At 41.5% G+C, this 72,089-nt stretch overlaps 1 protein-coding gene across 2 annotated transcripts; it reads right to left on the bottom strand.

The window, feature by feature from the left end:
- Positions 1–19,483: 19,483 nt before the first annotated feature.
- On the bottom strand, positions 19,484–57,519 carry E2F7 (E2F transcription factor 7). 2 transcript variants are annotated; one of them, XM_081130384.1, is made up of 13 exons: positions 57,299–57,519; positions 56,488–56,580; positions 48,175–48,465; positions 44,573–44,741; positions 40,376–40,666; positions 38,824–38,979; positions 37,244–37,378; positions 29,883–30,068; positions 29,328–29,397; positions 26,895–27,393; positions 25,567–25,822; positions 23,620–24,038; positions 19,484–22,265 (listed from the first exon to the last, which is right to left on the bottom strand). In XM_081130384.1, exons 2-13 carry the CDS (start codon positions 56,578–56,580, stop codon positions 22,095–22,097), a joined length of 2,736 nt encoding a protein of 911 aa, XP_080986510.1. In that variant the 5' UTR covers positions 57,299–57,519; the 3' UTR covers positions 19,484–22,094. The 2 variants fall into 2 exon arrangements, with proteins under 2 accessions (XP_080986510.1, XP_080986509.1); XM_081130383.1 differs by having other exon boundaries at positions 23,776–24,038; positions 57,299–57,382.
- Between the last annotated feature and the right edge of the window lie 14,570 nt (positions 57,520–72,089).

Below are 72,089 nucleotides of genomic sequence, written 5' to 3'. Positions count from 1 at the left end.
TTTGGGGGGCCACTGTTTACCCCAGGACAGAGGGGAATCTTGAGTATAAACTGCCATTTAATCAAGAAGACATCATTTCTTTCATCCAGTCCCCAACCTCACAAGTACAAATCGATTCACTTAAAGTCTTTCATCTACAGCAGGAGTCAGAAAACTTTTCTGTAAAGGACCAGCTAGTAAACGTCTTGGGCTTAGTGGACCATGAGTTCTGTAGTGCTGGTGTGAGAGCAGCCATAGACAACACATAAACAGAGGAGCATGAAGGTGTTCCAATAAAACTTTACTCACAACAACAGGCTGCATGCTCGATTTGCTGGGATTATAATTTGACAATGCCTGATCTATAGCTTTGAAAAACTGCTAAACAAGAGAAATAGATAGAGCTACCTAAATTCCTATGAACTTTGGTAGACAGTCCAGTAACCAAGGTTAAATTTGTGGTTCAGAAAAAATTAAATTACAGCAATAACATTTTCCAAAGAGTTATATCCATTTCTTTAAATAACTTCTATTTTTTACGTTGACTATTGAAGAACACTAGAATAGAAGAAAATGAGGAAAAGGTTTAGGTGTGCCAGGCATACTGGAGTTAGAGTGCTAGCTGAATATTACTGTGAACACAATGTGGTTTTTAATATTTTGCAATAAAGTAAATATTGAAGTTATTCCAGGAAACACTGTAACCAAGTGGTGCCAATTTAGTCAAGTAAAAAATGGTGCGTTGGGGTACAATTTAACGTGTTGCGGAAGATTTTCATGAACATGGAAGTCTGGTTACGACCTTGGTGATTAGACCCAGGAGAAGGCAAAGGAATTTAACCGGATACTTGAAAATATAGAACAAGATCAAGGTTGCCTTAGGAGTAATCAGCTCTCCTATTTCCTGGGCTCTTTAGTTTAATTCAAGAAATATTAAAACAAAGCAAAGTAGAAATACTTAAACAACATTAAACAGCAAGGAATTTTACCTGTGGGGGACACCCAAGCAAACACCCCGAAGAGGGTGGCACTAAGTGGGGTATGTATGGGGGAAGAGGCGATGATTTAACCCTCCTGGGCTACTGTGCAGGTGGCTATACAGCTGCTGTGCCCCAAGATTCTGGCAAAAAGTGGAATTTAGGAACAGGGAAGTCTTCAAGGTCAGTGACGTTCTCCTCATGGCAGCAGAGCCTCGGGGAGGGGAGACATGCCCCTTTGAGGCTGTCTCTCTGGTGGACCCCGGGACCCTCACCTTATCAGGATAAACAAGAGGGAACGGCCACTTTATAGTCTTCCTCACACCATGCAAGTCCACACAGATGTGTCACTGTGTCGGCTGACTTAGAAAACTCCAGTGGGGCTGCGCTGCAGTGATGGACACGACTTGTCGTTGTAAGTGGGTCAGAGAGTCCTTCTCACTCTGTGGACCAGCCCAGCTGCCTGCGGAGATACTCTTCCTCCCCCTGGCTTTCCTCTCCCACTGATGAGGGGGCAACGTGAGCCCAGAATTTAATGTCTGCGATCAGTACTTGGAGCTGACAGTAAAGTGTGCATTAGAACCTGGAAAACAGGCAAATAATATTACTCTCTTGGAATTAAATTAGTGCAATAACACAACACATGCTGGGTGAACACCTTAAAAAAAATGATGTGTCATAGATTAAAAGGAAGCATGGCAAAGAGTGGGAATATAATAAATCCGAAAGGAAGGTGAGAGGAGGTGGCACCCTAACTGGGGCTACTGTTATATCTGAAGACAAGGGGCATGAGGGAGACGAGCTGGAGACAGAAAGGACAGTCCGGAGAGTAAGAATTGTCAGTGTGTCCCCAGCTCTGCTCCTTTGCAAGGCTGCTCTGACCAGCTGGTAGGAACTTCCCTGCCCAATTGGCTGTTAGATCGACAGCATGATTGCCATAGAGTTTATTAGTTGTGCTGAATGCTCTATGTCATAACACTGTTTAATCCCGACAAAACCTTAGGTGACTGTTGTGATCCGCTCGACACCTGGGCTCCCCAAGGCTGGGGGGTTAGATGATCCGCCCCCCGCCTCCCAGCTGGGTAGCGGCAGGGCTGGAGCTCGGGCCCAGGCTGCCTGAGATGGAAGAGCATGCTCTGAGCTTGCTGCCCTTCTGCCCCCGTGTATGTTTTCCTCGTGGCGGTGGGGACATTAGGCCGTGGCAGATCGACCCTACTAGCTTTTAGCGTCATTCAACTAACATATTCGTTTTTTAATTCTGTACTTGCTAACTTTATTGGCTGGAGTAGACCAAACTGCTGTAACAAACAAGACCCCAAAATATAGCAGCTCAGACACAATAGAGGTTTATTTCTCGCTTGATTGACAACCAGAAAAGTTAGCAAATGACTCTTTTTCCATGTCGGGAATCAGCAAATCAAGTTCCGTCCCACTTGTGTCTTGACCATTCCCTAGAGTTCTGTTCTCGCCTCCAACAAGCTGGCAGAAGCGGAGAGGAGGAGCGTGCAGGAGGTTTCGAATCAGACACACTTGAGCTTCAACAGGAGCTCCGCTGTGGCCTAAGCATGAACCCCTCAGCCTCCATTCCTCATCTGAGGTTAAATGAGATGTCACACGTTTAGTGCAGTGCTCAGCTCAATAAATTTTAGCTCTTTATTATGTACCTGGCATACTTGCCTAGAAACTGCCCTGTGACAATAGTGTTATTCCCATTTTACAGAGGAGGAAACTGATGAGCAAGTCCATGGAAGAGCTGGGGCTGGAATCTGAAACCCATTCTCCTAACCACTGAACAGTATTGTCTCCTAAGTTATGTGTGGGAATCACTGGCCTGACATAAGAGAACTGAGTTCCTTGCGCTCTAAGCGTTTTCAACATTAACTAGATCTAACATGTAATGGTCAAGTCACATTCCTTTTCCCATCTACCTTAGGCCTGAAGAAAGGCAGGATGTCTTCAGTGAATTGTATGGCACCAACAGCCTGCTGGTGGATGGCGTGTGGAAATACTTGCTGACACAGACCAACAGTGAACTCGAGTAACTTTTTATTTCCAAAGGAGACCTTTTAAAATGCTTCCTTTTAGAGAGTAACCACCAGACAAGGTTATACTTTAAGAAAACAAGCTTGGATGGAGAAGACAGAGTTTTTTAAAAAATGTTATTATTCTTTTACAAGTCAGAAACCATGTGGAATTTCCACTCTCACATACCTCATACACAACTTTTCCTGGTTTTCGTGAAACTTGATCCTCCAAACTCCAAACTCAGCAAAGTCTGAAGATGAACCGGTGTCTGGAACTGATATTCCAAAGGCTGTTCAGGAAGGAAAGGAGACTTACAGCTTAAGAGGAATGAGACAGCTTTTTCAGCCATCAAATTTTGACCTGATTTTACCTCTCAAAGCCCTACTAATTTTTCTACTTCTGGACTAGAAGAGTACTCTTGTCTTTTTTTTTTTTTTTTTTTGACATTTCCTAAGGAAATGAGGGCAATTAGTACACTGACCCAAGTGGATTTTTAATGCCATGATCTATATACAAAGCAGGTGAAGTTGAACAAAAACAGAGGCTCCTTGGCAATATAATTATTTGATGTCCTTTGGATTAATATTTTTAAAGTATTATTCAGCATTTATTTAATGGGGGTGTGGGTGTGACTGAGAAAAGTAATTTTTGTTTTTCACTTAAGGATATTTGGAAGAAGCAGGAGCAGTATACATTTTACCCATTACACAAGAAAGCTGTGGAAACTAGAGTAGTTGGCACGTGTTTCCAGTATATTTCTTTAATGTTTGGGTGACTCTTTATGGATTGTTGGGCTAGCCTGATTCTCAATATAGTTCTGATGCAAGACTCCCCTTGAATCGGTTAGCAACTGCTTGCTAACAAATTATCCTCAAATATAATGGATTAAAACAAACATTTATTATCACTCACTAGTCTATGGTACCACTGGGCAGGTCTGCTGACATGGGTCGGCTTGGCTGACATTGGCTGGGCTTGTTCACGTTTTTTCTGTGAGCTGGTGTGTTGGTTTGGAGCTGCCTTGTTTAGGAAGGTCTCTGCTGGCATGAATCAACTCTACACCGTGTTCCAGCTTGCTAGCCCAGATTTTTTTCCTCATGGTGGAGGCAAGAGTCCAAAGTAGAGAAAGCTGCAACACATGAGGTCTCTTATGGTCTGGCTTCAGATTGCTGTGTCATCATTTCTGCTTCATTCTGTTAAACAGTCACAAGGCCAACCAGACTTATTTTGTTTTTGTTTTTATTTATTTTTACTGTTGACACTATGACAGATGTCCCCACCCCCCCTGCAGGCCAACCAGATGTAAAGGATGGGGCAATGGACTCTGCCAGCTGATAGGGAGAACCGCAAAGTCCCACTGCAGTGAACAGGGATAAATGAGGGTGGGTGGAGAATTGGCACAGAGTTTACAATCTGTCTGCCATGGCGTAACAGCAAAATCAGGAAGTAAATGAAGTTTGTCTTTGATAAGTAACTGCTCCCTTTCCTATAGCACGTGAGCTGAAAGCATAGTGGACTTGAAGTCAAAAGAACAGGTTGAAATCTCAGCGTTGCTATTTCTTTTGACAAGTCATTTTGCTCTCTGAGAATTAATTTACTCGTCTTTAAAATGATGTGATGACACATGTCCACCTGCCTTCTGAGGGTTTTTTTTTGCTATATAAGCTCTCAAGTGTTTTAATAAATAAAGTTTTTTTTAAAAAGCCTCTCTCTCGGGTGTTCAACATCTTTGTGCTCGTTCTTGGCCTCTGAAGCCCCCTCTTCCCTCCCCCACCAGCACCCCTGCCCTGCCCCCTGCAAACCTCTGCTCCATTTAGGGGTGTCTGCCAAACCCCTCCTCCTACCCTGGTCTGGACCTTCCCAATTCTCACTTTATTCCTCCATCAAACATGAAGCCTCCTAATTTTATTTTCTTGCCTTAAAATTGTTTAGTTAAATTGATAAACAACTTTAACCAAAAATAATATTGATCCTAGATAAAATTTTAACACTTTAATATCACCTTTCTAAGGAAATGGGACTGTTTCCACACTTCTGTTCAGTTCTGCCAGGCTCTCAAAACACATTGTATGGACTTCTGCAGTAATTGCAACCATTGCTTGAGTGCTGGATAAAGGCTCTGGATATGTTTTTCCTCCTCATCTTGACCAGATTTCAAGAGCTCCTGCCCTGCCATTGACCAGCCATGTGATTTTGGGTACATCACTTCACCTGACACTTTGTTTTTCTCACCTCTGAACTGAGGAAATTTGACAAATCGACCTTGAGAGGATTTTTCAACTGTGATCACTTATGATATTCTAGAATATTTATGAAGTGAAATGTGGAGAATGCAGAATGAATATATTTATTTTATTTTGTGGTTTACTAAATCAAGTATTTTGTAGCCAATGATGATTTAGAAAAGAGGAAATCATAATTAAAATAGCTAATGTTTTTATTGAGTAGGCTTAGATCTCTACTTGACAAGAAGTTACTTGCTATAAACACCATCTCATCTCTATTTTACACTTTTAATGTCAATGGAAGAATTGTTGTAGTGTAATCAATAGTTATATCTGATATGAGACATTTTCTTTATAGAGGAATGGATGATGAAAAGAAAGAAAAGCAAAGAGGAAAGCAGGGAGGGAAGAAACTAACACTTATTAAAATGAGTATAGAAACATGATCCCTGGCAAAGACTGTTAGGTGTCCTCCAAACACTGGGCCCTTTCTTGGGAACTCAGCCACGTGACACCTGCCAGGCTCTTGCAGACGCTGTATCTATGGGCCTGAGCCGCAGCCAACAGAGTGAGAGAGGAGGTGATGCCCAGCCTCCAGGCCTGACTTTAAAAAGCCTTCGAACCCGCTTCTCCCGCTCTTTCCCACGTCTAGCTTAGCTGGTGGGGACATGTGCCAGGGTGATCTCAAAAGCCCTTTGCTGAAGACAGCGGAACTGCTATCAACCCGTAACGCTGAGGGAGAGAGGTGCTGCTTACGTTCCACGCCTGCCTCAAACCACAACATGAGAAGAAAACTGATAGCATTGGAGCCATTTTATATTTGGGAGCCCACTTGTCACAGCAGCTTGACATATCCTGCCTAATGCACACATTAATTTTCAAATCATCTCATGAGGTAGATACTATTTATTTGCAAACTTACCATTCATGCACAGAGAAGAGCCTGCTGGAGTTGTTACTGTCAAAATTCTCATCATGCTTTTACATGTTGGACAAAAGAACACCTTTTTATAAATCAGCGAGCTAAGACAGTAATTCTTACAACCTTCTGAACCCGTTATAGGCAAGAAACAATGATGGTGTCAGAGTCTGACAGAATCTAAACCTGCCATTTGCTGTAAGGGATATCATTTAGCTTATATTGGTCTCAGCTTTCCAATCTGGAAAATTAACGTAAAAATTAAAGTTAAAAAAATTGTCTAGGAATCACTGATGAGTGGTTATCTATACACATTTTCCTTTCCCACGTCCTTTTTGTCAATAACGCTTCCTTGGGAGAAAAAAAAAAAATAGCATACCTTGCACCCAAACGAATCTTACAAAGTTTCTCTGTCCCGGGGTATAAAAACCTTAAAAAAATAGGGTTGTGTATTAAGAGAAATAATATTTTAAAGATTGAAAAAAATAAATGTGAAGCACCGAGCATATATGTGAAGTGCTAGCATGTATAGGAGCTCAATAATATCATGATCTTTTTATCAGGCAAAGTGAACTCTGTGTTTGAGGATTGTATTCAGAGTTGCTTGAGAATTCTGGGTTTTCTTTCATTTATCTATTGGGATGTGATTTGCCTTACTATTAGCATAAGTCATAAGCATCCTGCTCTGTTTTTCAGGAAAAGGAGGTAATTTGGGCTGCAGCTATGTCCTTATTAGAGAATTTGAGGGCAGTTAATGGTTAGTGCTCAAGAACAGCAAAGCTCTTTTAGTTGCTTAGCAACTGCAGCTGTGGGTTCGGGTGGGCAGAGACTGTGTAAGCAGTGGAGAAGAGAAAAGCAGAAAGGAGTGTAAAAAATGAATTTAATGTCGGGGTCATTCCCAGGTGATTGAAAAGAGATTTATATAGCCTTAATATTTATGGCTATAGCCTATTTGTTACGAGACTGAAAAATTTAATGAAATAGTATGAAATTCAGCAGTGGTAACTCACAGTGGACATTTATTGTCTTAATGCAATATGTAGACTATTTATTTAACATGTTGATTGCAAGTGAAATATGGAATGATTTAGCAGTCCTCTAGATTTGGAAACCTGTCCTTCTGCATAGATTCTACTGCCACCGTGTGGACAGTGCTGGGAGAGTGCTGGGGCCTGAAGGATGAGAGAGAGGTGTGAGAGGGCCCACCTCCGGGGATATGACAGTCTGCAGATGGTTTTGCTCCTGTCCCTTAGAATAATTTGGACATTTCTGGTACATTTTGAAGTTGGTATATAAAAATTTAAATTATAAGTTTAAATAATTGTAATAAATATAATCTCCTTAGTTTGTGAATATTGACATTTTAAAATAAAACTGCTATATCATTCCTTTAAAACAGGGATCGGGAATGTATACGGCCTTCAAAATCATTTGGTCTGGCCCTGCCAAGGCAACTACAGTTGGGACTCGAAATTTAATAAGTCTAGGAGCTTTTTTCATAGCTAATTTTTAAGTTGATAATTTTGTGTGGTCCCAAATGATGTTATAAATATCCAAATGGCCCTTGGCAGAAAAAAGTTCCCCCACCCCTGCAAATGTATACAATGGAATCCAAATGGAATCCAAATGTCATCAGTCATTTTAAAATTACATGAAAATACTCTTTTATGTAAGTAATTTTTGCGTAATTCCTTTCCCTCTTTAAACTTATATTTGAATTCCACTTCCCCGTCAGACTTATATACTGATGTTTTATACATATACATTTCAGTTATATAAGTATATAATGTTATACATATAATGCTATGTATTACATTTTATATATGTATATTTCTCTGTAGCAAAAATAAATATTTAAATTACAAAAGTTTTCTGTGACTATAAGGCTCTAATTATTTATACTTTTTAAGTACACAATTGATTAAAAAACACAAATATTGATCAATAATTCTTAAACATTAAAAAGTAGAGCTTTATTTGGAAATCTACCTCTTACTGAGAGAGGGCTTTTTAAAATATTAGTTCACTTACCTATGGTGGATATTTATTATTGCTCGAATGAGAGAAGGGTACACATTGATACAGTCTATCCTTTTCATTTCTTCTAGTCATAAGCCTCAAGAAACTTCATTCACAGAAATAAGTAATGGGACTGGGAGAAATTTTAAGTCAACATAACTCAATTCTTTGAATTGCTTCTGACTTACTTGCCAAAGTACTAGTACTATTTTAATATATTTATGTTTAATATATTTATGTTTAATAACTATTTAATATATTTAATATATTTATGTTTAATGATCAGTGAACAACTGCTTAGTTTTGCTTCAGTGGTATTGAGAGCAAAATAATTGGAAGCTACCTGACCTGTAAAAGGATTTATTACCCAGTCACTTTCTCAGCATAGATACCAGTATTTAAAATTGTCCCTCTGATGGACATCCCATAGATTTCTATAACCCAAACAGTGTAACTGTGTAATCTTCCATTGTTAGGAGGCAAGCTCTTCTTTTTTAATGGGTGAAAGAACTTTAAAAGGGGGAGATGAAATAAACTACTATAAGAACACAACACAACATGATGGTTATACCAGCACAATTTGGCCAGAGATTGATTACCACGGCTATCAAGTTTATCTGCTTTAGTCATTACTAAAATTACCAGTTTTAGAAATGAATACAAATGGAGATTTGAAGCTACAAGGAAAGCTGACTCCCTCCGAGTTATTTTAATATATACCTATCCCTGGAGAACTCTTTTTACACCCCAGGTTGAAATCACTGGTTTATCGCCAGAGCCAGTCTATGATGAAGCTTGTCATAAGCCTGATGCTAACCTGGGCTGCAGCAGTAGTGGTTAAGGGGGCATAGTTAAGTTTTCAACCTGCTGAATTTACTGGGTTGAAATAACTCTTCCTTATTTTGCTATGTCTTCTGCATTGAAAAAAAAAAAAATGGTGCTAGATGTTAATAGCGACTTTGAAAACCCATGCTTTGTTAGCCCCATTTATTATGCTTTTCAAATTGTGTCAGTTAGGATAGCCTAAACGAGGCTGAGGTAGCAAACAACCCAGATCTTGGTGATTTGAGAACGAGTTTTACTTCTGCTCTTGCCCGTGTTCGTTGCAGGTTGGCTGTGTCCCTGCTCCTCGCTTAACACCGTGACAGGGCAGCCCCTCCTGGGACGCCTGGTTTCTTGGCAGAGGAAAAAGCAGACATAGAAGACCAGAAAAAGCAGTCTCTTAAAACTTCTCCAAAGGAACATGCATCACTTCTGTCTACATCTCGTCGGAAAAGTAAGTTCATGACCTTTGCTGAGTTCAACACGGTGAGGGCGCACACACTTCCTTCAGGAAGAAGCAGCAGGTAGTTCGACCGATACTGCGACTTCCCACACCATGAAAACCCCAAAGCTAGCAACTATTGATTTATAGGAACAGAGCACAATCATTTTCTAAAATTATTATGTTAAAAATATTTATTTTAGCCATGGCTGGTGTGGCTCCGTGGGTAGAGCACCAGCCCACTCACTAAAGGGTCTCAGGTTCGATTCCCTGCCAAGGGCACATACCTGAGTTGCAGGCTTGTTCCCTGCCCTGCTTGGGGTGCGCGCAGAACAACCAATCAATGTCTCTCTCACGCTGATGTTTCTCTCTCTCTCTCTCTTCCACTCACTAAAAACCAATGGAAAAAATATCCTCAGGTTAAAATATTTCAAACACAGAGAATAGTACAGATTGACATAACAAAGACACAAGTGCATACATCCCAGAATTACCAACTGTGAATTCAACATCTGCTATATTGACTTCAGATCCCTTTGTTAAAAAAGAAAGAAAACATTGTAGATGCACCCTCGCCAATCCCATCTCATCCCCCTTTTCAAACCCCTACCTTTCTAGAAGCAACCTTATTCTGATGAGTATTCCTTGTGTCTATTCTTTTATGTATTTATTACAAAAGGGCTTTAAAATATACATAATGTAAAATGTACATGTCTTTTGGCAACTTAATTCAGCAGAATATATTTTAGAAATATCCATGTTGATGCATATAGATCTAGTTGGGGTTTTTTTGTTTTGTTTGTTTTTGTTAATCCTCACACGAGGATATTTTTTCCCCATTGCTTTTCAGAGAGTGTAAGGGAGGAAGGGAGGCAGGAGAAGGGAGAGAGAGAGAGAAACATTGATGTGAGAGATACACAGTGGTTGCATGCGCCCCAACTGGGAGTGGGGAGCGAACCGACAACCCAGGTATGTGCCCTTGACTGGGAATCGAACCTGTGACCGCTCAGTGCACGGTCCAATGCTCTAACCACTAAGCTACACTGACCAGGGCTAGATCTAGTTGATTTGTTTAAAGTACAGTGGAACCTCGAGTCTTGAACTTAATTCATTCTGGAAGGCTGTTTGAGAAGCGATTTGTTTAAAAAATGAATCAATTTTTTCTATTAGAAATAATGTAAATTGAATTAATTCACTACAGAATTAATTGATTTCCTGATTTAACCTTTCTTAGATATAGTACATGTCTAATGTATTGTTTAGTAATATAAACAAACACTTCTTTTCTTAAATGTATCGAGCCATCCTCTACTAGCCTTAACCAAATCGCTTTCAGCACTCAGCCCAGGGGTGTCTTTCAGGAGATCAGTATGCAGCATCTTCACTTTTTCATATATCACTGCCTCCAAAATGCTGTCACCTGCTAACTGCTTTTCCTTTATCCAAATCAACAACAGTTTTTCTACCTCTTCAACTGCCTGTGATCATTGTTTCTTTCATACCCTTAGCAGCATTAGCAGTCTTGATGGCCTCTTTAGGTTTTAAAATTGTGCTAATCATCCAATTCTCCAGCAATAAAAGCAAAACAAAAACAAAAACACACACACAAAAATATTCACAGCACAATTTCCTGAGATGTTAACGAGGCGAGGTATGGCTGTAAACTGATTGGCATTCTCTCCTTTGTTTGTGGCCTGAGAGACACTTTTTGTCCTGCTGATATATCAACATGAAAGGGTTGTCAGGTCAAAAACTGAAGTTTTGTTCAACAACTGAGATGTTTTTTCCATGAACAACTTGATCGAGAACTGAATTGTTTGAGATGGGACACGTTCAAGAACTGAGGTTTGACTGTATTCAATTGCAGTATGTGATATGAATAGACCACAATTTATCTATGTTGTACTTTTAGTTTCTTTATAGCTTTTTTTGTTACAAAAATGGAATGATAAACACCTTTATATGTTTGTCTGTGTATAAGACACGAGTTTCTCTAAGTTTTATGCCCTCAAAATGATGGAAACATTTTACCACCGTGGCCTTATAGGGTCCTAGCAGGTTTGGTTCAGTGGTTAGAGCATTGGCTCACAAACTGAAGGGTCCTGGGTTCGATTTCGGCCAAGGGCATGTAACTCGATTGCAGGCTTGATCACCAGCTGTGGTCTGGGCACTGTGTGGGAGGCAAACAATTGATGTGCTTCTCTCACATCAATGTTTCTCTCTCTCTTTCTCCCTTAAAAAAAAAAAAAGAAGAAGAAGCTTTACAAATGGTGGATCCAGAGAGGCAGACTTACAGGAAAATGGGACTGTAGCCCAATCCTTTTACAGACCGAAGTCGGTGGGTCTTTTGCCTGTTGCTAAAAGAGACGCTAGATTCTGGGACAACAGGTTTTTCAAAGATAAAAGCAGTTTTTATTCATGAGGCAGCCCAGTGAGCAGATGGGGAGAAAACCCAAATTCATCTCTCAAATAAAGATTTGAGGCAAATTTAAAGGACAGGGGTGAAGAGGGGCCTGTGTATATTTATTAATTCTAACTCAGGAGGATATTCTGATTGGATAGTCTTGGAATGAAGCCATCTAAGGTGAGGAATGTGAAGGGCAGGAGGGAACAAAATGATTCAGTCTGGCGGAGTTTGGTTGGTCAGTTCTCTATGTGTCCACAGTTGGTCTAGGCACCCGAGCTTCCTTGTTGAAGCTCCTTGCTGTTTTTGTCTGTTTGTTTGTTTAACTTACTCTTTATTACCATTCTTCAAACAATACTCTGAGCCAAATACTATTTGGGTACAAATCACTTCTTCTTTCTTTTTCGTCTTTTGTTAGTACAAGGTTTTTATTTCTGTAGTAATGTTTATCCTAAGTTTGGTCATTAATAATTTAAACTTTTCTATTCAGACTCATCAGTAACTTTTGAGAGGGATTTTGACAAATATTTTGGTACCTTAGGCGTTCAACTCAAATAAAATTCTATTGTAATAAAAATTATTATTTTCTAGCTGTTACCTTTTTCTTTGTAGCAATAATTTGATAATAGAGCTTCTGTTTAGCAAAAGAATTCTATTAGTTCAATAAAATATTCTGGGACCTCTCACTTTTTAAAGGGCTTTGAATGGCTACAGTGGCACCGCTGTTTCTTGAGTTCCATGAATCTTGGTTCTGATATGCTCTGGAGGTCAGCTTAGGGTCATTTGGCTGCAAACTGTACCTGCTCAAGCTTCTGAGACCAGTTTGATCTGGCTTGGTCTGGTGGTCTCTGGAGCACTGTGAGGTGACCTGGTGTTGTGTCTGCTGAAAAACACTTTAAAAAACCCAAAACAACAACAACAACAAAAACTAACAAAAAACCACTAGAGAGAGAAAAAAAAAAAAACTCATTAGGGTCTGATTTCAGTGTTAGGTCCTATCTGAAACCATCCTGGCAGAGAGAGTGAGAAACAACCTTGTAAGACTTTCCTGGGCCCCTGCGTTGTGTGCAAAGTATTTGAAAGATCATCATCCTAGAAACCTGGCATTTTCCCTTGGGGCTGTGCATGGTGTGGTGAACGGGGCCCTGAGAACCAGCAGACTCAGAGATTCTTTGTGATTGGGTGAGGAAGGCCCAGCCGGGGATGCCAGGGGAGTGGGCTTGGTGTCCAGGGAACTCACAGTGGTTGTCAAAGGGATAACAGAGACCAAAGAGCAGAAGGAAAAAGGTACATCTCAGCTGATATCGGTTTGAACAGGTAAGGACTGAGAGCCAGCTTGTCCTTCCCCGGCCCCTATACCACATGATGGCAGGGAGAGGGAGAGGGCTCTAGTGAAGCTGCTGTTGCTAGTCAGCCTCTGTTTCCTGCTTCTTCCGTCCTGACAGAACCAACATTTTGTTCAGGCGTCAACCCCTCCCTTGCAGAGCCCATGCGCCTCAGTTCCAGGGATAGCTCTAAATGGAATCAAGGCAATCCCACAGCCCTTGCCAGCAGTTGGTCTAGAAATGGACATTTAACACAATCTGGGCCAATAAGAACTGAGAAGAGATTTTCTGGGAAACTCAGAAGGTTCTTTCTTACTGCTCTGAAAGAACTTTCAAAGAGTTGTTTTCTCTCTTCCTTTGATCTTGGCTGGTGCGGAGCTGTGCTTGCTGCATCCTGTGGATAAAACTGACATATGGAGTGAGGCAGAGTAAAAAGGTTGGAGTGAGAGTGGACTGGAGTCATTGTCCTATCTCTGTGCTTCCAGCGGTGTGAGCCAGCAAGGCCTCTTATTGTTTAAGCCTGTCTGAATTATGTTTTTAAATACTCGCTGCTAAAAGCACAGCGTCTAGGGTGGCAGGAAGTATGTGGGGGGCAGAAGTGGGCTTCGTTGACTGATAGTACTCTGAATTGACTGAAATTAATTTCTGCCACCAGGTAGAACAGAGGCTTAAAATAGGAACTCATTTCAATCGCAGAATATACACAAGCAGGCCTCACTTTGCTCTGTTCTGATAAGCATGCTTGCCAGTTACCATGGTTTAGTTAAATAACACCAGTCTCCAAGTAGCATGGTTCAAAGTTCAGTTACTATGAAATGATATATTGATTGTGAGTAATTGTGTAAATGTAGAAACTTGGCTGCTCCAGTCCACAAATCACTGCATCAAAAACAGCTGCCAATCGTGACCAAGGGCCAATCACGCCCCTCCTTTAAAGCTGGTTTGCTCACAGGCTTTTCATGCAGATAGCAAAAGCATGTAATTACGTTGCCTCTGTGCTTCCCAATGATAAAACACATGACATTTTAATAAAATGAATACTGTATTTTCTATCTGTGGTTGGGAATTCACATGTGCGAAGGGCCAACTTAAGGTAGACCTAAGGTATCCCCAGATTTCCATTGCAGGTGGTCAGCTCCCCTAAGCCCTGAGTTCGAGGGTTAGCTGTCCTTGAGGGAGAGGATCGGCCAACAGAGGGAGCGAAGCGAAGGAGCAGATAGTGGTTGCCCTGGGGGTGAGCAGCACTGGAACACGGGGTGTTAGGAAGGGCAGTTGGTGGGGGAGGGTTGACACTGCCACCATTCCAGAGACTCTAGACGTGCAGTTAGAGGAACTCAACAAAGGTGAGTTTATCAACATAAGTGAGGAAAGTGATTGTGATGGAAAGAATGACAATGCCCCAGAGAAAGTGAGGTCTGCAAAAACTTTACATCAAACAGACTCTTGGAGATGGTTCACGGAGTTGAACGCCTATGATTTGGAAGCCGTCCCAAACGTAGGAAAGAGTATAAGAATTCATCCATGGCATAGAATAGATGACCAGTTCTTATCTAATTTATACAATGAGAAGATGAGTACTGTTTAAGCTATTGCTTAACAATACTTGCTAAGTTTTAAAAAAAGAAATAAAATACTTTAATTCTCAATGGTTCTGATGTTTTAAATTACTTTCTAATCAAATATTGGTTTTACTTTATTTTTATTTCCTGAAATATTTATAGTCGGCAGTAAGCATTTTTAATGTTTTGACACAAAATTTTAACGATCACAGAACAATTGCAATTATGCATCCGTGCTTTTGCACCAGCCATTCCCTCCGCCTAAAATGCTCTCCTCCCACCCCCATTTCCTGTGCTCTACCTGGCGATCTCATATGCATCTTCCCAGACCAGTTCAAATGTTAAGATTACCTTGCATGGTTTCAGCTGGCTGTGCAAAGAGAGGTCTGCCTGTGTCATAAAGTCACCCCTTTTTGCACACTCAAGTTTGTGGTCTATAAAATTCATACATCCTGAAAATGGGATAGGTTTGTGTGGACGACTCCTTCAACATGTTGTTAAAAGATTTTGCCTTAGCTTGATAAGCGGCATGGCTTTGGGCCAAGTGTGCTGGACTGGGATCCTGGGAGCCTTGGGTTCTGGTCTCAGTTTTCTGGTTCAGTAGCTGTATGATCCGGGGTGAGTCACTTAACCCCCTTGCTTTGATTTCCCCTCTGTAAAATAGGTGGGTAAGATGACTTTTTTATGATTGTCATTTTCACTATTACACATGTCCTCCATTTACCCCTGCTCTGCCCGCCTCCACCTAGTCCCCCCAGCCCGGTCCTCCCTCTGGCCGTCACCACACTGTCGTCTGTGTCCGTGGATGGTGCATATATGTTCTTTGGCTAATCTCTTCACCTTCCTTCACCCAGTCCTCCCAACCTCCTCCCCTCTGGCATTTCTCAGTCTGTTCCATGTATCTGTGCCTCTGGTTCTATTTTGTTCATTAGACCCCACATGTAAGTGAGATCATATGATATGTATTTGTCTTTCTCTGACTGGGTTATTTAGCTTAGCATAATACTCCCCAGGTCCACTCACGCTGTCACAAAAGTCCCTTCTTTTTTACAGCCACATAGTATCCCACTTTGTAAATGTACCACAGCTTTTTATCCACTCATTTACTGGTGGGCACTGGGGTTGTTTCAAGTTTTTGGCTATTGTAAATAGCTCTGCTACAAACATAGGTGTGCATATGTTCTTTTTGATTGGTGTATCCAGATTCTTAGGATATATTCGTAGATGTGGGATCAGTGGGTCAAATGGCAGTTCAATTTTTAATTTTTTGAGGAAGCTCCATACTGCTTTCCATAGTGGCTGCCCCAGTCTGCATTCCCACCAGCAGTGCACTAGGGTCCCCTTTCTCCACACCCTCGCCAGCACTGTTGTTTGTTGATTTGTTGATGGAGCCATTCTGACAAGTGCAGAGTGGTATCTCATTTCAATTTGCATCTTCTGAAGATTAGTGACGCTGAGCCTTTTTTCATATGTCTCTTGGCCATCTGTGTGTCCTCTTTGGAAAAGTGTCTGTTCAGGTCCTTTGCCCATTTTTTAATTGGATTGTTTGTCTTCCTTTTGTTGAGTTGTATGAGTTCCTTATATATTTTGGATATTAACTCCTTATCAGATGTGTCATTAGCAAATATGTTCTCCCATACAGTGGCCTCCCTTTTCATTTTGTTGATGGTGTCTTTTGCTGTGCAGAAGCTTTTTAGGTTGATGTACTCCCATTTGTTTATTTTTTCCTTTGTTTCCCTTGCTCTAGGCTATGGATGGTGAAAATACTGCTACGTGAGATGTCTGAGATTTTACTATGTTTTCTTCTAGGATGTTTATGGTTTCACAACTGACATTTAAGTCTTTTATCCACTTTGAGTTTATTCTTGTGTATGGTGTAAGTTGGTGGTCTAGTTTCTTTCTTTTTTTTGCATGTACCTGTTCAATTTTCCCAACACCATTTATTGAAGAGACTGTCTTTACCCCATTGTATACAAGTGGAAACATATATTGTGTTCATGGATTGGAAGATTAACATCATTGAAATGTCCATACTATCCAAAGCAATCTATATATTCAAATCAATTCCTATTAAAGTATCAATGGTATGGTTCACAGATCTAGAAAAAATATTCCAAAAATATTTGTGGAACCAAAAAAGACCCCAATAGCCTCAGCAATCTTAAGAAAGAACAAAGTTGGAGGTATCATAATACCTGATATCAAACTGTACTACAAGGCCACAGTAATCAAAACCTCCTGGCACTGGCATAAGAACAGGCATATAGATCAATGGAACAGAACAGAAAGCCTAGAAATCAACCCACACCTTTACAGTCAGTTAATATTTGACAAAGGAGGCAAGAGCATGCAATGCAGTGAGTAAGATGACTTTCAAGATTCCTTTGGGAACCACATTTCTATAATTCCCTACTATTATTAAAGAGACAGAAAGTGGAATGCTTCCCCCTGCCCCCAAGATTACTTCCACTTGCATAGTAAAAATAATAGTAACAGTAAATGTTTGTTGATTGAGTAAATGACTAAGGATGACTTTGGTGGATGTACATTTTGTGGGAATTGTGAATACAGATATAAATCATCTATGGTCTCTGCCCTTAAGAAGCTAATATTGATTCCTTTTCAGTGAAAACTAAAAATGTTGTAGAGGGTTGTTTAGTGGATTAATTCATTGTTTCTCATGGTACCTTCTGCAGAACCTTGTAAGACGCTCTAAGAAAAAAAACTCACTCGCTATCAAACCAGTTAAATTTATTTTGTATATATATTCCCCCTGCTTAACTTTGTCTTACCAGGATTATCCACTTTTGAGATTTTCTGGGCATGATTGAGGAGACTGGGTGTGTGTATAGGAGAGGCAATCATATTGAAGAAAGACTACCAGTGGGCCATTTCCAAAAGAGGATTTAGATATGAGAATAAAATGAAGAAAACGATTTCAGTTTTAGGTATAATTTCAAAAGCATTTTCAGGTCAGAAAAAACATTGTATCAAAGGAATTTTAACACTAATAATAAATTAACAGCTACCAAAATTTATAAAGATGAGCTATAAAGTGCCATAACAATCATCTAGAATACAAATCTTGGACAGTTAGTGTGTAACTGTTGTAACAGGGTGTGAAATTCCCGGGGAGCTCAGCTGCAGCACAAGATAGTAGTAAAAGCTGCATTCCAAAGAGTTGATACAGGAGGTTTTGCAAACCGTTACACAACTATTGAATCCCTTCACCCCCAGGCCTTGAAAGGTTTGAGCAAATGGAAAAAGGAATGAATTTTGTGGAGACGGCTCTTGAGGCTTATGCTGTGGTGCTGTACCCCTGCCTCCTTAGAGCCACTACCGGGAGGTGTGGGTGTTGGCTGCCTCCCGCCCCCCCTGCAAACGGAGCGTGCTCTGGTGTGACTCTGGCCCGGGGCACCTAGGAGGTGCGGGGGTGCCAGCAGCTTTGGCACCGAAGGGACGAAGAGGCTGCTGAGTTTGAGAGAGCGCCGAATCCTAACCACTAGACCACCAGGGACTGTAGGCTGCTGAGTTTGGCTGGGCCTCTACTCCAAGAATCAAGGCACAGGGCACCGATGTGGGCTGATGGTAGTGCCAGCCTGGGACTGTTCTAATCCTGCCCTCGCTGGGGCTAGAAATCTAGGCAAGCACGCTGAGGAAGGAGAAATGCTCAGCATACAAAGGACTGTGCCCTCCTCTAGTGTAACTGAGTCTCAGGTGCGGTTTTAAATATGTACTCCTCCCACATAATGAATTGAGACTGTCTTTGTAGATTGAAATCATTATAGAACTTCTATTACTTGCGGTAACCAGATAAGTCATAGCACCTAACCTAATGTTCATACAAGGGCAAATGGGTTACCCCAGTGACGAGGTTTAAAGACTTGGGAGACAAGTCAGAGCTGCTTTCATGATTACTCCGAGTCCTGACTGTTCAATGCACGGTTTACACCATTAAAGACAACCATGATGGGGCATATATATTGGCAAATGAATTACACAATATAGCAAGAGCCTGTCATACTGTCATCTGCCACTAAATATATGCCAGTAAAATCCTAAACCTGGTGCTGTGTAGAACAAATTGATCCTGGTTTATGTCTTGTGAGACTAGGAACTGGGGCAAGAAGTGACATGCTAGAAGAGGTCACAGTAAAATAAGCTGAATCTAACTGAATACTGGCAAAGAGGCAAGCCCTGTTGTGGGGTCCTGTAGTTCCTCTGTTCACAATTTTGGGGGCTTCTACTGGATACTAAGCACCGGACTTCATATTAGGATTCCAAAGCTGTTCTTTTCCCTAGCACCTCACAACCTAGCAAGGGAGACTGACAATGCACATAATTAACTCTGGACGTATAATGAGCTAGTGAAAGTCAGATTAAGTCTGCTTGGAAGTTCATTTAGAAGTGAGGGTTATCAATGTAATTTGGCTTTGAACTAAAGGTGGGCACCTGCTGGACTGAGAAGCATTTAACCTTGCAGATATCATGAGATGCTGGGGAGGTGGTCTGCACTCACCTGTGATTCTTATATTGCATAAGCATTTGAATCATCTGGAAGCTCCAAACCTCCAGAGATTCCAACAGAATTCCGAAGCTTAGCAGCACCGTCCTTCCACCCTCCCAAGCTCCCATGTAATTCTGATACAGCAAGTTTTGATGTTTGGGAACCACCAGAAGATCTCAGCAAAAAGATCTGACTTGGGTTTATGAGGGCCTGTTGGCTATCCTGCAGCTGTTCATGGTTTTCCTGAAAACGGCACACACAAAAAGTTCAACAAACATAACCAACATCTCTTCATTTTTATTGCTGTTTTATAAAGCTTAATATTTTTCTAAAAAAAAGGAATCAGTTTACATGTAGTAAAGGTACAAGTAAACAGCTATAGATAATATAGCCATTAGAAAAAAAAGATGAAAACAAAAGCAGTAAGCAGCAATAAAATTAACACCTACATAAAACTAGCAGTGCAATAGGATAAGCAGAAAGCAGCTTTACAGGGAAAGAAAAAGTTATTTAAATATAGAAGTAGCACCTTACGAAAAGCATTGAGAAATGTAAACTTGGTAGGTAGATTCAAGTATAAAAGTTATACCCCCAACTCTTGTACCAGAATGAAAGGGTTTCACAAACCCTGGACAGGGCAGGGCACGCACCCTCCTCAGTGCCAACTCAGAGCTGCAGCTCCTTAGCAGGATTACCAATGATTATTTTTTTCTCTTAGTAAATTATACAATGATAGACTCAAGATTGCCACTGCTGTGCCACTGCCCCAAACACCCAAGTCTAGCTCAGCAGCTACATTGCCATCGGTTGCTCTGTAAGAAGCAGATCCGTTATTATTATTATTTTCACATATCACACAGCCACATTGGGTACTGAATACAAAAGGAACTTGTTCATTTTCTGTTGCTAAGCATAGTCGCGGAGTCATGATATTTTCATTTATGGGGCTGCTTCCTAACACCCCTCAAGAACCGTGAATTCTCTGAGGTTTATGTGGTCACATCATGAAAAGACTTTTTAAAAAAGGAAAGTTAAAGTGAAGAACATCTAAGGATAGCGAGGAGAACATCAGTTTTTGTTTTAAGTATAGACCTCTCGAGTGAACATATTTTGGGGAGTCTAGAGCATGGCAGATCTAAACTGCAGCGCCCTGTGCAGGTTTATACGCCAGGATTCCTGAAAAGGGCCTACTTTTATTTGTTCCGAGAGGGAACCCATAATATTCATTTAAGGTAATCATTACCATGCAATTGTTGATGACTGAACACCTTTACCTGTTCAACTCTAGAGAAGGTTGTAAAAAAAGGGAGAAAAATAGCATCTTGTAAACTTTAAAAGTTTAGTGTTAATAACAATTTTATATAGTAGCAAATTTACTTAGTCTGACTAATATTATCCTGTAGTTGATATAAAGCTACTTTATGCAGACTCCCAGAGTCTCTTAAATTAATATTTTTATTCTTTCATAGAACATTTTATTGGGTCCAAAAATAAAAATAAAAACCTACAGCAAGATTCCAAATCTAAGATAGAAATTTTTAAAAAGAGAAAGGAATAAAGAAAGGAAGGAGGGAAGGAAAGCAGGAAGGGAGGGAGACATTTATTCTGAGGAGACAAGAGCGAGGTAAGTATCAATAAATCTAGGGGTACAAAGATCTAGCTTGGCTATTTACTGAAACCCTGAAGTAACATGGTTGACAAAGGGATACTGCCTAACAGTTTCCAGAACTGCAGTCACGGTAAAACAAGCCCCTGTGTTCACCGAGCCTGCTTTTCAGTCCTCTGAAAAATAACTGATTTGAATACTCTTAGATACTTATCATGTGTCCACTTTCCTCTTACCCTCCCAAACTGAAGGAAAAAAGTAAAAGAAAAAAGAATCACCTACTATCCTATTATCAATGTCTACATTAGCTCTTCAAAATTCTGCCAAAAGATCCCACTCAGGTTCCAATTTTCCATACAATTACTTTCCACTATCCTGATTTATTCAATAAACAGCAATTGTTAGAAGGAATCCATACCTGATGCTCTACAGTTAACATTTAAATTAAAAAAAAACCCACCCACAGGGGCATGTAGTGAAGGAAAGTGAACATGGTAGGGTTTTTTTCCAGTTACTGAGAACCAGCGATCAGGCTGCTGGAGTTCATCTGAGTTCTCATGCCCAGACAGGGTTATTTAGCACAGTTCATTGTAGTGAGGTGTGCCATTCACAGTTATTTTGGTCTTGACATTCTGTCATGTGTACCAAAATTATCCACATTATCACTAGGTTGTAAAGTAAGTGCAGGGCAAATTACAGGAAAAAAGTACAAACATTCAAGTAGTCATACCCTGAAAAGCATGTGTTGCTGTACTTGTAAACTTTTTGCACTAAGTCCCATTTCAGGAACAAAATAAATAACACCGTAGGATTCACAGCTGAAGCTGTCTTCCTGATGAAGCCTAAGGAAGCAGTAGCTTTTTTAAACTGCAGGAAGGAAGGTTCTCTCACCACAGATCACTCAGGGTGAGTGGGAATACACGTCAAGAATGCTCACCCTGGTTAAGTGCTAGACAGGCCCCACCGCTAGGAAACCCACAGGGCTCCAGTAGCCCGTTCAGATCTACTTCCAGCAATAAGATAATTCTCGGAGCAAAACCACAAGTCAGCCTGTGCTTTCACTGCAACACCAGGCACAGAGTCTGGACTCTCACTGGTAATAAATGCACAGTTAATACCAATACTTTCAGGAAAACAGACGGTGATGGGGAGATAACATTAGGACAGTGGATGGAAGAGGAAGGAGGCGCGAGGTGTGCATTCCGCTCCCGCTCCGGGTCTAGAACATGGCCTGGGACACAGGGACAGTCAGGTGGCCTGACCCCGCCCCCGGCAGAGTGCCAAGTTAGTCGGCCCCGCTGCTGGGTATTTCGAGTCTCCTCTGCGCTGAGCTGGCGTTTTGGGACTGCTTGCTCTCTCTTTTCCTACGGACACGGTCTCCAAGGCTGCCAGGCGTCTTGAAGAATGTCTCCCGATGTGTGTGTCGGGTGCTCTTGGGGGTCGCTGGAGTTGGTGACTACAAAAGAATAAAAAGAGTAAAGAAAAGCAGAAGTGAAGGCAAATTGTTCTCAGTCTCTGAACTGGAAGCCCTGCCCTGTGTCATTATGATTCCTGGGCAGGTGTTCCCACCTCTGTGCTTTTCTATCACATTCATCTGATTTATCTCAACACGTATCAAAATTGGGAATTAACTTATTTATTTTGTATGCAGAAAGGCAGCCGAGCAAAGAGTTTATAAGCGGGGCATCCAGAGCCAGGGTCTGGGCTCTGCCATAATTAGCTTTATGATCTTGGGCAAAAGACTTAACCAGTATGTCCCTCAGTTTCTTCATCCATACAATGGGGATGACAAAAGTACTGACTTCAGAGGGTTGTAAAAACTGAGCAATATAATACTGATAAAGCACTTTAGAGCATGCTAGGCAAATAGTAAGTATATGTGTCTTGGCTCTTTTTGTTTACTAATATTTACCCTCTCCTGTTAACTGTTAAGTATTTATCCACTTATCGTGCTCTAAAAGGGCAGGGACTATTATCCTGTTTACTGTTATATCGTCACTGCCTAGGTCAGTGCCTGGCACACAATTGGTGATCAAAAAGCATATGTTAAGTTATAATCACCTTGTTTAAAAACTAACATGTTTATTTCAACGTCTACCAAACTTCTTAGGCTCTGAATAATCTGTTTAAAACAGTTTTGACTGCAACATAACTCCTTCTTTGGGAGAGAAAGTAATCACTCTGAACAATGCTTAATGCATGACAGGAATTCAACAAGTACTTATGGACTGAAATATAAATGGAGTTTGGGGGGGAAAACAGTACTGAAAAATTTATATTGATCATATACATTTATATGTGTACATTTACACATACTTTATGAGTGTGTGTATATAGATGTGTGTGTGTATATATATTTATCCACCAACTCCTATACAATGCATTTTAAGAAATGACAGATGCTAAAAATCTTTACATCGGTATCAAGACTTCCGCTTCCCTTGTTTCTTTACCTGTACAATTAAAATTCAGGGTGGTCTCCTTTATGGACCTAACGGACTGAAAGCTTGGAGAATCTGAATATTCAGCATTCGTCAAAAATTTATCTGAACTAAGCCTAAAATAAATTCCTTTAATTTAATAGAACTAAAAAACATTTTTATCTTTAAAGCATGTTCTCCTGCTTTAGGCTTTGGTGCTTCATAAAATAAGCAGGTGACTCTGGGTCTATAATGGAGACTGGGAGAACCTGACCGGAGCCACTGTCCTACAGTCAGGTGACTAAAACCAACGGTAATTCAGTGCACACACACCTGTCCAAGAGGGATGAGCCCTCTTGTGCCAAACTAAAAGGAAATTTCAGGACTCACCTGCTCTAGTTTTACCACAGAGACAGGATGTCCCTCATAAACCGGGGATTCGGGCTGGATGACATGGGATCTGGACACCACAGGATTCTGGTTAAGTGAGTGTGGACCCTGGAGCGGAGGGTCTGCAGAAGGGAGTGTTGAGGAGTTTGGATTCACCATGGCTGCAGGGCCGATGAGAAGATGAGGCGTGGATCTGAGGCCTGGCAAGCTGAAATTCACAGGTCCCGAGTTTGGGACAGTGCCAGGAGCAGGGGAAACAGGCCCAGCCATTGTGGGAGAGTAGAGAACAGGAAACGGGCCCAGTGTTGAAGATGGTAGGACCATGCAAGGGACACCAAGGGAGGGCAGCTGACCCGAAGGTGGTCCCATAGCATGAGGAGTCTGATTGCCAGGCAAGAGCACGCTCAGACCATTTAATCCTGAAACAGAAGCAGAACAAGGCAAAAGTCAGCACAACATGAAGATACCACTCAAGCTCGCACTCCTCAGGGTCCTTGCAAATGGGGGCCCACAGTGAACCATCCCCACCTGAGCGGTCAACCCCCCTCTGTCCTCTCCCAGTCCTGCACCGCTTCTTCGCAGCAGAAATCCCCCATATTCCTGTGTGAGAATCTGGTGGAGGCCTGTGTCTCCTGAGAGGGTTTTTAAATGTGAGGGCCACTGAATACAAATGGAGGAGGAACATGAGTTTGGATGGGAAAAACTGTATCTTTCCTTCTACGAACTTCTAACTGAAACTTATATTTCCCTCAGTTAAGACCACAGGCAATACATCACAACAGTATTAACAGTACTTTGACTTTGTCACTAGAAAAAAGCGAAGGTATATTCATAGAACATTATAGTTATGGCAGATTGCTGAATAGACTGTTAGGCTCATCACAACTCTGAAATTACGAGTGTGTTGGATTTTTTTGTCACATCTTTTTATTACTATATTTAAAAAAAACCATTTTTCTAACTGGATTTCAATATAATTGGCTTCCTTTGTAATTCCTGTGCTCTCTGCATTTGTAAATGTACTAAGGAGGAATCCACGGGCTGCACCATGATCCTTGTTCTGGGCTGTCGTCGGTATTCAGCAGGGGCTGAGTCTGTTTTTTGTTCAGTGCATCCGTAACACTGAGTATCATGCTTAAACTCTCAAAAAATATTTGCTAAAAGAATAAAGAATGTTTTCTAGAGGGGTGAATAATAACCAATACCCACCTAACCTGTAAAGCAGACAAGGAATTGAGGAAAATCAATTTAAGTCTCTTTGCATCAAGAGCAGCTTCATGTACCTGGTATATATCTTATAAGTTAGGTATCTATTCCATTTCAGCTTTATTTCAAAATAGTAAGAGAATTTATCGATTCCTACTAAGAGTTAGGCACTGTTATTCTAAATGCTTTAGATGTATTATCTTATTAAATTTAATTTAATTTTCACAGCACACCCTCCCCGCCATGAAGCAGGTGCTATGATTACTGCTCTTTTACCAACGAGGATGGTCTTAAGTTCACAAAGCTAACAAGTGCTGCAGCCCTGGCCCTGGCCCAGTCACATGCTCAGTCCTTCCGGACATTCCGGAGATCAGCATTCTAGGTGCACAAAGTGGCCGACTGGTTCATAGTGCCACACCGAACCGATGCTAACCCCAGCTGAATTACAAAAATAGAATCATTTTTTGAATCCGTAGTGTTTTAGCAAATAAAGTTTAATGCATTTTTTTAAAAAAAAAATCACCTGCCATAATTATTTTCCCGTTATCCTCGAGGATGGTGAAAGTGTAAAGTAGCCTCTCCCTTCCTTTCCTCAATGGAGGAAACCAGAGGGCTAAGAGTAAAATGACTCAGAGGCTCATCGATGAACCGCTTTGGTCAGGTGACCCAGACCAAGATTTAAAAATCCATCAGATGATCAGACTACCCCAAGGGACTTTAAGACATGATGACATCCCTTACCGGCCGGTGACTGTACATAAAGACATTGCAGCAAAGAGGGCTCCTTGGTGCCTTCATTTTCCTTGGAGGGCTTTTCAATCTCTGCATTTCTGGAAAGATTCCCCCAGTCAGCAGAAACAAAGCTGTTTGCTGTAGCCTTTCCCCAAACTTCCTTTGCAGTAGGGAGCTGGCTATTCACGTGCATGTCTTCAAGGGGCACAGACCCCCTCGTACCCAGCATCTTGGGAGAGGCAATGTCTCTGTAATCTGAGGATTTCTAAGCACAACCAAACCAGGAATGAGAGAAGCAAGTCAAAATCCCAGTAGCAAATATTAAAATAACAGCTTAATCAAAAAAGCTAACATATAAGCAGAAAGGTCAAACACAGCTGTGCACCACAGGGATGTGTTTATGTCAGTTGTCTCAGTCATTTTACAGGAGTGACCTGAAAAATCAATGTCACATCTCGAGCATAGAAATTATCACAGGTTAGGTAACAATAGAAAACTGGCCATGGTGTTCAGACTGTGAAATGAATTTCTGAGCTGCTAACACAGAAAGGGTGCCAATACCACAGTCTTTTAGGGGCCTGATAAAAACTGCAGGGAGGCCCAAAGCTGTCTTGGTCACCTAAGGCATATACCAGTCATCTTTCAGTTCTGTTCTACAACAGAGCTATATACACACTTAGCAAAAGTCACTCTGGCAGGGGAAAAGGTATTAATTAATGAACCAATTCCCATGAAGTGTGCCTGGCTGATCCACACAACCCACTGTTAATGACAGTGCTCCTGCTTTCTGAGTTTCCCTGGTCACGTCACAGTGACCTCTGAGTGGCTACTAAGCGGGAGACATGGGCAGCTCGTGTTTTTGTTCATTTTGTGGCCAGGGAAACAGGCTCTCTGAGCAGAGACGAAAACTGACCAAGCAGACTCTGAAAGTCAAACAGCATCTACATTCCTGACCCTGGAACTTGGCTGTGTCCTGGATTAAAATTATTTCAGGGATCTCGACATATTTAAAACAGAAGTATGGCAAAAAGACTGGGAGGGACTCTACAAGCATGTTAAAAGCGATTGCCTCTATGTGGTGGCACTATGGGTAGGTTTTTTCCCTTTAAACTTATCATTTTATATGAAGTGTGACTTTTCTAAAAACCACTTTTCTTACAGTACTATTTTATGGTAAGATTTTTTGGGAAAGCTAGTTCAGGGCTTAATTATACAAGTGACATATGAAACACCTCACATTCTAGACTCAGTAGCTTATTAACATCTGTGTGGCCTTATTAGGAAGAAGCTCTCGGTTAACGGGACATCACTAAACACGTCCACCCGGGCTCCCTTACCTTGGGCATGACAAGAGCTAGAGGGCCGTCTTCGTGGTCCCTGGCTTGTCTTTTGGCGGCCGGCTCCTCCTGCTGCGGCGTCCTCTCCTCACTGAGGCGCTTCTGGGCTGCAGGTGTGGCTGAGCGCTCTGCTGCTGCCGGGACCTCTGAGCTTCTGCTGTCCATCTCGGACCCGGGCCCTGGGGACGGTCCCTCCTGCAGGCTCCCATAGAGCATGAACAGAGAGGTGGAGGGCACGTACAACAAGGGTTGGCCGGCCAGCAGGGCTGGCTTCAGGCTCTCCACATCTGAGGCCCCGGAAGCGAGAGAGAAACCCACTTGTCCGTTCAGGCCATTCTGTATGGAGAAGGCCTGCAAGTCCATCTGAGGCACGGACAAGGCCTGGTGGGCTGAAGGGTTAACACAGTACTCGGAGTCCACAGGGTGGACAGGGAAGGGAGCGGCGGGACCCAGGCTGCTCGAGGGAAGCATCGCTCTCTTACTCTCAGAGGGTTTCCCCCTGTAATAGAGACAAAGCGGGAACCACTGAGTTATTTACCACAGTCTACCACCTCCTGACTGCTTTTCTGGAGACGTACCAAAGCAGGAGTGAGATTGTACTGCCCAGGCTGATGTTAAAGTGTATCCCCTGAACACACACTAGCTAACCTAACCACAGAGACGGACAACCAGGTATAACCAGGGTGGACAGTTAGGGACGGGGGAGCTGCCGTGGGAGTTGCTCTGGGCGGATCTCAGGTTAGAGCTAATACTGGCTCCTCACCTGCTGCTTCCACATCTGTTATCAGTTACCCAGCACGTACCCCTTACCAGGCACACAGATACTACAATAATTAGCATAATATTATAATAATTAACATAATCACTATATTGATAGCCACTCTTATTCCCCCTGTTTACTAGGGAGCAACACTGAGGTTCAGAGACTAAACAACCTGCTGAAGGTCACCCAGCTGGGCCTCACACTGTCACTGTGAGAGATCCTGGGTGCATAACAGACAGGACCAGACTTTGATTTCAAGGACACATCTCATTTGTCTCAAATCCACTATGAGATAAAGGAAGTGGGCAGTGAGTAAGAAATAAACTTAGCTACAAAATTGTCCCATTCTGCTCAATATTACTATAAAATTTTTAGGCAACACACATTCAAAATTAAGGCTCATCAATATGTGAGATTATAAAAAATGTCTGGCTTTTTATACAGAAAAACTTTCAAATATTGAAACATGTTTATGTGTTCAGTATATTTGTGGAAATAGATGAGGAAACTCCTTTTAAGACTCCTTTTGGAACCAGTAAACAGGGGACAGGGATTTCTCGAAACCTTTCTGATGGAATCGCTGGCTGAGACCTGTATTGCCCACATCTCATTGTCCACTGTGCTGCTGGGAATAACCCTGAGTGCACTGGGCTAGAGATGAGTAACCTCTCAGCCACAGCCCCCTCTAAGTCATCCCAATTACTCAGCTCTGTGAAACTCAATGTGTCCAGAGTCCTACCTCCAGCCATCTACCGTCAACTCTCCACCTTCACCACTATCACCATCACCCGAGACCCAGGTGATGACTTCTTTGTGATGACTTTCTACTCTGGTAGGTCTTAGGTCTTGCTGACTCACCATCTTACACTGATTTCCATCTCCGGCTGACCTGGCTCAGGCCTGCACCACAGACCAGAATGACTGCACATGTTCTGCTCTGCGATACGCTCACCTGGAGAGCCTTCTCTACTTTCAGTCCCACCTGTAGAAAGCAGCCAAAATGGTCTTCCCCAGTGAATGTGGAACAACTCTGTACTGTCGGTCTCATAAATACAAACTCCTCTACCTGGGCTTCAAAGCTTTTTGCCAACTTGACCTGTTTACCTCCAACACCCCAAGCTTTTCTTCTGAATGAGATTTCCTTTTACTATCCTATTTGGATAAATTGTTACTGATAATCAGCTTATTATCCCCCAACTCCATGACCCTTCCCACTTCTATTGTTAAAAACTTGTCTTCTTTAGCATTTCCCCTGCCTCCTTTGGTGATATGTGATTTCTGTAAAATGAAGATAACAGTACCAACTTCCAAAGACTGCTGTGATTAGATGAGTTAATATACATAGAACTTTTGAACAGTACCTTGTAGACATGTTACAATGATGACAAAGGGACTCACGAACTATGATGCATCATTTCTCAGTGTCACACTAGTAGTGATTTATCTTTTTTCAATGTGTTTTATTTTCCCCCCCCTATATGCTTCAGTTTAGGGGTTAAATTTTTTGTACTTTTGTGTCCCTGATGCTACACCCTGAACAGTGTTTTGCACAATGGGAAAACTAACAAACTTAAATTTACCTTTTGATGGGTGGCATTTCAACTTAGTCAAAGTTAACACTCAGAAATAGTAAAGAATACACCTGGAGTTTTTCAAAGACTACTACTTACTGTGAATTGTCTTCTGTTTTCTGTTGGTAAACAGCTGCCAGACTTTCAATTTCTAAGAAGCCACCTGGTCCTATAAAGGAAAATAAAGGTCTAACAAATACAGCAAGAGACTTATACATACCAATTATATACAGCAGGACTCATTATTCACAGCTCAGGGATAATAAGACCATCAAATCCACTCTGGTTTTGATTCAAAGAAATTTTCAGAAGCTATCTGTTAATGGCAAATTCAGGTCTCATTGAGAATTGGTAAGAAAAAACAAAACAAGTGTTGCTTTGTACGCTGAATGAATTTTTGAGATGCATCAAACAGGCCAACCAAGGCAAGCTAATTGACCTTCAAGGCTGACTAGGATCAATGTCAAGAAATGGGGCCACGTTCATACCCCGTGAAGTTACCAACTCTTCTACCCCCAGTAACTGTTTCACTTCAGGTAAATGAAAAAACAGGCAGGGGGTAGAGTCAGCTCCATTTAAAGTGTCAATGCACGGGTAAGGCTACAATGACATGGATTGATGGATTCCATGGATTATGCAAAGGCAGATACATACCTTGTTCCTCTCTGGCAGGGCTGCTGGGTTCTGAGTTCACATTCCTGTGAATCCTCTCAGAAGCCTGAACTGTGTTAAAAGAACCATGTCGGGCCAGCTTCTGTTTTGCACAGACTTGAACTTTGCTATATGTTTCTCTTTTCAATTCTGGTAACACAGATGTAGAAACATCCACTAGTTCTTCATCTAAATAAACGAGAGATTTTACAGTGTTGTTATTACAGCTATAATTCCGGGTAATTTTACCCTTTTTAAGATATGGCTATGCGAGCCTATAACTGTAATGGAGCTACCCTATAAATTAAAAACTAACACATTCAAAGGAATTTTATAAGCCCATCTCAAAGCCCAATTTCTTTCGATGTAGATTTTTTTTTTAAGTTAGTGGATGACTATAAAGTGAGACTGAATCCATATATATTCTAAAATTATCTAATTGCAACAAAAGTAGAGGAAGATATTCTTCATCCCAAATAAGAATGGACCTGACATTTTAGATACTTTCCTTGGGCAGTGTATCAAATGAAAACCCAGCTATGCTCAGCCCAACATGCATATTTTGAGATTTTTAACATTGAGATCAGCCCCTTATGCCATAGCTCTAGGGCAATGAGTAGAAGAATTTCTATTTTCTATCGCTTTATTATTTCTTATGCAGGGAGGCTGCATAAGAAATGGAATAAGGTGAGCAGAAACCTCGTGGTTGAAATATTGCAGAACAGCGAGGATTATAAAAGGCTGGGCCTTAGAGGACCATTTTACGCTTAAAGCAGCCTATATGAAGTCGGGACAGAATTTCTACATAGAACTAGGCCTATATTTCTATATAGAAATAGTCCCTGTTGCTCACACAGTTATTCCTACCCTGTTTATCTGTGCTATTTTTTTCTAAGCTCAAAGCATGCACATTTTAATATGACTGGTTAAATAGACTGAAAGGTCCAGCTACACTTACATTCTCTAGAACACACAAAAATTGAAAAAGAAAATCACCTTTATGGCTTTCTATTTCTTATAACAAAAACCCAATAAATGTTCTTTTTAGAAAATCAGAAATTACAGACTCAAAGAAAAGAGAATGGGTTAAAAGAGCAACAGGGATTGTAATTCACCTCCATCCTGAAACAAAACACTGGACAAAATACATAAAACAATGGCTCTGAAGACACTGAACAGAAGGACGTGAAAGACAACGATCCTTTAGAGACAGGAATCAAGTGAGGTGAGCTCCATGATTGCCCCAGTTTACTGCCTGAAGAGTGTTTCCAGGTTGTGATGCAGAGAGAGGGACCTACAGGGAGCCTGGAAGCCTCTCCAAGTTGAGGATGGAGCTGGGAGGCCAGGAAAGCCAAGGCAGCTAAAGTCTGTATGTCAAAATATTGGAGAGCAGAGCCATATAGAAAGAGAATGCTGGAGATCAGCAGGAGTATTCAGTAGAGTACTCACACAAATGAGAAAACCACCCAAGGCTAGGGGGAAAGAACAACTCAAAAGGAGCGGAAGGACTGCTGTCTGCAGCTCATGCAGGGCTGGGAATAGTGCTTGGTGCCAATAATCAGAGTGGAAAAGTCTCATAATTTATGCATCACTGGTTAGAGTATTAAAAAGTATGTGTTTCAATAGTGGGGACAATGTCCTTAAGACTAAATGCTGATAGGATCCTGCTTACCAAAGCTTAAAAGCAAGACCTGAAAGGATCACTGTTTAAGTAACTTCACTGTATCCAAGAACAAAGTTCAAGAACATTTTTAGGAATACAGAACAATCTAGCATTTAACAATATATAATTCTCAGTGTCTGGCATATAATTAAAAATTACCAGGTACACAAAGAAGCAAAGAAATATAACCTACAGTGATGATAAAAATCAATTAAAATGGACTTAAATGTGTCTACTAAGTCTATATCTGACAGACTTAGTATATCTGATAGACTTAGTAGACAACCACGTTAAACAGTTATTATAATTGTATTCCATAAATTCAAAAAATTGGAGGAAAGACTGAACATGAGAAGTAAAGGAGAGACAGAACATTGAAAACATGAAGGCTCAAGTCAAATTTCTAGTGATAAAAATGACAATGTTGGAGATGAAAATAATAGTGAATGGGATTAATGGAAAATCAGATGTTGCAGAAAAAATTAGTGAACTTGAACACAAAGCAACAGAAACCATCCAAATTAAACACAGAGAGAAAAGAGATGGAAAGAAATAAACAAAATGACAGTGAACTGTGGGACAACTTCAAGCAGCCAAATATAAACATCTCTGGAGACTCCAAAAGACAGGAGAGGAGGAGACAGAAAAAATAGTCAAAGAAATAATGGCTGAAAATTTGCCAAATTTGATGAAAACTTTAAATCTATAGGTCCAAAGAGTCTTAACAAACCCAAGTACAAGACACATGAAGATAAGTACACCAAGGCACACATAATCAAATTGCTTAAAACCAGTCATAAAGAATATCTTAAAAGCAACCAGAGAAAAAGGAAACATTGCATACAGAGAAACAGGACAACAGTAAATTTCCTGTCAGAAACAATGCAAGCTATAAAAAAGAAAAAAGACAAGAAACAATGCAAGCTGGAAGACAGTGGAGCAACTTCTTCAAAGTGCTGAAAGAAAAACCCTCCAACCTAGAATCTTTTTACCCAGCTAAAATATCTTTCAAAAACAAAGGTGAAATAAAGACATTTTTAGACATATAGTAACTGGAAGAATTCATTATAGGCAGACCTGCTCTATAAAGTCCACCAACCCAAGAAAAATGATACTAGACGGAAACTTGCATCTACAAAAAGGAATGATAAGCTCTGGAAAAGGTAACTACATGGCTAGATATCAATTTTTTCCCCTTAGTAAAATCTCGTAAAAAACAATCACATGTTTAAAGCAGAAAGTTTATAATGTATAGAACAAGTACAACGTTTGGCAACAACAGTACAAAGGCAGGCAGCGAGAAGTGAAAATACGTTATTGTAAGGTTCTTATACAATATAAATAGTATAAAATTTAAAGGTAGCCTATGATAAGTTAAAGGTGCATACTATAAACCCTAAAGCAGCCATTAAAATAACGCAATAAAGAGTTATAGCTAACAAGCCAATAAAGGAGGTAAAATGGAAGCATAAAAAGTATTTAATAAATCCAAAAGAAAGGAGAAAAAGAGTAAAAGAAATAACAGTGAGCAGGTAGGACAAATTGAAATCAAAAGCAAGATGATAGACTAAAATCCAAATGTATCAATAATTGCATTACATGTAAATAGTCTAAACAACCCAATTAAAAAGCAGAAATTGTCAGGTTAGATTTTAAAAAAAACTCAACTCTGCACTGCCTACCAGGAACTCACTTTAAATATAGGTACCAATAGTTTAAACATAAAAGGATGAACAATATACACTATGCTAACTAATCAAAAGAAAGCTGAAGTGACTATTAGATAAAGTAGATTTCAGAGCAAAGAGTATCATCAGGCACAAAGAGGGGTCATTTCATAAAGATAAAAGAGTCAATTCTTCAAGAAGACATATTGATCAATCATAAATATTTATTTAGCTTCAAATAAATGATGCAAAACTTGACAGAACTGCAAGATATAAACAAATCTGCAACTATAAGTGATTTCAATAATCCTTTACCAATAACTGATAGAACAAGTAAACATAAAATCAATAAGGACATAGAAGAATTAGACAACACTATCAACCAATTTGACCTAGTTGTTATAGATTACTCCACCCAACAAAGCAAACATATACATTTTTTTTAAGTGTACATGAAATATTTACCAAGATAGACCATATCTGGTATCATAAACAAGCTTCAGTGAATTTTAAAAGATTCAAGTTATACAAAGTATGTTACCTGTCCACATGGAATGAAATTAGAAATCAATAAGGAAAATATATCTACAAAATCCCAGAATATTTGGAAACTATATAACACACATCTAAATAACTTGTGGATCAAAGAAGAAATCAAGAGGGAAATTTCAAAGTATCTGGAATTGGAAGACAATGAAAACAGTCAAAATTTGTGTTACAGAGATAAAGAGGGAAATTTATAGCACCAAATAGCTATTAGAAAAGAAGCATGGTCTCCAATTAATGACCTCCACTTCTATTGTGAGAAACTAGAAAAAACCAAATGGAACTTTAAGTAGAAGAAACTAATAAAGAGAGAACCCGAATAACCCTCTAACTATTAAAGAAATTTAATCTGTTGTTAAAAACCTTCTCATATAGGAAACTGCAGGCCCACATCTGCCATATAAAGGCATGTACATGAATATTCATTGCAGCTTTATTTATAATAGCCAAAACCCAGAAATAATCCAAATATCCATCAACAAGTAAATGAGTCAAGAATGACCTATCCATATACTGGAATACTCCTTGGCAATAAAAGGAATAAACTACTGATACATGCTACAACATGATTAATCTCAAAATAATTCTGCTGAGTGAAAGATACCTGGTAAAGAGTATGCAGAGTATAGTCTGTTCTTGTTATTTGTGGTTTGTGTGTTCTATAAAGTAAGCATGAACAATGAATTAGCATGCACCGAATCATTGCTCCTAGAGGAAATACCAAGTTAGGTTCCTGCGAGCCTCTGGTCAAAACATTTTTGTCAACTGATCAATATATAACCCTGTTTTATGTGTTTCTGTTCAAAGACACATTATTTAATATATATTGTTGATCCATTAGCCCTGAACTCATAGCCAAGAGCACTAGAACTCATGCCTATGGAAGCTCCTCTAACATATGTACATATTTTTTCTGTAAGGTACATCACTTAGAAACATTAGACAACTCTTCAGTACAACATGTAGGAACGATTTTTAAAAGCGAAATCTCCAACTCAAAGCATACAAATGTGAAACATGGCATTAAAAAGATCGTGAAAAGGACACTTGTTTATAGTATGAAAACTGAATCAAGGCAGAGCGCTGCCTTGTTTGACCTCAGCTGGAAATGTGTGTGCTGGCAACTCAAATTTTTTGCCACTCTGCGTATCTGTGAACAACTTAGAAAATGCTGAATTAAATTTGAAGTTACAAATACATTTTAATTAGTAGATAAATTCACAAATATGGAAATCTGTGAATAATGAACATTGACTATGTGTGACTCACTGATAAAATTTTTTAGAAAATACAAATCTAGAATGAAAGAAAGCAGATCAGTGGTTTCCCCTGGGGGTAGGACAGGAAGGAAGGAACTTTGAAGGGTCAGGAGGAGACTCTGGAGGGTGATGGGTTCATTATCTTGACTGTGGTGATTATGCACGACACAAAACCTTATCAATTTGTAACTTTAACCACGTGCCATTTATTGTGTGTCATTCTACCTCAATAAAGCTGTTAAAAGGAAGAAAAGGCATGACGGTGGGAAGGGAGAAGTGGAAAGACATCTATGAAGCTTAACTGTGAGGAATTGTTACTCAAGGAGTGAAGGAGAGTGAATTAAGGAATCAAACGTAACTTGACTTTCCAAATTTGACTGCTGGGTTGATGATGATGGTGTTGTCAGTAGAAACTAGGGAATGCAGAAAGAGGATCACATTTCTGAAGGGTAGGTAAGTTACTTTCGAGGTTCCTGACTTGGTTCCAAGCCCTCTTTCCTTCATCAGATCAGAGCTCTCCCAGTTGCTGTTCCACTGGTTATGCAAATACATGAACTCAATTTCCCAACTCCAGCTCATTTCCCCAACCATCTCATTTTCTGCAATGATGCCACCACCTTTGAGTCCCTCCTCTCTTATAATCTATCTAAAGACCCTTTGTCACTTTAGTCTACTATATCTAGTGCAAACTTGGCTTAACTTTTGAGGCCCTCCAAAAATGCTGTTCCAACTGACCACATTTCATATCTCACCATTCTCTACCTAAACCCTCCACTTAAATCAGGATAGCTGATCTCTCCAACACAGACCAGATTTGTTTTTAAGTCTCAGTTCCTTCACTAAAAAGCACTCCATCCCTCCAAAACCTAGAAGTTCATCAGAACTTAACCCATATCCTCTCTGATTTCCTACAGAGCCACTACCACCACGTGTAGTGCTTAACTATTTTCTAAGTTTCAAATGTGTGCTAATCATACGACTTCAAAAGAAGCTCATTAACCAACTAAAGTGAGCAAGGCACAGATCTGGGTACTTCAGGTAATCAAAGATGAACAAAGACCTTTTCTGCCCTCCAATGCATGGAGCAGGGACAAGAGCCCAACATCAACATCGCCAAGTACAACAGCACAACACTAAACTGACATACTTTAGATGAGAAACTCTTTGCTCTGGGTGATCAGGGAAAGCTTTATGGAGGAGCTGACATTTGTGGCAAAGTCTGAAAGGTGAACAGAATATATCCATGTCAGAAAGAAGAGGGCAGGGCTTCACAGGTGAAAGGATGAAGAGAAGCCAAAGGCAGAGCAATAGAAAATGGCAAAGTTGTGTATTTCACGTAGGCAGGGACTGTGTCCTATACAGCTTTAAATCTCTCATGGCACTCAGCATCGTAATCGTGCACAGTCCATATTCAGTGAGTACTTGTGGGTTGAATTAGTTATACTAGATTTCAAGTGGTTTCATCTAGGTCCTAAGTGAATAATGTGCTACAATGAGGTAGAGAGCTGTATCTTTCATAAGCCTGGGTTAAGTGGCAGGAATTTATATCACTAACACCAAAATTGCAAGAGTAATTTAAAAATCACGTTAATGGCTTTTTCCCAGGCAGCTTCGTTGTATGTAAAGTAGCTGGTACAGTAGAATCCAGTCTCCAATTGCTCAGCTATTACCTGTGAAATAGGGAGAAGATAATACCCTCTTCTGCTCCAGTTTAGCAAAATTATGACATTTATAACCTTTCAAATTACAAAAAAAGATGTTCATTACATCCATACTATATTTAGAAGCCATTTTACCACATATCAGTTTTGTGATAGCAATAATATAATTTTTACATCATGTGGAATTTCAAAGAAAAACAACATTTTATTCCACTAATGCAGACATAATCTGAGTTCATAAGTGTCATTTTTAATCCTCAGTCCCAAACCTCCAGGAAAAAAACTTCTGGATAAAACAGAAAATACTAAAGAGCTGTAATTTACTAGTTACAGAAACTCCCACATTATAAGTTCTCACTATTTTCCTTCCTACTGTGTTAGCCAAACAGCACACCATTAGTAGACTAATACTCATTTTTCCAAGGGTGACATCACCAGTCTAATTTGAATGTGACCTGGGTAATGGAAAACGAAGGAGAAGATCGATCTCATTCTGTAATAGATGTATGGTTTAGAAAAGGAATTGGGAGTTATAAATAAAATAGTCCCTCACAAAAGCAAGCCTTACCACTGGAACTGAAGTCCACAGGCCCGATCCACTTGAAGGCTGGCTTACGGCCTCTCTCTTCTGTGACGTGCACTTTCTTGATCAGAGCCAGGCTGGTGAGAACATTGGCGATGTCATAGAGACGTCGTACCTTTGCTTGAAGATATAAAACACAATTATGGTCACGCTGCCTCTGACACCACTACATTTTAGTTTATGTGATAGGTCACTTTTCTTGGCCACCACATAACCCTCAGGGGGAAAGCTGTGGGGTGGGCTGAAATGACTGATGGCTCTGTCAGGGAATCCCAGGATTTATGTACCTGATGTACCTGCAGACACACATTAAGGTCGGTGTGTCCTTCCATTTCCACAGCTTCACACCTTTACAGACAAGCAAGGAGTGCCATGGTTGCAAAAACACCCGAGGGAGGGAAACAGGCTGTAATTAGAGGCTTAGTAAATGCGATTCTGATGTGTGGCATGTTGATAGCTTGCCCTGAGTTTCTCCCAGCAGGAGGTTGTGGCACCAGCTTCACCAGGCAGCTGGGCTGTGAAAACGACAGGGATTCCCCAGAGCTTCCTGCAAGGCTGTATCCTGGGTACATAAGGCATTCAGGGCTCAAGATTCTGAGGTACAGCTGTGCTCAAGACAGGCAGTTCCTCACCTGAAGTCCTGGCCTTCTGGCTACCCAGTAGGGGAGGGGTGGGAGGCACAATCCCTGAGTCTTAAGGTGCTTTGGGACACATTTGAAAATGCATGGACTAGAGGAGAAATTCAGAAGGGGTGGCAACACATTAAATAGGCAGGGTGTTGCCCACAAAGTAATTTCTATTTAAGAAATCAATTTACGGGTAGGAAATCCACTTGGCTTCAGGGCTAAGATCAGGCAAAGGAGCTTTGATTATAGTCTAGAAACAGCAAGCATTCATCCCAGATGCAATTTTCTTCCCAACTGTGGGAGAGCTATATTTTATTTAGTCATTTCTCCCACAGGATGGCTATAATTCCAGCTGAAAACAAACAAACAAACAAACAAAAAGCTAGGGTATGTTAAGCTCATGGCTTCCTAGGGCTTGAAAGGGCTACCAGCAGCTAAGGGCACCTGGCTCGGGACCCATGCTCAACAGAGAGGAAGATGCGCGGAGGATGAAACTCGGAAACGCTCTCCTCATCTGGCAGCCACGTCCCACCACCCTTCCCCTACTCTGGTCATTCCTCTGGTTCTTACCTGTGGATAACTTTCATCTCCACCCATCAGAAGAGTAAGCAGGGGGCGGGGAAGAAAGGGGAAAGAAAACTCAGATATTCTGTCTTGGATACAGCGATACTAACGAGAAATGCAAAGCGTCTCACACCCTCCCTGACCTGCATTTGCGGGATGGCATCCTGCTTCCACCGTCCACTCTAACTGCCGAGGAAGCGTCAATGGGAAGCCTAGTATGTGATCAACTTACCTCTCACAGCACCAAGAACCCTGGGATGCAGGAAGGAGTGGACTTCTCCAAAAAAAATAATTCTTTTACTTTCAGAGGCAGAAAACATCAACCTATGAATCCCATCCTTTCTGTGAGAGGTGGATTTAGGTGAAGGTGCTTACTTTTAAATTTGCTATGGTCCAGCGCATGCTGGTTTCCTTCTATCAGTATTTTGGCAGCCACGTCAAGAGTAACAATCTTGGTTTTAGACACGAGGAAAAGCATGACAAACTTCTGGCTCATGATTCTCAGCGACTTGTCTTTTCTGTTTGCAGATGCTACAAAGGAAACAAAACGAAGGCATCAAAGAAGATAATTTATCACAAGAAAGACTGTACTTAGAGTTTGTCAGAACTATCTACTCTGCTGGTAGACGGAAAGATCACTTTTGTTAGAGAGGAGCCTTCTGGACACACATCACAAACGATGGCTCATGGGGAAAAAAAACGGATTCTCTTGCTGCGCATATTCAGTAGCAATAGACTCTGAAATGTGCATGTTAAATACTCTTAATGCTTTATACTCATACTTCATGGAATAGGATGCAGGAGGTAGTTTTCCTAAAGCAATTTTTTTTGCCAGGATTAATGTAGGAGAAAAGTATAGGCTAGGGATGAACTGCTTTTAAACATCAACTCTTCCCTCAGAGGCAAGGATTCCACTTTAATTTCTCTGTGCCCACAATACAGGCAGACCTTGTTTTATTGCACTTTGTTTTATTGTGCTTCACAGATATTGCTTTTTTTTTTTAATAGAATGAAGGCAAGAACGCTCCACCAGCAAAAAGGTTACAATGCACTTTACTGCAGCCAAACCCACAACAGCTCTGAAGTGTGTCTGTATCTAGAATACATGGTACACACAGTAGGTGCCCACCTCTTGCATTTCTTTTCAGAAATAGGTGAAGAAATAAACTATAACTAAATGGGAGACACTGATGCGACACGTGTTGCTGTGGATGGCAGGCAAACCATCCCGACAGATGGCTGTCTCCCCTGGTTATTAAGATAAGAACTGGCTCATGGGGTGGAACTAAAAGGCATGAGGCAGTAAACTGAATGAAAACCAGGCCCGCCTTTCCATTCCTATTTCTTAAATTTGCAAGTGAAATGAGGGTGATACTTGCACTCTATCATCTTAGCCAGGGGTAGCAGCGTGAGAACGATGAAGACCAACGGTTAAAATAGGTCTAGGACAAATGAGTCAGGAGGGGAAGAACAATGCAGGTGTAAGGGAAAAAAGTTCTGCATCGAATGAAAGCGGGGCCGTCTATCTTTCTCATCAACATCTGCGGCTAACGAGGTTCTTTTCCAAGTAACCTCCTATATATACTTTGAAAAATTGAATTCATTGTAACGATAACTTCTTCAAAGTAAATTTTCCTTAAAGGCTCACAAAGAGAAATCAGCATGGGGCTGCCAATCTGAAACAGGAGCTCTGCTAGCGATCTATGGTCCAAACACCAAATACCAAGTAAACCAGACAGGTTTTCAGTGAGGTTGAGTGGGCAACCCAGTTGGGGAGCCATCTGTCTCCCTCTCTTCAGTGGAGAGAGTAACAGGACACCTCCCTCCAGGGTTGTCAATCTGGCACTTCCCACCTCAGCAGTGACTCTGTTCTGAAGAGACCATCCCTGTCTCTGTGCTATTACTCATGTGGTTACGCTGAACTCACAAGAGGGACAGTCGGGCTCAGAGAAATCCAGTAAGTGTTGGTCTTGGGGATCTGCATAGCCATCTTTTTTACGGTCTCCAAATTTATAATCCATCAGCTCTAGCTCCTTCTGCTGGAGGTACGCCATCTGCTCCCCATACTTCTGCTCCTCTCCTAGTCTCTGCAGGTTCCTCAGGGTTCTTGGCAGGCTGTGCCGCCCATGCCAGCCGTACTGATTCTTGGCCACCCGGCTGACCAGATGCAGCGACTCCAGCACATTGACAATGTCATAGATGCGTCTCCTTTCAACGCCTGTTTGAAAAACAGAAGCCGACCATCACCATGCAGACATGCAGATAAATTCCTTGAGAGCCAGGACCATGTCTAGGAACTACTCTGTGTGATGCCCGGTGGGATATCCAGCAAGCGTGGATGTGCCACAAATTCATCCTGCAAGGATGAAAGTAATGGAAATTTTTTTCTTTCCTTTTCTTAGGATCCAATCCCCACTAAGAATAGTATAAAACCTCCACCCAGAGAAGGCTGATGTCCCGTCTATATTACACACAGTGGTTATGTCTTTTCTTTAGACCTGTTAGCAAGTTAAAATGGGTGCGACTGAGCAACACAAGGCTAGTATACCCGATGGACACCTGATGAATGCTGGATGGCTGATTTTGACTTATATTCCTAATTAGGCAGACTATAAAATAGTGTCCAAGAACTGATACCTTGTTTGGACAACACTATCCTTTTCTGGAGCTTGAATGATGTGAAAGAATTATCTTGTTAACTCTCTTAATGGTCCAGTAAGGAAAATACGGTAAATACTCTGTGTCCTATTTTACACTGGAAACTCAAGAGTCAAGAGCTTGGGCCCCTTCTCAAGTTGATGGAGGAAGCTACAGCCAGGGCTGGGACCACACCTGAGTACCCTTTGGCTCACGATGGCTGCTGACAACTCTCCCGGTGCTCTCATTCACAGTACCCTGCCAAGCAGCCAGTGGTGAAACAGAGACTTCGTGTACAGTAGTCTCTGTACTGTCAACTTCATCAATTCCCTACTCCTTGCCCAACATTCCCCAGATAGCTAGGATTATGAGCTGTCTACTGAATTTACCCAAAATATTCATGGTGGTTAGCGTGGGGACTGTGGGGTTAGACTGCCTGGATCTGAATCCCTGTGCTGTCCCTTAGCAATTGGGTGATCCTGGGAAGTTATGGAACCTGTCTGTGCCTTAGGATTTATCTCATAAGACGATGAGGGTTAAATTCGACCACAAATGTATCTCCAACAGATGTTTACTTTATCTACTATTTGTATATTATTTTGCAAATACTTCCTGCATGGCACAGGGGATACCTAAGATCTCTGCTAGCATCACAAGTGGATTAATAGAAGCAGGTTTTTGAAATCTCCTGTCTGTGACTCATACTGTTGTGCAACAGGCCTTTCAGCTTTTGGAACCCACCTCCCTCTGTGCTCTCAGGTAAGTATCCGTAACAGAGGCCTCCAGGCACCTCCTAGAAAACCAGCCCAGCTACAAAGATGCCCTCTTTCTGTGCATGTGCCAGGAACTGTTATATAATCAGGGCAGACTCAGCAAATGTAGCTTCGGGCCGTTCAAAAACTTAACAGGAGAAACAGATCGAATTACAATGAGCACTGCCGAGCCAAGAGAAAGTTCCATCACATGCATGAAGAGGCATTTCATAGTCCATCAGAGCATTTCAGCTCATGACCCTGAAAGGCTCCTTACCCTCCAACTCTCCAGCTTCAGGGCCAGATGTCTGCTGGAAGGTGGTGGCAGGGGCAGTCAGCAGCCCCCTGTCCAGACCCGCTGGGTTCCTTATTCCAGGCTGTTTTCATATATTAACACATCGTGTTCAGAGTGTAGCATTCTATAAGCCTTCCCATTAGAAATGTCACGTGAATGCAACTGAGACACCCCAGGGCCAGCCATGTGCCTGCCATTTTGTTGTTCTGTATTAGATACAATCTGTTTAGTCTCCATCTAGTGGCTAGACATCCCAAGAAGGGAAAATAAAGGAAGATTCTGACCACTGGGAGAGTAAGAAGCTATTTAATGTCCACAACAGGTGTCTAGTAGGTGATGCTGGTAAGAGCACGTGCAGCTGCTTGCCTGCACAGTCACTCACCTTTTCTATCTGACTGAGTGTAACTGTCCATTGGCTGGTGCACTGAAAAGTCCCATTTCACAGGTCTCAAGGCGTGCAGGTTACTCTGGGCCTTGCCCTGCCAGGAGGGTTCTCCCTGGCACTCAGCCTTCTTTTCCTTTTGTACAAAGGCGATCCTATTAATCCTACTCATTGCATTATTTATGCCCTCAAGGATTTACCAATGTTTACCAGGCTACCCTTAGTCCCCGATGGAACTTATCAAGAACATCTCTCAGCCCTGCAGATGAGTTTCTTAGGCTGAGCTATTTTCCATTTAATAAAGTCACTTCCAGCTCTTTCTTACCTACAACATCCATGTCAAATCTACATGGGACCAGAATATGGGAAACTGCAATTTGAATGTTCTGCACATCCTTGGTTAAAATATGATCTTAGAGCTAGTGACCTGGGATGTAGCAGGGAGTTTATACTCAACCGAAGAGACGATCACCACTGAAATAATTTCCAGGAAGGGACCTCATTTTCAACCTCACGTAAAGAGAGATGGCAAGGTCATCTGGCAGGTCTGGATGATGTGAGGCATTAGGAAGCTGCTGCAAACATCTCTGAGTTCTGTCCCAGGCAGTCATAACATGGGGATCTGCAGAATGACCTGCAGCCCAGGAGTAGGAGTCTGTCCTGTAACACAGCCTCCCAACATCTAACCTCTCGTCTTCTGCATTAATATCAGTGCAAGGTCCCGGTTTCCTGAACCCCAGTGAGGACACTGATTTGTTGTTCTACCCTCATCTTCTGTAAGACTAGTCTCCAGGATGCTGTGCCTCAAATGGGTCTACACCAAACCTCTTTCCAGCTGGGTCACTTTCCCCTTCTTGTCTCATTGCTACCTGTGCCAAATACTGTGTTCTACTTCTGGGTTTCAAACAGGCTCCCCAATCAAAGCACTCTACTCCCTCTTCCTAATTGCAGAGGTTGAAAGGACAGCTTAGTGAAAACTTCCATGTAACAATAAGAGTTACCCACGCCAGGCCCCAAGTTAGGCATGTTACTGACATTACCCCAACCTGGCTAAGTCCTTGCCAGGTAGGTGCTACGGTCCCTATGAGAAAAGGTTAATTATCTTTTTAAAGCTCACACAGCCTGTAAATTAGAGAGCTCGGCCCCAAATCCAGCCCTGTCTGACCTAAAGCCCATCCCGTGGTCTTCCCATCACCAACCATTGCCTCCTTGTTATTTCAGTTTCCAGCAAACACAATCTTTTTAGCCATCAGTTTGAATAATTCAGACTGACAATCATCTACTGGTGCATATTTCTCTGGGCTATGGGAAGAAATAGAACTAATAGACAAACTAAAAATATAATCTAAAATTATGTATGTAAAACCTCCTAAGGAGACACCCCACACCTGCAAATCTTTGTGATTCCTGCTTATTTAATGATTGTCAACAGTCATGTTCATCCTGAAACCAAATGCGACCCATGTCCACTAGGGGTCTCTATTCGGAAGCTGCTGTACATATTTATAGAACGTACACCATTGCACATTACACATACCCATCCCATGTGAACACATGTACTCTTCTTTGTTATAAGATTTAGCTGTTTGAGTTATGTCCAGATGTGCTTTCCCTAGTTTGGCAGGCTTGCTGTGAACAGCACAGCACAAGGCTTCAAACGTAATGAATGCTCTTGCTCTCGAATCCTGCTTTATAATAGAAATAACACCAGTTCTGACCCTGTAGAGGCATTATTAAAAATAAACAACAGGATATTTCAAAATATTTTTTGAGCCTGCCTGAAATAAGATGAAATTAAAATATGTGATAGGACTTTGTAATGTGAGTCCTATAAAAGTATTTTTTAAGGTTAAGAAAACCAAATTTTTGTTTGACCCTCAGGCCAAGAAGGCTCCCTGGAATCCTACACATAATGATCATGGAAGAAGGAAGCTCCACCTGCCCGTCCTTACTCCTTTACTTAATAAAAGAGGCAATCTGATGCCTAGAGCCTGCCCGCGGGAACCAGTTTCCCACTATAACTGGGGACAGACCTCTAGGTAGCCTGACCATACATACCAAGGCTGACAGCAACTTCATCTAGGGAGATGGTAGTTTTCTCAGTTGACACAGGATAACTTGGATAGCGAGCTAGAAACTTCTGGCACAGGAGTCCCAGACTTTTCTGTTTTCTGCTTGGCCTTCGCTTCTCAAATTTGTCCACAGCACTGTCCCCAACCACACAAAGCTACAGAGGGCAGATAGAAGGGAGTGGAAGATGTCACGGTTAACATCCTAGTAGAGAAACTGCAAAGGGCAGTATTGGTAAGTCAGGGGGACATCCCAATCCATACCATCCTAGATTCCAGTTAAAATACATTTCCTAAAGTAATTTTCTACCTATTGCCTTCTCTGGACTGAATTTTTTTCCTTTGCAATTTGAGGCCGAGCATACTGGTTAAAACAATGAACAGTGCAGTCATTTATAAGCTGCTATACTCTTGCTGACTGTATGTTTGTTGGACTGTAGATCAAGCATCACTAGGAGCTTGTTAGAGATGCAGAATCTCAGGACTCATCTCAGACCTGATCCATCAGAATCTGTCCTCATAGATCCTATGTGATTTCTGTTGACATGAAATTTAAGATGCACTGGCCTCCACTGTGTCACTAAACAGTTTCATATGTTTACAAATGACCAAGGGTTGACGCAACTGAACAAGAGCAGATAAACCTTACTCTTCTTTACTCTTTCTTGTTGCAAGTACACAAAACAAATGTCCTTGTCTCATCAACCCACATTTGAAAAGGGCTGAGTTCAACCCCAAGAAAGTAAAAGGTTTTTCAATGAATATATTTAAGGAGAAAAGCAATATGATGATCTCAATAGCTTCAGAAAAAACATTTAATACATTTAACACCCGCTCATGATTTTCAAAAATGCCCTTAGAAAACTAGGAATGGAGAGCTTGAATGAAGTGTGTCTATAAAAACCCAACAGAAAACATCAGTCTTAAAGAGCAAACCTGGGAAGCGCTCCCTTAAAAATCAGGAAAATGATAAGGATGCCCCTCTTCTACATCATATTAGAGGTCTAGCTAGGGCATGAGGACAAGAAAAAGAAACTGAGGCACAGGAATTTGGAAGGAATAAGTAAGCGAAACTTTCATTCTGCAGAACACATGATTGGTTACACGAAAAACTGAAGACTATTTTAAAAAGTCAGTTACATCACTATACAATAGCAACAGAAAATGAATTAAAAAGATATGATTTCTATTAGCAAAAAGAATGATAATGTTTTTAGGAACAAATCTAACAAACATTTATATGCATAAAATATTAAAATTTACATTTTAAAGAAATAGACTTAAAACTCAGAGAAACATATACTCATGGATAGGAGGGCTCAGTACCATAACCAGGTTAATTCCCAAATTCATCTACATGCAATGCAATTACAATTAAAATCCAATCTAAAGTACATATGGAAGAAAAAAGGGCAAAGCATAGCCCACATACTCTGAAGGAAAGCAAATTGAAGTTCTTGCTTCACCTGATATGAAGGCTTATTACAGTATGGGATTGGTTCAGTGATGGACAAATTGGCCAGTGGAACAGAAAGAGCCCAGAAACAGACGTACACACAAATGGAACTCTGACAGGTGACAGAGGTAGCACTGCCAGCTCCAGGGAAGAGGAAGAGCTGAATAAATGATACAAGGACAATTGATTATAAGAAGCAACATAAAGAGGAAAAAGGCAGGCACCAATTTGAAATGTAGCACGTATAACTGATGAAGGTTTAGTTTCACAGATATACAGTAAACCCTACGAATCAATAAAAATCAGCAAAGAACATGAACAGGTATTTCACAGAAGAGGAAAAAACATGGTGGCCAGTAAAGATATGGAAAGGTGCTTACCCTCATCAGTAACCCAGGAAAAAGCAAATGAACACCTCACTGGGTTGGCAGAAATTAATAAGTTTGAGAATTTCAAGTGTCAGAGGGGCTGTGGGTCAATATAGGTTTATACATTACTGGTGGACGCAAACAGCTCTTGGGAAAACAATTCAGTGTTATCTTGTGAGTATGTGAATATCCAATAACCTAGTAATTGCACAATTTGGTGTATATCCTAGAACAGTAGTTCTCAAACTTTGTGGTCACAGGATCCCTTTAAGTTCTTAAAAAATACTAAGGAATATCTTTAAAAAAATACTAGTTCTTTATTGCCTTTTGATAGAATAGTTGGTCATATAAAATCCACTTAACATTTATATAATGTCTTTAGTAACCATGACTTTACCTCCCAACCAATCCCCAAACCAGAATAGTACTATTAGTTTACATTAATAGAGTAACCCATCTCTTGAATTTGTATTTATCATTTCCTTGCCATTTTTAAATCACTCTGTCATACAGATGTGTATTCCTATATAATATATCACTTAGGCTGGTTTTGTTTGGGTTTTAGTCCTTCTGAGACTTGCTTTTTTCAATCAACATACAACAGGTCCTCGCCTTGAATAATGTCATTTAGTTCAACATTGTTTTCCTGTAATGCTGATGAGATGCTGTAGGAACTTAACTCTTGTTTATATCAATTAACTATGTAAAATTGGTTTGGTGTTTTGTTTTGTTTTTGTCATTTGGCTTAAAGTCGTAAAACCTATTAACAACGTTAAGTGAGGACTTACTGTACATCCTAAGATTCATTCAGGTTCTTGTGTGTATGATCACCATTGCATGAATAAACCACAACTTATTTGAACATTTCCTGTTTATAAGGATTTGGGTTGTTCCCAACTTGGGCTAATAGGAACTACACTGCTCTGATATTCTTGTTCATGTCCCCTAGTGTACATACGCAGGAGTTTCTCTAGGGCAGTGATTCCCAATGTGTGATCAGATGTGTACTCAGTCACGTAAAGGAATCTGTGACTACCACTGCAATAAAGTGTACAGCACACTCAGTTCATTTTTGTCTATAAATTTCAAGCTGTAATTTGGGGCATCTTTTTGTCTTCTGTCCCAATTTATTCATTTTGGTAATTTTTATAGATTAAAAGAATCCACCAAAACAAAGAAAAATGGAAGAGAAATAACATTCACATCTGTAATTTTTCTTAGTATTTCTCAGCAAAAGTTTGATGGGAGACTGAAAAATTAGTGAACACTGATTTTTTTCTTAAAAAAGTACAGCTATATCACTTATTCAATAGCTCTGGTTCTCCACAGGACATGTAACTTAAAGATAACGTTAAAGCCCAAACCCAACAAACTGGACATATATGAGAATAACACCACTTCCCAAGTAAAAAATATTTAGATTAATATCCTTAAAATTGGAGAATTAAATCCACAGCTACATTGAAAAAACAAACAAAACAAATTCCCTCATTAAATCAAAATTATTAAATATCATTGCTTAAAAATTGATTTTTAAATGTGTACTGGTCAAGGGAATATCATAAAGAGAAGAAAGCATTCATTGTGAAACATGAGATACAGAGTGAGAATTCCATTTCAGCTATATAAAAAAAGATATTAAGTTTAATAGTGCTTTTGGCTCAACAGTAGCTAAAAAACTGAGAATTCTATGATTTTTTTAAATAATCAAGTAAAAAAATTAATTCTATAATTCTATAAAAGCCCTTGGGAGCACAGCCTGTTTACCTGCAGAGAGTCTGTAAACACGTCCTCCTTGTTCTCAATGGGTCTGAACAGTCCCTTCTTTTTCTCCCAATCTCTTATGTCTGGGCTGGCAGCACTAATGAGAATCTTCAGGTTAGCTGTGGGTGTCCATGGTTCTGTCTGCTGTCTGTCGACAAGCTTAACTGGAGTAAGCTTAACTGGAGTAATGGGATTTCTTTCTGGAGTGAAGATTTTTTGCTTCGATAAGTCAATTGGTTCATTTTTTATTGGAGTCTTCGGGGTCATCCTTGATCGATCAACAAATATATTTTCCTATTTTAAAAAAGAGACCTTTTAGTAAGAATGAGAAAGGTCAGCAATCAAGCTAAGAGAACAGTTAGTTCCCACCATGAAAATACAAAGAGACCGTATGTTCAGGGCTGAAAAATATTAGGATAGGACTAATGAAAACAGACAGATTCATGGGACTCAAGGAGGGGCTCCAATGAGAAACTGATTATAATCTGCCACTTCTTTTATGCATAGTTTTCATGGCATCTCTGTGAAAGAAGTCATGAGTGTATCTGTCACTGGTGGACGCTTGTTATAGTTGGGGATGAGAAGGGCAAATGTGAGCTGGGTCCATATGCTCCTAAGTGCCATATTTTTTAAACACTTTAAGTTTGCACTAACCAGTGAAGAGAAATTATGCTTTTGTAGTTCAGTGTTCACCACACTAATATAGCAATTAGCAGGACCAATTAAATGGAAGCACATCCAACAAAATGCCACAATTTAAGTGAACCTGGAGCTGTCTAATGCTATTCCCCCAAAGCAGTTCTCAAATCATCCATGGTGGACCAGGTTTTTTAATTTTCTAACTCCCACATACTGATATGTGGTCTTACTTCACAGGACTCATGCAACCCTCACTCCATGTGACTCTCCACTTGAATTTGCCAATCAAACTGATCTACATACAGCCTGTTCAACAAGAAGAGGCCACTGATCACAGGCTCAGATATCATGGGGGCGATATTAAATTGCAATAGAGATTTCTAAGTGCTTAACTCTCAATTTTTTCCAGCTTGGCAACAGTTTGTGGAGTAGAACCTACCCTGAGTACACTTTAAGTAGAATATCTTAGACAATTATATGGAAAAATTAATGATGGGTCCATTATGTCCATTAGTCCATTGTAAAAAAGGACTGAGCATAGAGAACCTACATTTGACCCAACTACCAAGAAATTATAACAAATTTCTTTCCCCTAAAACCAGTTTTTGGCATTCAAAATCAGAAAGATTCGATTTTTTAAAAAAATAAATATTTTTATTGATTTGAGAGAGGAAGAGGGGAGGAGAGAGAGACAGAGAGAGAGGGAAACATCCATGAGAGAGAAACAGCAACATTAATCAGCTGCCTCTTGCACGCCCCCTGCCCAGGAATCGAACCCGCGACCTCTTGGTGCATGGGTTGACACTCAACCACCAAGCAACACCAGCTGGGCAATTCAGCTCATCTTATAGAAGACTTCACCTCCAGGCAATACCATCTTACATAATTAGGAAGGTGGGTAGTTAAGTATTTGTCACTCCCTTTCCTGTACATGTATCGCTCTATAGCTACTGCATGCTTGGATTTTGGCTGAACAGTGGTTTTAAAAAAGTGCTTTCTTATAAATGAGCAACATGTGAAGAGGGAAAAGACTGGGAGAAACTGGAATTTGTATTAGCATGCCAACTCTTGTTCCTTGGATTAGCAGAGTCTGCCAGCTAGCCATGGTGGTTCTATCCTTCTGTAACAGGAAGGAAGGGGGTGGGGGTAGGAGTGAGTGTTGGTTTCTCCCGCCACAGCAGCAGTAAGCGTCCAGCCTGGGGCACTGCATCTCTCTCTCTTTTATTTTTTATCATTTAACTTTTTTTTTTTTTAATTGCTGACTCTATTACAGATGTCCCCCATTTCCCCTCTCTGCCCCCCAGGCCCCCCAGGCCTTCACCACATAACTGTCTATGTCCATGGGCTATGCATATATGCATATACATTCTTTGGCTGAGCTCTTCCTCACCACTCTCCTCCCCTCTCTACCAACATCTCTTAACAAGTTCCTACAAGTGTGCAATTTTGATTCAGTCTTCTGCAAGGGAACCCTCCAGGGAAAGTATTGAGTGTTTACTATGCGCCACACCGTGTTTCCTGAACTTTATGTATATTAACTCATCTAATCTTGTGACCTGGATACTACTAGTTTTCCAGTCTACAGCTGAAGAAACTGAGGCACAGAGAGGTTAAATAACTTGCTTGAGGTTACATACAACCTTATTCCATAGAAAAGTAACTGGTATGCAAGAAATAGCTGAAAGCAGGAGTTTCTGAAATTCTGCATCTAGAAATAAGCTTGAATTGGGTGCCCCTAGGGAAGCTACCTTTTTCACAGCTCCCACACACAGCTGGCCCCAGCAAGCCCCACTAGGATGGATGGAGAGGTAGAATGGGGAAGCGGTCTGCATGCAGGCTCCAGGGCCAGCTACTTAGCAGTATGAGGGAGGCCCAGCTCCTTCTCCTCACTAGTCTCCAATTCTCTCAACTGAAAATGAAGTTCATAAAAATATCAACCTCAAGGGTTATGTGAATAGTTCCTGGCACATAGTGAGCATGCAATAAAACTTAGCTATTATCTTCTCCTCTCTTTCCCATTCTTTATTACCATTCATGCTGACACTCAGAGCTAATATATTTAACTTCCCGGGTATATGTCTTGTCTCATTCACGGGACTGTGCACTTCTGGAGGTCAGGGAGTAAGTTCCGCATGTCTCATTCCTCACAGTTTTTGGCACAATGCCTTGCCCAGTACAGGTGCATGGAGGACACTGTGCCTTGATTATCTAGATATTCAAAAAGGTATCCCTACAGCAGAGGGCGTGGCCCAGGCCTGCTGAGGCAGACGGAGATTCTCCCTCCCTCTCTACCGTCCATGGCACCTGGAGTCAAGGAACAAGGCGCGCCTCCTCCTTTCTCCCTACCGAGGAGCAATTCAGAGAGATCACTCCCTCCAACACTTTGATATATTTTCACTACAGTTTAAGTAATACAGATGCACCTCGACCTATGAAGTTATGTCCTGATAAACCAATCGCGAGTTGAAAATATGGTAAGTTGAAAAAGCATTTACTATACCTAACCTGCCGACAATCATAGCTTAGCCTACCCTACTTTAACTGTGCCCTTAATGCCTACACTGCAGGGATGGAACCCCATCGTAAGTCGAGGAGCACCTGTAATTGACTTCCTCTTCTTCTCACCAGAAGCAGGAGACCCAGGCGGGTGTTTTGTAGACATGATGGGATGGGAAAAACAAAACGCAGTATCCAGAAACACTGGCAACACAGCACACTGTCGAGTGTGGGTTGTTTACCTTGCGACCACGTGGCTGACTGGGAGCTGCGGCTCGCTGTCGCTGCCCCGCATCACCACAGAGTATCCTACAGCATATCACTAGCCCAGGAAGAGAGCTAAATTCAAAATTCCAAGTATGGTTTCTACCAAATGCGTACTGCTTTCACACCATTGTAAAGTCGAATACTTGTAAGCTGAACTTAAGTCAGGACCATCTGTACTTAAGGTAGGAGGAGAGTTAGGTTACCTGATATGCTGTGATTGCATCACACCTCCATATCAAAAGGAAAAAATGTCTAGCAAATTGTTTTACAAGGTCTCAGGTGGGTAGAAAGTCAACTGCTATCTGGTCGACCCTGCTCCATCCAGCTGTTTATCCTGCAATCCTCACACTGTGTAAGGCAGTGAAAAGGCGATTGAAACAAGAATTTGGAAACCAGGTTTTTGTCTCAACTCTCTATCTTTTTGATCCTGAACAAACTGTTCGTTCTATCTGGGACCATGATTCCTGTTCCATAAAATAAGGAACTCAGGCTAAAGTCTCTCTCTCCAAGGCTTGCCAGCAAGGTTGCCCAGCTATGTGGTGGAAACTGGGATGCAACCAGACCTCTTCAGGAATGAATGATTCATTCCAACTGCTGGAAGTCATGCCAACAGGAAGCCCTTACCTGGAATGTCTTGGCCAAGTGGGCTGACTCATCTGGGGTCCTGCCCCTCCCCGGAGCCCTGATATGTAAAAGCCTGGCCCCCTTGCCTGACTCAGGACTGCCCTGAGGGGTTATCCTGGAACTCCCCATAGGCTAAACTCAGACTTCCACTGAAACTGTGCTGCAGATCTGCCTCTTCCTCTGCCCATCTCTGCTGCCTTCCCTGCCCTTCCCTTTTCCAGGCACCAATTCCTAGAATACTCCCTATAAACCTCCTGCACACTAAGCTCCATGTCACAACTGCTTGTCAGGAAATCCAAGCTATAACACCCTGGAAATCACTTCCTCCCTTAGACATAGCCTGGAGAAATAACCCATGACACATGTTTCTCTAGTTTTCATATGTAAACGGAGGTAATACACACTGGCTTACCTGCCAGAATTACTGTGAGGATGAGATCAGATTAGATAATGAAGGTGAAAGTATTCTGTAATCTGTGAAGTGCTTTACTAATGTTCATCATTCATTACACCCGAATTAAAACCATGCCATATGTTGCCTTGGAAAAGGGTTGGTAGTTAAAAGATTTTGGTTTTGGTCTTGCTTCTGTTTCAGATACAGTTTTGATCATGTTATCTCAAATAATATAGTAATCAGCCTTGTCAAGGCCTTTGGTAATGTCATGCCAACCTCTTTTCCAGTTTCATCTCATGCAAACTCTACATTTTGCCCCAAAAGTCCACTTGCTTTTCTTTTCTTTTTTAATATATCTTTATTGATTTCAGAGAGAGGAAGGGAGAGGGAGAGAGAAAGAGTGATAGAAACATCAATGATGAAAGAGTCATCATCGATCGACTACCTCCTTCATGCCCCTGACCAGGAATTGAACCATGATCTCCTGGATCCTAGGTCGAGGCTCAACCGCTGAGCCAGGCCTGGGCTGTTCCTCACACCATCACTGTCTTTAACGCCATCGGCTAAGCCTTGCCTGTTGAAACTTTACCTATTGTTTAAGGCTCACTGCAAAAACTACCTGTTGGGAAGTTTCCCCAGCTAGTGACTAACGACTCTCCTTCCCATCAGAGCATACTTTCTGGAATGAGTAATCCACACTGAGGGCTTTCCCATGCCCATATCCCAGGGGTTCCTCGAATTATCAGTGTGTTCCGATCCACTGCTTCTCACCGAGGTCACCTTCCAGGTGCGAAAGCAACGGCAGAATACCTCATTTGACCTCACTGCAGTGGTTAAGACTACTGACTGTTCTTTGCTCTGTAAAACCGTCAGTCCTTCTGAGATAGCAGTCTTTCTCTGTTGGTTCTCTTCCTACTTCTCTGTTCCCTCTCAGTCTCCTTCATTGGTTCCTCTTTTTCCACTCTTACAAACCTCAGCCCAACACTCTTCTCAACTTGCTCTCTCTGGGGTAGTTCACCACTCTCATGTACACGGTTTTAAAACCAACTGGTATAATGATAATTTTCAAGTTTGTGTTTGGCTAGCACCTTCCATGAATTCCAAAGTGAGGCAACCAGCTGCCTTCTGCACATATTTATTTACCTGTGATTACACAGGTACAGATATATATTTCAAATTCAACTGACATTCTTTCTTAACCACTCTCAAAAGACATGAGTGACCAGAAAAAACCAGTGACCACTAAGTCTAGACACTGTCCCCAAATATACCACTCACTTCTACTATTTTTAAAAATTGATTTGAGAGAGAGGGAGGGAGGAAGGGGGAGGAAGGGGGAAGGAGAGACAGAGACAGAGAGAGAGAGAGAGAAACACCAATTTGTTATTCCACTTATTTATGTTTTCATTGGTTGCTTCTTGTATGTGCCCTGACTGGTGATCAAACCGGCAACCTTGGCATATCAGGACAATACTCTAACCAACTGAGCTAACCAGCCAGAGCCTCATTTCTACTTCTTTACTAGTTCTTCTCTACTTGCCTAAGTCTAACCTTCATTTCTTCAAGCCCTAGCTCAGTGTGACCTCCTCACGAAGCCTTCCCAACAGCTCAGTCCTCATTGCTCACCTCTTTGTCCCAAATCATCCATTTTCTACTTTTGTCATGCCTAAATGCACCGTAAACTTAGGAGAGTTGTTTATAATCCCACAACTGGGCACAGTAAATTTGGGTAATCAAGTTGAAACTCCTTTATGTTTTAAGTTTCTCCACGGTAGTAAGAAAATGCATGTATAATACAGAACTTGTAAGAGTTCTTGACCAGTCCAGAAAGATTAAGTGCTCTGTAGCAAGCAAACATCCCTCAGAGGGTTTTAAGAAGGAACAACTCAGCACCGTGAGTTTGTGGCCATGCTGAATCTCTTGAACATTTCTTAAATGTCCACACCTTGTGTTGTTTCTCCTCCCTAAAACGTCCCTCTCATTCACTCTTTTCTTGTAGGCTGAACATCTTCAACTCTAATGTTAGCTCATCTGAAGCCTTCCAACTCTCCCTAGACTCCCCATGAATTTATTTCTTCCTCCTTTGTTCCGTGGGGGCCACTTTGTTCTCACTCATATTACAGCACTTATCAAATCATAATACAGTTGGTTAGTTTTACATCTGAGTTCCTGAAAGTCTCTCAGGTTACGGAGGGCAGGGCCCGAATCATATTTGTCTTGGGCTGTCAGTTTGAGTATAGTGTGAACAGTATGTGTTGCTGAGTGCTCAACAAAAAGCCAAAGGCGGAGGTGCTATTTATTAGTTGCAATTTATAAAAGAAACAGGTTAGGAGAAGTTAGGAGACTTATTAAACCTCTGTCCCCTAGCACCTTTGATATATTTGTTGAAAGACTAAATAAATATATCTGTTCAAGGTGACATAGCTAATGAATGGCAGAGCAGAAACTCAAACCCAGATCTGACTCCAAATTCCATGTTCTCACTATCCTTAGAAATCCTTTCACAGCAACAGGATAAGAGAGACAAAGTCCCAAGTACCTAGGCAGAAGCACTCTGTTCTATCCTTTGCTTTCTCTCTGAGAGGTGAAATAATTCCTGCTCAGATATTCCATTTCAAACATTGTAACCACTTTCCCAATCTCTCTGGAGTCACTTGAGTTTTTCCCCATATCCATTAGAATGTAAAAGCTCAACTGGACATAGTACTTACTGATGCTAACTAGAGTAGAAGTTGAAGGCACTTGATAAGAAGTCACTGACCCAGAATGGAAAAAGTGGACACTGACTTAGGCTTTATATAAATGTATATATGTATTTTAAAGGCTATCCCATCCAAATTATAAAACATAACAAAATTTTGCTCTGAAACTCCTAAAGTCAAAATTCAAAAAATAAAAAGTCTGAGCATTTTCACCCTCATATAGCTTAGGTATTTTTTTAAAAAGTCCTCTTTAAAACAAGAATGCTTTGGTATACTTCTTTTCCTAACAGAAGTAAATCGAATGCAAAGGGGGGGGGACCCTACACAGGAAAGCATACAATTTCACACCTATCCAAAATTAATGGTTGTCAAATATTCTTCGAAGGGTCACATAATAGGTTCTTTGCAACCAGGCAGTTTTATTGCTGATGCTAAATCTAAAATTTAGACTAGGATCCTAGAGAATTTCAATGCCCAAGGAAGTTGCTATGCTCAGGTTTATATTCGAAGTTTCTACATCCAGGTTTATTATATCTATTTGCCTTTGTCTAAAATTGTTTACATGTTTGATACTAACAAGCTATTTCAGTGTTTCAGGAGGGCACTCGGTGAGTGTAACTGTGTTGACGTGGGTACAGTGATAGTTTAGATATTGCTATGGCCAGTTTACTTGGTAATGTTTCTTGAAGACACCACCATGGTCTTACAAATTAGAGGGTTGCAAAAGAGGAGTAATGACTCAGTGCAAAACCAGACCAGCAGTAGTACTGTAATGGGACAGCCTGTAAGAGCTGATTAATGGGTATGAAGAATATTTCACAGTACTTTAGTAATCCAGCATTTATAGCAAAGGGTCTATTTTCCTGGGTACTGAGGCTTAACGTCCCTACACAGCATTAGCTAATTCCAGTTTTGGTAGCTACGACTACTACAAACTTTTGACTGAGGCATCCAGCATAACTTTGATTCATATAAATTGTTTCCAACACTGCATCTAACCTAGCCCCTTTCCACAGCACAATGACTGAGAAACTCAATTATTAATGGTTTGGATGCCTCCATTTAAAAAAAGTATATTTCTATAATGTTCATCATATTCATTAGGTTTTATAAGACAAAAACAAGTGGCATATTGAAACACTTAACTGAATTAGACATCACCATCCTAAATATGTTAGACCTTAGTGCACTTACCTTTTGTGCATTTTCCCCATCTTCAATTGCAAAATCTAGTCTGGGCTGCCTGGGGCTGATCAGGTCTTTTAGTGTTAAACAATTTACTTCCATCTGTAATGCACAATTACATTAGAAATGATTTTACAATTAGATGCTTTCTCCTCCAACAAAAATACCTATTTATTTTCCGCTCGCGAACATGAACTTCCCTTCCCTAAACTCATCCTGGGAATTTCTAGGAGCGTAGCCACCTCCAGCTCTCTAAAACGAACGAACACAAACACCAATTAGGGAAAACTTGGGAAGAAAAAAAATCGACAAAAATAGTAATTTTTTATGAAGAGCAACAGAACAAAGTAAAGTTACCCAGTCAGAAGGTGTAGGGCAAATCTGTTAGAAAGTACAGAGTCTCCTAAGGTCAGTTAATTTTGGCGCAAAGAACTGCGAGGAATTCGGCTTTAAGGAGGTTTGAATCGGGGGAAGGAAACCTGATCGCTAGACCGAGACCCTTCTGCTCTTAGCGCAGCCCCTTTCCAGGCTCCCAAACAGACCCCAAGGATAAACTTTTCCAGTGTAGCCCCCCAAGCAGTGAGGAAAGGCAAGTCCCCTCTGCTGCCCGGCCAGCGGATGGGCTGGAGCCAGGACACCCCACGCGCACCTGGTCCGGCGGCATAAATTCCTCTATTCGCCTTCAGCCAGGGAGGGGAGGGGAGGGGAGGGGAGGGGAGGGGAGGGGAGGGGAGGGGAGGGGAGGGGAGGGGTGGCGGCCGGGGCGGGGGGGGGGGTTCCCTTTCCCCCCAATTCCCGCCCGCCCGCCGGCGCTACTTACTCCGGCTTTGCGAAGGAGGTTTCCTGCCTCTACTGGGACCTCTATGGCCTCACGCCCGCGCAGGATCAGTGGGGCCAGGCGATCAGCAGCCGGGCGGCGACATCGGGCGGGGAAAGCCAGGTGCGCAGACCCCCGTTCCGAACGCCCCGCGATGTCCCGGGCCCCGCGGCATCCGCACGGCGCCGGCGTCCCGACTCGCCCACGGCGACTGCAGCCCAGGATCGCGGTCCCCGCTAAAACACCTCCTCTGGCGCCTAGAGACCGAATTTGAGAATCGACCAATCAGCGGCGGCCGGCGGAGCGGCTCCGGCCAATCACGCGGCAGCACGGCCCGGGCTCTCTGCCCTTCGGGTCTTGGCGCTCCTGGCCGCGCGTTTCGCCCTCACCCGCGCAATTGTTGCCGCCTCGGCCCGCCCCCCTTCCGGGCACCTGGAAACCCTGGGCGCGGGAGCCAATTCCCGCGGAGGACGCGGGCCCGGGCGGCCGCGGGAAGCCGAGGTGGGGGCGGGCGCGCGGGGCGAGGAGGAGGGCTCTTTTGTTACGTGCAAAAGACCCGCTCAAGTCCCCTGAACTTGCCGCGCGGGGAGCGCGCGGGCGCAGCCGGGGCGGGGGGAAGGCAGATGGAGTTTGGAAAACGAGATACGCGCGCTGGATGCTGCCGCCGCCGCCCCCCGGGCCCGGCCCCGCGCGCAGCGGCGAAGCTGCCCGGGCGTGTTGGGGCAGCTTTGCGGACACCTAACGCTGGTGTGACACGTGCACCATGGTTACCGCTCTGCTGCGAGCAGATGGCACGCCGCTCAGCCCTGGAAACCAGCCTGCGAGCGCAGCCAGCTGTTTGGGTTTTTTTTTCTTTTCTTGCAAGTCCGGAAAAGTTTCTGGGGTGGTGGTCTCCTTTCAGGACATCGCTAATAGAGGAAAAGCGGTATTAAAGAATTCTATGCAATAAGGACCAGCATTCTGGGAAACAGTCGAGAAAATTTCCTCAACGTTACTGATTTGTATTAAATGTTTCACTTCCTTCAACTTTAGTGTCTTACTTAAAATATGAATAGTGATAGAGACAGTCTTGGGCGTGTGTGCAAGTGCGTTTTAATAGACGTTATTGCTTAGAACAGTTTTAAATTTACAGAAAACAATGAGAAGATGGGACAGGGTTCCCATACGTCCACCTGGCAACCAGTTTCACCTATTTATTAACATTTTACGTTTGTATAATACTTTTGTTAAAATTAATGAACCAATATTGATATATTATTCTTAACCAAAGTCATTACCTTATTCAAGATACCACATTAAATTTAGTCCTCGTGTCTCCTTAGGCTCCTTCCTCTTGGCTGTGACAGTCTTTCTTCATTTTTGGTGACCTTGAGAGTTTTGAAGAGTACCGGTAAGTCATTTAGTAGGATGTCCCGCTATTGGAGTTTGAGACAGCCTTCTTTAAAGCATGTCTACAGATATTTCCCTACAAATCATATACTTTATAGCAGGAATATCTTTCTTACTATCTTTTCTGTACCAGGTGTTCCACTTTCCACCCCTCCCCTCCCTGATACATATATTTTTAAACAAACTGCAGAATTCAGAATGCTCAACCTAGTCGTTCACTTTGTACTCTGTTTAGATTGGTCATAAATACAGCCTAAAAATCACTGACCCCAAGCAATGTCAGATGGAGAATGAGTCCATGATTGTTTCCCGCTCATGGCCTTAGCAACAACAACAACAACAGATTAATGCCAAAGGGCAGTAATGGCTCCCATTTGACATCAGATGTCCAGCTGTTCAAAAGGAGGTGCTTAAGCTGTGATTCCCTGTCCCATAGAGTACAGAGGGAATTCATTCTTTATCTTTACAGACACATTTTCATTTTTAGCCCTATGGAGCAAGGTCTGTTTCCTTAAAGAGCATGTAATTTGCATTCTCACTAAAAGAAAGGATAGTACATTTGGTGTACGTGTGCGTGTGTGTTCTTGTGTGTGCATACTGAAGGTAAGTATTATGTTGTAATAAACATTCCAGGGCACAACAAATAGGATGGATTTTCAGCCAGGCTGGGTGTTTCTTGGAACAGTGGGATGATGGAGAGTGTCATGGGTACCCCTTTATGTGGTGCCATTTTTATGCTGCAGGTTTGGGTGTGGTTTTTTGGAGGGACCACAGTGGTTGGGACAGTAAAAATGAGTATTGACCACTGTCCTAGAACTGAGATTCTGGAGAAAATGGGGACAAGCTTCTCTCCTTAATCTCCAGAACCTTACCCAGAAGGGAAGGGATTAATTTGAGGGATAGAGAGACATAGTTCTAGACTAAGCTTGGCTAGGAACTTGCAGGGTGACCTGGAACAAAAGGTTTGGCTAACCTAAGTTTCAGCTTTCTCTAACAGCTGGCAGTAGGCTGATTTGGAAGACCTCTGAAGAACTGTCAATTCTGTCATTCTAAGTGCTCATTGGATACTGAGGATATCCTCTTAAAACTGTTTGCTCCTGACTTCTAATCACTTAGTTTGGATATGTAAGAATGTTGCTGACTTTTTAATTTGAAAATGAAATAACTTTTAAAATTCCACATTTGGTGAAACTGAACGCATCTGTACTCATTACATTACATATGTACATGCATGTATATACATACATACACAAATAATGAGAATAATAAAAAATATCAGGCCAAAGACTGACCTCTGTCACCTTCATCTTTCTAAGCTTAGAATTAAGTGGCTGAATGTAACTTTTTATATCTACCATATAGCATTATTTTAATAGCATTTATTCATGATAATTCTTTGTAGGACTAAATGAAAATATTTTCATTGTGCAATGAAAAGAATAGTTTGGGGTTAGGGACTCAGGGACTAAAAGCTTACATTACCTCACCTGTGCAGGGCCTCCCACCTTGGGAAGACTAGAGAAATGGAGTATTGAGCCCAAATTGAGTTATATTAGCCCAGGCATTGACTAAGCAATTGGGAAAATGTTCATGTACAAAGGTTAATGTATTGTATACAAGGAGTCCTTGTTAAAATGCACATGGTTCCTGGAGAGAGTAATCATTTAACCAACATTACCCATGTAACATGAAGACATCTTTCCTCAGACCATACCTGGGCATGAAAATGGGATTAACCTTTAAGTATAAAACATTGCTTCTCTGTAATACCTTCTATAGCATACTGGACTTTCTAGCCTTGTTCAAAGACACCCTTGCCTACCCAGTGAATTCCAGGCGTCCCCAGCCACACATACTCTCAAACAAGTTCTTTTAATTTTCCTTGACACCCAAGGCCTCCATTGCTATATGTTGGTTTCTTTTTGCGCCTACTGGTGATGTATGACATCAGGTACCTCCATAGAGCTTGGCTACCTCCTGTCAACAAAACTTTTGGCCCTGAGAAGGTCAGGGATGCTCTGAAATGCCATTGTGTCCTTCCCTCAAGAGTGCCAGCTACTGCTGCTGCCAGGCCTGGGTCTTTGCTGCCCCTGGGACTGGTGTGTTTGCTGCTAATGGTTCTGTAAGGTGCTGCTACCACAGAGTATGGGAGATGGCCTTGGCCCCCGGCTTGTGCTCCTCCCACCCCCAGCCATATCAGGCCAGTGCCTCTCTGTGCTGAAATAGGGAGTCAGAGAACATTCTCATTCTGTTGGTGGCTATTTTTCACTTCTTATCCCTTTTCCTAAGCATTTGGTCATGGGGCCTGGGCTAGGTAGGGGCCAAGTCCGGGTAGCAGACACTATGTTATACTCATAATTCCTTCCCTCCCCCAATGGCTGAGACATTGCAATTGGACCAAATTTAGTCCCTTTGGATGGATTATTTCTCAAGATGTTACTCTCTACTCCTTTCGTCGCCTCTCTACTCCTTAAGATCAGGCCACTTCTTGGGCATTCACTAATGGCCTCAGTACACTCAGATAAGTTTATCAGTGTCCTGTAGAGAACAGGACACCAAAGCCACAAGGCCTGGGAAAAGAGAACTCAAGGCAGGCTTAATTGAGTGGGGCAGATGTGAGCGAAATCAGGTAAGATTGGAGATACCCCTGCCCCCCCCCCAATGAATTGTTCCTTCATCCAGGAGGAAGGCTTGAATGGGGGTCTCCCTACATTTCTAATGTGGTAGGAAGGGGAAGTGTCTCCTGATACAAGGAGAGAGATTCAGAAAGAACTGTGGAAATGGAGGCTTGCGTGGCCGACTTAGAGTATTGCTTGGGATTCCTGGATTATTATTCTTGTCAAAGACTGGATAGATATGAATGCAATCCCCAGTGGATAAGATCTCTAGATAGAACATGCCTGTCAAATAGACTGCCGCTTCCAAGACGGTGGAACATAGACTTGTTCTGTTCTCATACTCAGCTATACACATGTGTAAAGAATGATACCATCTAGCACAGGGACCCACAAGGCCCTGCAAATTGGAACATATTCTTTTGGACTACATTTTATTGACATACTTTGTTTTCCTTTTCTCCTCTCCAGATGTCTGTTATAAAAGTCCCATCAAAAGTGATTGTGTTTTGGCCAAAGGAGTGCCAAAAAATTATGTTTCTTTTGCAAAGTGTTATTTTTAAAACTTGTAGGTCATTATCCATGAGAGCATTGCTTCCTTTATTTTATCTTATACTTTAAGGAAGTAAAGTATGAATATCTTCCTATTTCCTGTGATTGTTTTTTTGTTTTTGTTTTTTTGCAAAATATCTAATATTTTGTTGCATTTATTTATCTTCTCTCAGGCCTACAACTATTTAGTAAACTGGTGTAATACCGTGTGTGTGTGTGTGTGTGTTGAATTCCTCTTTGTTTCATTTCTTTTAGCTGATGAAGTTAAATTCTACCTTAGCCTTTTGACTCCTTCCTGTTTTTAATATGCAGTTTTACCGGATTTCTTATTGTTTAATTATGTTCCCATGCAGCCACTTCTGCTATTTTCTTAAGCTTGCTGAAATTTACTCTGGGAATTTGTGTTTCAGTTTTACTGATTTCTTTACTTGTCTCATGGTTAAGTATTTTATTGATGCTTGCAGTTACAGTGGCATCATGCTAGAGTATTCACTTGGGGTAATTTGCGTTTGCTTTTTCTTAAACTTTTTATAATCTTGTGATTTTTATTTAGTAATTAAAAATTTCAAGAAGAGTCCATTTTAGTGTTAACATAAACTAAACAAAGTTGCTGGTTGAAGAAAAATACAGTCATGTAAATGATTTACCTTCTTTACAGTGACTCTAAAGGAGTAAAAAATTACAAACGCAGCTGAAGCATAACTGGAAACATGATAAAGAGAGGAAAGCGGACAGTTTTGACAGCGAGGGATACCCACCCCATGATTAACTATAGGGTTTAAACTGATCTCTTGCTTTTGCAAGAGATGAATTAAAATTTTCACAGTAGTAAGAAAATAATTTTGCTCTCACCATTTTCTAATGATTCTCTTGTTAAATATGCAATTAGAAATTAAGAGAAAGGAACCTCCGTACAGTCTGCGAGGCAAGCTTCACTGAATTTCATGGCTATAAAACTGACATCTTGATAGTTTTCCTATTTAAAATGGTAGCCTAATTTTTTGGTCTGTTTTGGAGCAGTCACAGTTGGCTGTTAGAAAGGATGCAAAGCAATCTTGTCTCTCAGGCCAACGGCAAACTCATGGTTAGTATTACAGTGGCATTGAAGACGAATGTATTTGATAGCATTAAATCTCAATGTAAAGTTTTTATGGTCTGGGTAACTCAGAAAGCATCCATAAGACTTTAGATTAGTTTCATTTACTTTTTACATATTAATTATTAATACCCGTAATGAAACAATAATACTGTTATGCACTGGTAGAGTCCTTTTCTCTAGAGAGGACACCAAGCACTTTAGGAGCCAATTTCTGCTCTTCATGCACATATAGATCTCTGACTTGAGCCAACCAGAGCATGAATATTATATATGCCTGAATTTCAAACAAGGAGCTTTGGCACTACCTCAGAGATATATCCAGATGCCAAACACTGCTTACTGCCTCTACCACAACCTCCCAATTCTAAACCACTTTCTCCTTTTCCGTGGATTGTTTTAATAGTGTCCAAACTGTTTTTTCTTTAATTTGTTCCTAGGTACCAGCTACAGTGATCCACATTAAAATGTCAGATCATGTGCTCCTTCTTTTCCCAATACTCCAGTGTCTTCCCAATTCATTCAAAGTAAAAGCCAAAGTCCTTACAATGTTCAAGGTGCCTATACAAGGTGTTCAGATCCAGCCTCTTTTTACAGCTGTGATCTTATCACCTTCAACTTTCCCGCTCATTTGCTTTGCTTTGGTCATGCTAGGCTCCTTGCTGATCCTTGGACATACTGTTCTCCTGCCAGAGAGCCATGCATTTACTCTTTCCTCTACCTGGAATGCTTTTTGTCCAGAGAACTGCATAGCTCTCTCCTTTACTTTTTTCCAGGAGCATATTAATTAGGGCAATGTTAGCTTCTATAGCAAGGAAACCTTAAATTTGCAGTACCTTAACAAAACAGAAATTTACCTCTGCTCATGTAACAGTCTGAAAATGGTGCTCCTGAATGGCAGGTGGCTTTCTTGTGTGTGGCAACTCTGAGACCCAGGCTCCTTCCATTTGTGGCTCTGCAATCTCTTTAAACAGGCCTCTGAGTCATCTGCTTTTAGCTAGTGGAAGGAGAAATCAGTGGACACACAGTGTACATCACTTCTACTCACATCCTCTTGAGAGAATAGCTAGTCACATGGCCACACTGGATTTAAACTTTGGAGACCTAAGAATTCAAACACAAACTGTATGCCCACCTCCCTCCAAAATAACCCCATAAAAATATGGACCAAAAACAAGACAACCGCAGTAGAAACTCTTATTTAGAAGAGGGCAGACTGGGAGATCCATTGCAGTGACTGGTCTACAGCAATGAGGGATCCAATAGGGCAGGTGTTAGGGAGACTCTGCCCTGGAGGTGGAGCAGATTCCTTCATTAGACTATGCTCAGGGGACAGAATGTGCTCATTTATTGTTTTCTGCAGTCCTTGGTTCTGCCCTACAGGATGTACTTTGTCCATTAATCCTTCCTGGCAATCTCTGATATCAGCAGTAAAGAATATGACTTCCTTGGAGCTTTCACAGCCTGCTTCCTGCGGGTGGATATTTGAGGTCCCTGAGATGATGTTTTACAGTCACAGGCTTTTTAAGACCCAGAGCACTGTTCTTTGGAAACATTATTCCTTTGATTTCTAGTCAGTTCCATGTGACAGTAACCATACCCAAAGCTCTTTCCTAGACATTATTCTTAAGTTCACTCTATTTCTTTCCCTTCTTGCCCTTATACATCTCTCTCAATTTAATGGGCTAACTTGAAGACCCTTGAAGCAGTAGGCTTGGTGGCGAGAGGCTAAGTTACCACAATCTGTGTTTCAGCCTTGAAAATCTCTCCTCTTAACAGAAACAACTTAGTGAGTGGGTTTGCTCAAAGCATTTCAGGTCTTACCTCCTACTGCTCAGGGCGTGGAAGCAGTCACCTTTCCAAACCTGCAAGGCCCCCAATCCACCTTGATTTCTAGATTCTCTTTGTTGTCTTTTATGTCTGCTTGCAAACCAGCCAGTTTTTTCCTAAATACATTTATTTATCATCTTTGTTCAGTGCAGAGAGGAGCATTCTGTATATTTTATGAACTGAATTGTGTTCCACAAAATTCGTATGTGGAAGCCCTAAGCCTCAATGTGACTATATTTGGAGATAGGCCCTTTAAGGAGGTAATTAAGGTTAAATAAGATGTCCTTATAAGAGGAGGAAGGCACAGCTTTAGAGGCTGGAAGTCCGAGATCAGGGTGTCAGCATGGTCAGGTGACAGCTTGCTTCTAGGTCTGGAGCCTCTTTTGTAAGGAACTATCTCATTCATGAGGGTTCCACCCTCTTGATTTAAGCAATTCCTGAAAGTCCCACCTACTAATACCATTACCTGTGGGGGTTAGGATTTCAGCATATGAGTTGGGGAAGGGAGAGGACACACACATTTGGACCATAATACGAGCTAATGAATGAGTTTAACAAGGTCACAACAAGATCAAGATACAAAAATGAGTTGTATTCTATACACTACCAAGGAAAAATCTAAAACTGAAATTAAAATAATTCCATTGGCAACAGCACCAAAAAGAATAAAATACATAGGAATAAACTTAACAAAGGAAGTACAAGACTTGTGCATTGAAAACTACAAAACATTGTTAAAAATGTTAAACACTGAAAGAAATAGAAAGACATTCTGTGTTTATGGATTAGAATAATTAATTTTGCTCTGCAGATTCAACACAATCTATGAAAACCCTAACTGGTTTCTTTGCAGAAATAGACAAACTAATCTTAATAATTATATGAAAATGGAAGGGACTCAGAATAGCCAAAACAATCTTTATTTATTTATTTTTTAAGTATATCCTTATTGATTTCAGAGAAAGGAAAAGAGAGGGAGAGAGAGAGATAGAAACATCAATGATGAGAGAATCATTGATCGAGCCCACAGCCTGGGCATGTGCCCTGACTGGGAATTGAACCCCGATCGCCTGGTTCCCAGGTCGATGCTCAACTGCTGAGCCACGCCCGGCTGGGAGGAAACAATCTTTAAAAAGAAGTACAAAGTTGGAGGGCTCGTACTTCCTGATTTCAAAACTTACAAGAAACAATTGTCACAAGACAAACACCCTTTTAACTACCACCAGGAATTTTTCCAGCCTTTCCAGGAGCTCTTATGACCCACCTCAAGTTTGACCCTTTTGCACACTACAGTAATAATCACTCTCAACTTTTATAGTGATTTCTTGTTTGTATATCTTTAAAGTTTTATCACCAACGTGTGTATCCCTAAACTCTACACTTCAGTCTGGTTGTAAATAGTCTAAGTGACAAAAGATAAAGGCCTGAATTAAGGCAGCCCTAAACCCTGTCCTATGGGGGGGAAAAACAAAAACAAAAAAGAAGAGGAAGAGATATCAGTAGTACTTGTGTACAGAGAAAAGGCCATGTGAAGTCACAGCAAGAAGGTGGCCATCTGAAAGCCAAGGAGAGAGGTCTTGCCAGAAACCAACCCTGCTGGCTCCTTGATCTTAGACTTCCAGCCTCTAGAACTGTAAGGAAATGAATTGCTGTTGTATAAGCTACCCGATCTGTGGCATTTTGTGATGACAGCCCTAGTAAACTAATACAGCATCTATAGACATTGTGAGTCTTTCAAAATACTTACTCTAATGCTATAGGATCACTAGCTTCTGGTGCTGTCACAGGCATGCTCAGGTAACAGCTTTACCGCTACATATCACGGGGCTCTGAGTTGCAGCTTCTAATGTCTCTTTTGTGCTTCCTGTCACCTGATTGCTAAGCCAATGCTGTATATTGTAGTTTTTTGTTTTTAATACAGCTCTTTAAAGAGTCAGTTTCTGCAACAAATAGACCTCAATTTTGGAAGATTGACACAAAAAAGTTTATTTTTCTCTCATGTAATAACATGCGGATGTGCCTGGTTAATGGAGATTCAGAGACTCACCTCTGTTAATCTTATGGCTCTACCATAGTCTGGACCTGTGCTGTTCTATGTGGTGCCACATGTGGCTACTGAGTAGTTGAAAAGTGGTATAATACTTGAAATGTGCTGTAAGTGTACAATGTATGTTGGTCTTTGAAAAAAAAGTATAAAGTATCTCAATATTTTTTATATTGAATACATGTTGAAATAGTTTTTGGAAATATTGGGTTAAAAATGCATTTGTTAAAAATGAAGTTCACCCATTACCTTTTACTTATATTAATGATTCACATTTATATTAATAGTAATATACTTATACTAATAATAATATTATAGTTAATGTTATCATGTGGCTACTGGGAAATTTATTTATTTACTTATTTTTTAAATTTATTTATCTTTATTAAATTTATCTTTATTACAGATATACCCCACTTTTCCCCCATTGCCCTGTTCCACCCGGTTCCTCCCCCACCCCAGCCTTCACCACTCTATTGTCTGTGGCCATGGATTATGCATATATTGCCTCTCAGTTCTTTGGTTAATCTCTGCCTGCTCCCCTTCCCTCTGAGATCTGTCAGTCTGTGCCATGCTTCCATGCCTCTGGGCCTATTTCGTTCCTCATTTTATTTTGTTCATTAAAATAACATACATGGCTCCCATTATATTTCTCTTGGAATATATTTCAGTTGGCAGAAAGGGAAAGAGTGGAAGAGCCATATTGGATTCATGAAAACCCTGGCTTAGAAGTAAGATAAAGCACATCTCCACTTCCACTGGTGACAAGCTGTTATGTGGCTATGTCTACACACAAGAGGGGCTGGGTAATGTAGCCCTGGCTCAGAGGTCACCTCAGCAACAATTCTACTCTAATAAGGGAACCCATGAATGTTTGTGGACAGCTAGCCCTCTCTGACACAAGGTATTGGCTCAAATATCACCTCCTCAGTGAAGTCTTCCCTGATTGCTGTGACCACCCCCAGCCTTCTCTTTCTTTCTTCCCTGCTTTGTTTTTCTCTGGAACTCTTCCACCATTTGGCATATCGTGTGCTTTGTTTATTTGTTCATTTTTTCTTTCTCATTATATGTAAACTCCTTGAAGGATTTTTTTTTTTCCACTGTAGTCAAATATGTATAACATAACATTTATCATTTTGACCGTTTTTACACGTACAGTTCACTGGCATTAAGTATATTCACACTGTTGTGCAACCACATTCTACTTCCTGTCGGTATGATTTTGACTTCTCTGATTACCTCATGTAAGTGGAATCGTATCATCTTGTCTTTTTGTGACTGGCTTATTTTAGTTGGCATAATGTCCTCAAGGTTCATCCAGGTTCTAGCATGGGTCAGAATTCCTTCCTTTGTGAGGCTGAATAGTATTTCATTGTATGTATATGCAACAATTTCCTTATATATTCATCTGTCTATGGACACTTGGATTGCTTCTACAGCTTAGTTACTGTGAATGCTGCTGCTATGAACACAGGTATACAGATGTCTCTTTGAAACCCTGATTTCAGTTCTTTTGAGTGTGTAGCCAAAAGTGTCATTGCTAGATCATATGGTGATTATATTTTTAATTTTTTGAGGAATTAGCCAGCTCTTCTCCATAGCAGCTGCACCATTTTACATTTCTACCAACAAGGCACAGGGTTCCAATTTCTCCACATTCTTGCCAACATTTGTTAATCTGTTGTTGCTGTTTTTAAATAGTAGCCATTCTAGTGGGTGTGAGGTGGCTCTCACTGTGGTTTTGATTTCCATTTCCCTGATGATTAGTGGCATTAGGCATCTTTTCATGTGTTTATTGGCCACCTGTATGTCTTTTTTGGAGAAATGTCTATTAAAGTCTGAAGGCATTCATTTTTGTCTGTTTATTCAGTGCTGTGTCCCCAGTGCCTGGAACTGTGCTGCTGGATTGTACTTGAGATGATGTAGTTCAGAAACTCATTAATATAGTCAAGGTAAATAATATATCATATTCTATCGGTATGTAGGTATAAGCAAACCAGAGTTAGACATAATAGCAATGCTAACTTACAACACAGATTTTTTAAAAATTTATCTTTTTTGTTGGAAGTATTACAGGTGTCCCATTTTTTCCACCTAATTGACCCCCTCCACCTTGCTCCCACCCCCTCCCCAGGCCTTCACCCCATCATTGTCCGTGTCCATGGATTATGCATATATGCATATAACTTCTTTGGTTAATCTCTTCTCACCCTCCACCCCCTTCTTTCTTCTCTCTGAAATATGATCCGTCTTTTCCATGTGTCAGTGTCTCTGGATCTATTTAGTTTGTCAGATTCTTTTGTTCATTAGCTTCTTCTTAAAGAAGACCCTTCAACATTTCATGTAGTACTGGTCTGGTGCTGATGAACTCCTTTAGCTTTTCCTTATCTGAGAAGCTCTTTATCTGACCTTCTATTCTAAATGATAGCTTTGCTGGGTAGAGTAATCTTGGTTGTAGGTTCTTGCTTTTCATCACTTTGAATATTTCTTGCCACTCCCTTCTGACCTGCAAGGTTTCTGTTGAGAAATCAGCTGACAGTCATATGGGGGCTCCCTTGTAGGTAACTAATTGCTTTTCTCTTGCTGCTTTTAAGATTCTCCCTTTGTCTTTAACCTTTGGCTTTTTAATTATGATGTGTCTTGCTGTGGGCCTCTTTGGGTTCCTCTTGTTTGGGACCCTCTGTGCTTCCTGAACTTATAAGTTTATTTCTTTCCCCAGGCAAGGGAATTTTTCTGTAATTATTTTTTCAAATAGGTTTTCAATTTCTTGCTCTGTTTCTTCCCCTTCTGGCACCCCAATAATACGAATGTTGGGCCTCTTGAAGTTGTCCCAGAGACTCCTTATGCTATCTTCATATTTCTGGATTGTTTTTTGTTTTTGCTCTTCTGGTTGGGTGTTTTTTGTTTTCTCATGTTCCAAATTGCTGATTTGATTCTCAGCATCCTCTACTGTTGATTCCCTCTAAATTCTTCTTCATTTCAGTTCATGTAGCCTTCATTTCTGATAGGTATTTTATTAGATCATTGATGGTCTCACTTGTTTTCATAATAGTCTTACTAATATCCTTGAGCATCCTGATAACCAAAATTCTGAACTCTGTATCTGTTAGCTTGCTTGATTCTATTTCATTTACTTCCTTTTCTGGAAATTTCTTCTGTTCTTTCCTTTGTGACATGTTTCTTTGCCTCCACATTTTGGCTGCTCCCAGGTGTTTGTTTCTGTGTATTAGGTAGAGCTGCTATGTCTCCTGGAGTTTGTAGAGTGGCTTTGTGTAGTAGGTGTCCTGTAGGGTCCAGTGGCTCAGCCTCCCCAGTCACCTGAGCTGGGCCTTCTAGGTGCTCCCCTGTGTGGGCTGTGTGCACTGTCCTGTTGTAGCTGAGCCTTGGTTGCTGTTGGCGTCATTGGGAGGAATTGACCCACCGGCCAATCAGCTGTGAGGACCAGCTGCAACTACAGCCAGAGAGCTGCTGTGCTGGAGACACCCCTATGGATCAGGATTTACTTCAGTGGGGCTTTGGTGTTCACCAACTGTGCCCCTTGAGTGTGCCACTCGTGGCTGTGGTAGGGTTGTAATCCAGGTGGTCGAGTCTGACCACCAGGTGCACTGTGTCTGGGGCCTCCCGGGAGGTGCAAAGTCAGCCTGTGCCAGTGCCTTGCCCAGGGCCACCCAGCACGAGCTACACAGCAAACCATAGTTGGCTGCTACTTGTGCTGGGCTTGGAGGTGTCCAGGAGAGGCCAAGCTATGAGCCAATGCAGCTGCCGCTAGGGCCAGGCCTGGGGCCACTTATCAAGCTGTATGGGGCCCGCTGCTGCTTGTGTGAGAGATTTTAGGAAAGTCCTCAGCATGAGGCTCGAGAGGCCACTTGCACAGAAAAGCCCCTGGAAATGGCCTGGATGAGCTGCAGGTGGGGAGGGGCGGGGCCTCCGGGAATCACGGGGCGGGGCCAAAGGTGAGAGTCAGGTGCTGGCGATTCAAACTTGGCGCCTGCCTGCGGGCTGTGTGCGGCGAGGACTCGCCAAAGGAGCCATGGCCTCTGCCAGCCCTTCTGCCTGGGAGGAAGCCGCCCCTCCAGCTCTCTCCCGGATTCCAGGCAGGTTAGTCCCCCCCGAGTGTCCCAGGTCCTTTCCGGCTGCTGCCTGGCGCTGGGCTCAGAGGGAGGGCGTCCGAGTGAGTCTGTGCGCGGGGCCTTTAGGAGGAGCTGCTGGGGCTCCCGCAGCCTCTGCGACCCTCAGGGACAGTGCCTGCTACTCTCTACAGCCCACAGTTTTGGGGACTTCTCTTCTCTGCCCTGAAACCCCAGGCTGGGCGCCCGATGTGGGCCTGGGACCCCTCACTCCCCTGGGAAACCTCTGCCGCGGAGATTCCCGCCCGGGTTTAACCCGCGGCACCGGGTGTGGGCCCGCGGCCGCGTCTCCGGGATTCAGCCCCGATCCGCCCGCGTCTGCGCCCCTCCTCGCGGTCTCAGTGCTTCTTCAGTTTTCTGGTTGTGGGGCTTCTGTTCAGCGAGACTCCAGGAGGTTTGAGTGGTGGTTGCTCTGCACCTTAGTTGCAACCTTGATGTGGCCGTGGGAGGCGGCGGGCACAGCCTGTGCCACCATCTTGTTCCTCACAACACAGATTTTTAACCTTGAGCTGAAATTTGCCACCCTGGTGTTTTTTTGTTCTGCACAGTATTGAAAGATTTTTTTTGGAGAATTTTAATTTTTCATTTATGTATTTTTATTAGTGCCTAACTTTAAAAATTTTGAATACTTTTACATTAAAAAATCAAAATTTCCTTTTTTTTCCGTTTTTTTTAAAGTTATACATTCTTTCATCTCTCAGTGGTTCTATTTAATTTGCATAATTTCAGCATCCAATTATAATAATGATAATAATGGTAATAAATACTTTTGGGGGCTAAGAAGAGACAGAACCTAATTCTTGACAACAAATGCTGGTAAGCCAGGAGGGAGGATATCAGAGTTAAATTTCTAAGCTTTTTTATTGTTTGGAGTGTGTTAAAATATTAACTATAAACTTACTTATTATGAATGCAAGGTATTATTTAAAAGATAACCAATAAAGAGTAGACATAGAGTTTGTAATCTTCCACCAGTAGAAGGAAAAAAATCAAATACGAGAACAAACCACAATTCTACTCTTAGTTATATAACCAAAATAATTGAAAGCAGGGACTTTAACAGATATTTGTACACCTGGCTCACTGCAGCATTATTCAGAATAGTGAGATGGTTGATACAACCCTAATCCTCATTAACCGA

This window comes from Miniopterus schreibersii (assembly GCF_964146895.1).
Source record: "Miniopterus schreibersii genome assembly, chromosome: 2".
Classification (NCBI taxonomy): Eukaryota; Metazoa; Chordata; class Mammalia; order Chiroptera; family Miniopteridae; genus Miniopterus; species Miniopterus schreibersii.
This window is presented reverse-complemented; position numbering and strand designations above follow the sequence as displayed.

Excerpts from the sequence above, each read along its gene's own strand:
- E2F7 (XM_081130384.1), bottom strand. The coding sequence starts at position 56,580 with ATGGAAGTAAATTGTTTAACACTAAAAGACCTGATCAGCCCCAGGCAG. Across the intron at positions 37,379-38,823 it reads GGACCATAGCAAATTTAAAA|CAAAGGTACGACGTCTCTAT; the intron begins GTAAGCACCTTC and ends TATATCTTCAAG. Across the intron at positions 27,394-29,327 it reads AAAACAGAAGACAATTCACA|GGGGAAACCCTCTGAGAGTA; the intron begins GTAAGTAGTAGT and ends TCTCTATTACAG.